The sequence below is a fragment of the Pleuronectes platessa genome, chromosome 19 (genome assembly GCF_947347685.1).
Source record: "Pleuronectes platessa chromosome 19, fPlePla1.1, whole genome shotgun sequence".
Taxonomy (NCBI): domain Eukaryota; kingdom Metazoa; phylum Chordata; class Actinopteri; order Pleuronectiformes; family Pleuronectidae; genus Pleuronectes; species Pleuronectes platessa.
In genome coordinates, this window is record NC_070644.1 from 14,663,332 (window position 1) to 14,724,279 (window position 60,948).

The 60,948-nt window shown below is 41.5% G+C and overlaps 6 protein-coding genes across 7 annotated transcripts in view; 4 read left to right on the top strand and 2 right to left on the bottom strand.

The window, feature by feature from the left end:
* The window catches only part of mrrf (mitochondrial ribosome recycling factor), a 15,033-nt gene extending 11,759 nt beyond the window's left edge, over positions 1-3,274 (top strand). Inside the window, exons 5-7 of the mRNA XM_053411221.1 lie at positions 276-367; positions 1,762-1,921; positions 2,451-3,274. Coding sequence (XP_053267196.1) covers positions 276-367; positions 1,762-1,921; positions 2,451-2,528 — 330 coding nt within the window. The 3' untranslated portion in view covers positions 2,529-3,274. The remainder of the gene's footprint in view (positions 1-275; positions 368-1,761; positions 1,922-2,450) is intronic.
* A 5,811-nt stretch (positions 3,275-9,085) lies between these two features.
* LOC128425078 (uncharacterized) lies at positions 9,086-17,972 on the bottom strand. Its single transcript, XM_053411573.1, has 9 exons — positions 17,607-17,972; positions 16,586-16,646; positions 16,228-16,484; positions 15,268-15,364; positions 14,707-14,967; positions 13,719-13,829; positions 11,922-12,044; positions 11,455-11,578; positions 9,086-11,334 (listed from the first exon to the last, which is right to left on the bottom strand). The coding sequence occupies exons 2-9, from the start codon at positions 16,638-16,640 to the stop codon at positions 10,866-10,868; spliced, it is 1,497 nt and encodes a 498-aa protein (XP_053267548.1). The 5' UTR covers positions 16,641-16,646; positions 17,607-17,972; the 3' UTR covers positions 9,086-10,865.
* A 2,406-nt stretch (positions 17,973-20,378) lies between these two features.
* plgrkt (plasminogen receptor, C-terminal lysine transmembrane protein) lies at positions 20,379-27,975 on the top strand. 2 transcript variants are annotated; one of them, XM_053411668.1, is made up of 5 exons: positions 20,379-20,435; positions 21,003-21,103; positions 25,691-25,821; positions 26,661-26,770; positions 27,155-27,975. In XM_053411668.1, exons 2-5 carry the CDS (start codon positions 21,023-21,025, stop codon positions 27,280-27,282), a joined length of 450 nt encoding a protein of 149 aa, XP_053267643.1. In that variant the 5' UTR covers positions 20,379-20,435; positions 21,003-21,022; the 3' UTR covers positions 27,283-27,975. The 2 variants fall into 2 exon arrangements, with proteins under 2 accessions (XP_053267643.1, XP_053267642.1); XM_053411667.1 differs by having other exon boundaries at positions 20,401-20,560.
* A 265-nt stretch (positions 27,976-28,240) lies between these two features.
* On the top strand, positions 28,241-31,485 carry rln1 (relaxin 1). Its single transcript, XM_053410832.1, has 2 exons — positions 28,241-28,650; positions 29,051-31,485. Exons 1-2 carry the CDS (start codon positions 28,455-28,457, stop codon positions 29,389-29,391), a joined length of 537 nt encoding a protein of 178 aa, XP_053266807.1. The 5' UTR covers positions 28,241-28,454; the 3' UTR covers positions 29,392-31,485.
* On the bottom strand, positions 29,993-53,916 carry jak2a (Janus kinase 2a). The gene is made up of 24 exons (XM_053410831.1): positions 53,587-53,916; positions 46,659-46,944; positions 42,555-42,678; positions 42,352-42,472; positions 41,508-41,653; positions 40,687-40,993; positions 40,356-40,475; positions 39,826-39,983; positions 39,623-39,734; positions 39,126-39,312; positions 38,050-38,171; positions 36,599-36,733; positions 36,421-36,508; positions 35,605-35,732; positions 35,350-35,488; positions 35,012-35,163; positions 34,348-34,498; positions 34,102-34,235; positions 33,642-33,831; positions 33,167-33,291; positions 32,788-32,960; positions 32,398-32,515; positions 32,114-32,227; positions 29,993-31,538 (listed from the first exon to the last, which is right to left on the bottom strand). Exons 2-24 carry the CDS (start codon positions 46,918-46,920, stop codon positions 31,431-31,433), a joined length of 3,414 nt encoding a protein of 1,137 aa, XP_053266806.1. The 5' UTR covers positions 46,921-46,944; positions 53,587-53,916; the 3' UTR covers positions 29,993-31,430.
* Positions 53,917-56,575: 2,659 nt separating this feature from the next.
* On the top strand, positions 56,576-60,283 carry LOC128425243 (zinc finger and BTB domain-containing protein 26). The gene is made up of 3 exons (XM_053411774.1): positions 56,576-56,835; positions 58,676-58,990; positions 59,231-60,283. The coding sequence occupies exons 1-3, from the start codon at positions 56,818-56,820 to the stop codon at positions 60,281-60,283; spliced, it is 1,386 nt and encodes a 461-aa protein (XP_053267749.1). The 5' UTR covers positions 56,576-56,817.
* The last annotated feature ends 665 nt before the right edge of the window (positions 60,284-60,948 follow it).

Sequence of the window (60,948 nt, forward strand, 5' to 3'; positions counted from 1 at the left end):
AACCTCTCAGTCCGCTCCCACAGGGCCCAGTGCTGACAGTGGCCCGAGGCACTTCCACACTGCATGGGCTTCCCCTGAGACACACACACACACACAGACACACACACACACTATATGCACAGTGTAACACCTTAATTATTGCCAGCTGGAGCCGAGCCCCTACCTGCAGTTGCAGTGCTGCTTTCCAATTCACACCAGTGCTCAACGCGAAGCACACTTTCATACATCTCTGTGTGTGTGTGTCTGTGTGTGTGTCTGTGTGTGTGTAACCCCAGGCTACAGCGGCTGCCACCCATGCCCTGAGAGAAAGTGGAATGAATCTAAATCCAGAGGTGGACGGGACAATCATCAAGGTGCCCGTTCCCAAGTGAGTGTCTTTCTCACACACACACACACACACACACACACACACACACACACACACACACACACACACACACACACACACACACACACACACACACACACACACACACAAATACAAACCCCCAAGGGCTAAAACATTTTCATTCCTTTCCATCTTGTTTTTTTCTGTAAATCGTTTTTGTAAATTGTATATTTTAACATCTGCTAGTTGTGAAACAATTACTTTTTCCAGATTTGTCGATTGCTGAACAGTCAAAATGTCCATTGTAGTTTTATGTCTGTGAAACTTCTCTGTCGTCCAGGTCGTGTTTGGCCTCTTTTGACCTGTAACAGGCATTTTACTTGACTTTTGAAATTAATTGAATCATAAATCAATCAAATAATTCGTACATTATGTGAAGTATCACAGCGAAACCGTCCAGTAAGTCTCGGCTCTGGTTTTGTATTTCACTCCATTAGCAAATGCTTTAGCGTCTGTATGCAGAACTGTAATTGACAGATTTATTAACTTGTGCTTGTAGACGTATAGAGACCCCCAGTGTGTTGATGTGAGCGTCGGGTCACACTCCACCTTCTATGTAGATCTCTCTCTCTCTCTCTCTCTCTCTTTCTTTCTTTCTTTTTCTGTCTGCCAAGTCAAACAACTTCACACAAAACAATTCGTCACTCACTCACTAAACCACCTAGTTTAGACAGTATTTCTCTTACAGTATTTGTCTTTACATATATACACGTGTGCATAAATAAATGGCGACCTAAGATGTGTGAGTGTGTGTGTGTGTGTGTGCGCGTGTGCGTGCATGTGCGTGCGCGTGGAGCAGCAGGTGTTAGTCTGGCAGAGGAGGGACACAAGAGTCAGACTGCTTTCCCCCTGCAATCAGTCTCGGCACGCTCCGAGCCCCCATTTGCATTTCCAAGGAGAAGGCGCTCCTTGATTGGCCCTGGAATCAGTAATTAGGCCGCATTGTTTGCGGTAAATAGACGCCGCACTTGGATTGTTTGCAAATAGTCCCCAAGGCACAAAAAGAAAAAAACAGCGAAAAAAAAGCCAATTGAGGACAAAGGGGGGAGAGCGAGATGAGAAGTCGGATTTTTCTAAATGATCAACAAATGCAAAGTTATCTGCATGATGGATGTTTTCAGCTCAAGTCCAAGACCTCGGAAATTGATTGTTGTGCTACGAGTCAGAAATAAAATATTAAACTGCTCACAAGCACTTAGCACAGGAACACCCCCTTTTTGTGTTCTGTGTTTTACAGGAACTTAAAAAGAGCACGGATGAGTTTGTGTGTGTTTGTGTGTGTGTGTGTGTTTGTGTGTGTGTTTGTTTGTTCCAGTGCTCATTACCTTCTCTTCTTTATTTTTTTTTACCATGGTTCTCTTTCTTCCTTGCAGGGTGACACGGGAACACAGAGAGAACCTCACTAAGCTCGCCAAGCAGCTCAGCAACAAGGCCAAAGACTCACTGAGGAGAGTGCGATCCAACGCTCTGGCTCAGGTGAAGAAGGCGAAGGACGCACACTCGGAGGACACCATACGTCTCGTAGAGAAACAGGTACAAGACCGATAGAAAGACAGTGATTTTACACATCAGTGGTTATTAGTGAGCTTCATAAAGATATTTAATTGATTTCTCAGACGGAGAAGTGACATTATAACTAAAGCATGAAGTAGCTGTCTGATGATAAATTCAATATAATTAATATATTTTTTTAATTTGAATACAGATTTATCATTTTTATTTACTCTCTTGAGTCTGTGTCTGTTGTTTTTAATGTCCCCGTACAGGACCTTGAACAAAACAAGTATAATTGAGTCATTATCTTTAACAATTTAACCACAAACTATAATTAACTATAATGACAAAGAAAACACAAATACAACCAAATAATATTTTTTTTTCTTCTTTTCCATAGAATCTTTTCTGCATGGTTCATTCTGTCAGAAGGTTTTTAAATTGAGAAACATAAGCGTAGACACTGATACTTCTTTCAAAGGCTAATATGTTTTATATCCATTTTATCGGCTAACCGATATATATTGTTGGGCCGTAATAAAGACTGTCTTCCTCTCTGCCCTCTCAGATTCAGCTGATGGCGGACAACATGTCACTGGACATCGACAAGCAGGTTGCAGTCAAGACTAAGGAGCTCTTAGGCTGATGGCAAAATGAAACACACGGGTTGTCTCATTTGGTTGCAGACGAACCTACAGGACATACACAACAACAACAGCAACATGTCACAGTGACTGGATTGATCACATTGAGGAAGTAGTTTCAATTTAAATTCCCATCACAAACACGTCTTGGGTCCAGTGGTACGTGTTTGGTTCTCCCAGCAGCCACTGGGCTTCGGTTCCTTCTCTCATCACGAGCAGAGATTGTCTCCTCGCTGCTGGGTTTGTATCTGTGTTGAACCGTCGCTGCATAAACACAGATTGTCACGGGAACAACAACAACAAGGACAGACTGCCAGTCACCTCCCTCCTCCCTTGTTACCCGTCCCGTCTTCAAACAGAACTCGGAGCGAGGGACGAATAGACTTTTAATGGGATTTGCGGGCCTCCTCCTAATCAAACCCTCCGCCACAAGGGCTGTCTGTTTACATAAAACAAGCGCACCCGTCTGAATGTAAACTGGCTGTGGGTTTGTGTCGGTGGCGAGAGAAGGAGTTTGTTCCAGAGGCGCAGGAGCCAGCTGAACTGATATCATTAGCGTGTTGCCAAACATTTGTTTCACATTGATTCGAAAGTCTGTTAAAGATGCACTTGAGAGAAAAGAAAAAAAAAAAGCTCTGTAATTTCTGCCCATGTCGAGGATTGATAATATGGCTACTCTCTTTTAAACACAATAACGTCAGGGAAGTAACATTATTGATGGACTCCATTAAAGAAACACTGCTTTGTACTTTGTGCGTCATCTTTCTTTCTCCTGTTTTCTTTTCCCCCACTTTTCGGTTTGAAGTCGCCCCCTCAGCCATTAGTCGGAGTGATAATGGAGTTTTCCTGTGCACAGACCTCGCGGCCACGGCTGCTGCCGCCACAACTGTCCATTAGGAAAACAGGCTTTTGATGTCCTGTCTTTGTCTTTTAAGGAGCTGAACTCTCCACGGTCAGGGAGGTGCGAGCAGATCCGATCGGTGACAAGAAAAGTCTGAATGAGAAACACGCACACAAACAAACTTGTACTTCTGTCTTAAGCTGCTCATGCACTGAACATTTCCCTGAACTCTTTAGGAGGGGCTGTAAATGTCCAAGTTAGCCGCTCCAGATGTTTTCTTGAACTTGAATCTTGAAAATTCACAGTGAGAAATGTGTCAGGATGAAAAAGAGGCTTGACACATGTACAAGACGCAGATTTTAAGATGTCAAATAGGAAAGACGAGGAGATGAATGTTACATTTTCCTGGTGTTGTGAACGCGTCATTCTCCTGCTGTGTTCTTTATATATGAAAGACAAACTCAGAAAATTATCCAGACCTGATTTTTTTTTGGTGCGTTTTCTGGAGTTTGTGTCTGAAAACGGCTTAAATAAGGACACTCATTGTCACTAGGCATTTCCTTTGCCCTTACCCCATTATTAACCATCACAACTAAATGCCCAAGCCCAACCTTTATCCTTACTCAAACATCTCTAACCCTAAATCAAGTCCTCGACAGCCCTTGGAAAAAGTGAAGGCCACTTTCCGAAATGTCCTCCCTCCGTTAGGTCCATGCCTAGAATGTCCTCACAAATATATAAATACGAGTAGACACACGCAGCTTTGCTTTCATGCATCTGCTGTTTACACCATCGAGGCTTTCCATATCATTATGTGGTTGCTGTCATCATCTTTATTATCATTCTCTCTGCTTCCTCTGCTACTGGTCACCAGCAGCCACGGTTGGTCCACACAGTTAGTTTTATAGCCACCCATTGATTTATAATTACAGAGCTGCAGGACTGCAAACTGCTAATTATGCCTCCACCAGAAAACCTTCCGAATTCTTCAAAATGGAGCGAATGAATTGAGGAGCAGTGACAACGCTGCGTTCATGGTGTGTTTTATTTATTTCATCTTTGCTGCTGCATGGTAGCGGTGCTCAATTGCATGCTACAGATTGCGGCTTCATTACATTTGCCTTGGCCCCGTGTCTCCTCGCTCAGATCGGCTTTAATGGCCTAAACAGACCAGAGTCGCTGGATAAACAAGAGTTTAGCAGAGGAGTGGCTGGGACGGGACGGAGCAGGGGCGGGGTGGAAATGGCAGGTTTCCGTGGTGATTCTTGGTCCATATGTCAGCAATTTGAGGGGCATTGTGTACCTTGGCCTAAAACAGAGGCTTCATGATCGATGGAGGGGTGAAAATCTCCCAGGTCCTCGGTGCAGAACACAGACAAGCACGAGGAAATTGCTTTCAGCTGATAGCTTCATTTCGGTTGACATTTATCAAGTGAATTACCCCTGTTCCTTTCAAATGTTTACAACGAGCACCGCCTTTTGACGTGTGTGTGTGTGTGTGTGTGTGTCTGCATGTGTGTGTGTGTGTGACGGCATTTGTGTGCAAGCGGGAGAGCAACAGAGGTTTTTCTGTGTCCTTTGGTGATTCCTCACAAAAATATACAAATCTAAATTACTCCTGCAGACGTTTGATTTAATAGTCGAGCTCTTCATCCACTGCTGGTTCATTTAGGGGAAAGACAACCACACACTTTACACACAGCAAGCTGCTTTTAAAGCTGCACTTAAATAGAGAAGCATCAAAATATGCAGAAATTCCCATTTTCAACAAATGTTTTTTTTTAAGTTTAACATGATGTTTCTAAATGCTGTGAATATGGTCAACTTAATTTTTTAACAGAAGTATAATTGTAACATATAAGGCTGGAATGGTTTCTTTAAAGGGCAAATACATAAAGGAGTCATTCGATTTTCCCAGAGCAGCGAGAGAACAAGGAAGGAAAAATACTATTTTCCCTGTCTCACTTCAAATGATCTTTAGTATCTTCTGGATGTGTGCTAGATGCAGTGGAACTCAGTTTAGTCACTATTTTGTTGTTGAAAATGTCCCATATAATCATGAAAATAATACAATTTACACTTGTGTGACAAAATAATCGAAATCTCTTAAAATGTTTCTCCACCCTTTCATTTTTCTTTCTGCCCCGTATAGCTCTTATTTTCATGTGCATCTCCGGACTGCGATATTCTCATCCACTGAGAGAAGCTTGTGACAATGGTCTGAAAACAACCTAAATTATATCATATGGTCGCTGTGCGTATGAGAGAATTATGCAAATGTATATAATAAAGATGCCCCTCCGCTCGCTCTCTTCCCTTTGTGCTGCCGGTGATTACAGCCGCAACATCGAGCCACATTTCCCCCTGCAGGAGCCAAACTGCCGCGGAGGCCTGTGAGCCAGGCAGAGCGGGCCACTTCAGTGCAGACAGAATTGGATTGAGCGCCCACTCACACACACACACACACACAGACACACTTCTGATTCCCTCCTCTCTCTCTCTCCTCATCACCTCTGGAGTGTTAGAGAGCGTCAGAGTGCAAGAAGCCACCATCAAGATCTCATCAAGGATTCAATCAGCGCGTGAATGCGAGCTGCACTCTCCCCCTGCGATGTGATGATGGGGACGAGGCCCATCGAGGGCCCGTCTGGAGCGAGAACCTCTGCATATGCAAAGTGAACTTACATTTTAAATGGATTTGATGTTCACGAGAGTATCCCTGACCCTTCGCCGGGATGCGGTAACCGACTCGGAGGAGAAGAATATGTGCAGATTAGCCCATTAATATTTATAGAGGGAGCCGGTGGAGCCGTGCGGCGCGATGCCTCGCTCTCTGGGCCCGCTGTAATGCAGACCACGTTTAGGCCCTAATCCAGGTGGGCGTGCTTACCGCCTCTAACAGGGAAATGGCCGGCCATTTTAGGAGGAAGCTGGATATCCTAATAATCAGGTAAACTAATACCGGGCGGCGAGAGTGTTTCCTTCCGGAGCTCTTGGCACGTCAGTCATTCACAGAATTGCTCCTGTCTGCTTCTGCGATCCATTTTAACTCAGTGGAACGTGCGCTCCCTCCCCCCCACACGTGCATTTGAAGAGGACCACACGGGCCCCCTTTGGATAGTCTCTATATCCACAAGGAGGCTCCCCGACCATCATTGGTACCAACCAGATGCTGCAACACACACACACACACACACAGACACACACATGCACACACATACACCTCCTGCTTCTCAAATCCGGACAAAGCGTTCCTCAGTCCAAAGTGGTTAAACTGTCATTTCAAATCGTCTGGACGTCGTGATTACCAGCATGGGAGGAATTATATATTTAGCTTTATGTCCGTCGCCATTTCCTCCCCCCGCCCTGATCTGAAGTGACTAGCCCGTAGTGCCCTCGATATTACTATCTCTGAGGAGTTTAAACCTTCCCCCAGGAGACAAGTGTAATCAAGGGCTGCCAGCAAGAGAGCGGGAGAACGAGGGAGGGAGGGAGGAGGACGAGAGGTGTGGGGTGGGTGGCGTTGGAGACCTGTAGTGGCGAGATGGTGGAGGAAATGACAATGGACCCAATTTACAAACACATGTCGTTTACATCCTTTTTAAAAACTCGAGGAACTACTGAACCAGTTGTTACGCAAAGAAAAATAACGAAGGAAAGTATCTATTTTTAAGATATAAAACATTATGGTATATAACAGTACATCTGGACTATAACGTATTTATTAATGTGTTGCGTTTTCAAACGACTGCTCTTTGAGATCATTTCCTATCGTTTACAATGTTGACGTCATTTTCAGGCCTCATATTTCTATCAAGCTATTTTCTTCAGGAGCCAAAAGTCACATTTTCAAAACTGATTAGATTTTTTTTTAATCTGCTATCGCTTAGGTATTCTTCAACTTGTTTCCAATACACATCAGACTTACTTCACCGAAACAAGAGAGAATAAAGCTGAAGGCTGCACGAGAGTGAAAAAGACAACTCTTTGAATCTCTTGCTTGACATTAACTTGTCGTGGAACGTCTCCCCACACGGGCAGATTTATTTATCAGTTGCTTTTAAAACCCATTCAGGTTTTCAGATCTATTAATAGACGATAACATAACTCTATGAGGGTTTTTGCAGGGCAGTAGCCACTTCAGGAACATGGAACTCCCATATGCTGCAGCTCAACTAGACAAAACATACGCTGCTCAAATAATGAGGCGTGGAGGCTGTTGAATGTCAGGAAAAGCATGAATGTGCACACACATAGACACGCTGTTGTTTTGGACTGAGTCATTGTTCATTACATGTCCGCACATATCAGCACCCCCCCACCCGGACCTCAACCTCCAGCCTGCAGCGTCTCATCCATCCTGAGCAGAGTCATTCATCCTCAGCAACGTCCCCGCTAGTCGTAAGTACGAGTGACCGTTAGGGAGGCAGCGGCCAACGGATTGGACAGGAAGCCTGTTAATCTGCAATCCAATCCGGTCCGAGTCGAGTGAAACGCGCCTCAGCTCGGCCAATCCAGGCCTTCACAGGAAGGAAGTGAAGGACTCAGGAAACAGTGTTCAGAGCTTTCACCAGTCATATCCATCACAGTGCACGGCGATGGGAGCATGTGTGTGTGTGTGTGTGTGTGTCCCTGTTTCACCAGTCATATCCATCACAGGGCTGTGTCTCCACGCCTGGGCAAAAGAACTGGAGAGTCATTAGAGGGGCTGGGCTGCAGAGCTGCACTTTAACTAAACATCTTTTCCATAAAATAAATGCTTCCAGGTTACTGTGGGTCCCGGAGAACCCAGGTTGCCTCGCTTCTGCTGCCACTCATCTGATCCCAATTACCCGACAGGCCGAGTCGGTGAGCGCAGAGTTGTGTGTTCACAACTCCAGAATGGAACCCACAACTCAAAGAGCAGCATCGGGTTTTGGGACTTTAATGGACACATGGTCATCCAGTGTTACCCCCCCCCCCCCCCAGCCCCCGGCCCTGTCCCACCTGTGTTGACACTTTTTTGTTTCAGCATCTTAATGTTAAGAGTGTGCAGATTCAATGGAAGATGAAGCGGTTGTGGAGATCAAACCTGTGACTTATCTGCACTGGGAATCTAACCACTAAGCCACCATGCCATTTATCTCGCTGCCAAGTTAAAGCATTTGACCTTTGAGTTCCACGAGCCTCTTTGACCCGTTTCACTGGTTTTTCCACATATGATAATATTTACACTCATTAGCTCCAGTAAGCGGATTGTCCTTTGTGTTTGTTTGTTTGCCAGCAGGATTACGTAAATGCTGCACAATGGATTTCCAGCTAAATTTGGTGGAAGGATGGGCGTTGTTTTTTTTTTACACAGATTTCCAAGGGAATAATTACTTAATCATCATGAAAAACATCAGGCATAATTAAAGGGCGGATTTCTGCAAGTGTGTTAGATTTGGTGCAGTGTGATTGAATTTCAGGGGCCTGTGTGGAAGTATGGGCTCGACCGAGTGTCATTCATGTGTTTCAACTATTGTCATGGCAGACGTTCATTCTCGTTAAGTTATATTTGTATGGAAAGGTTATTCAAAATGTGTCTCCATCGAAATCACATATGTGTATATGCGTCTAAAACCCTCACAGGGCTTTTAGTAGCTTTTTAATGAAAACGCATTATAACATAGTTTTTATCATGGTGTGTTATGTCTTTAAATCCATTAACTTTCTGTGGGAAAAAAAATCTTCTATATCTCATGATTGCATCTGATATTTATTGTCATATCTGTTTACATCATGTAAACATGACATGAGCATCATAAAACCCCATCACATAGAAATGTTTCTTTGTGTAGATATCATTACACTTGTAGAGCCATTGTCCAGCTTCTGTATCCAGCGACACACTGAGCCGTCATTAAAGGGGGGATGGCACCATCTAGTGAAATTATGATGTAGACAGGAAACCACACATTTTCCTTTTGGAATAGACATTTTGTAGAAATGAATGGCAATACTTTAAAAAAAAAGAAGCAGTTTACAGTTAGACCTCACGGTTGGGGAAACCCTGTTTGACAGGCTTCTCGTCGAACATCATAAACCACTGGTTTTTGTTTGTTCCGGTATATTTGTGTTTTCCAAAATGTTGCAATTTGTTTGGTGTTTCCCTTGATTCTGACTTCATGCAGTAATTCTTCTTAACAGTTGTCACCACAATATGTTACGGAAATTAACAAAGCCGTCATTTGTGATGGCTGTCAAAACCTTTTCACCTTTCTAAGCTTCTTACTGTGAATAAAAACAAGGTGAATGACAGTGGGGGGGGGGGGGGGGGGGCATAAAACCTGAACAATTAGCTGAAAGATGCTAAAAGGAACTGTAGAGCTAAGAGGAAGAGTTGGATGATAATTATAAAATCAAAAACCTTCCATTGCTTGTAATTCTTTGACCGTGTGCCATCATAAAAATTTGCATGATATATATATATATATACAAGTGCAGCTTTAAGAAGCATTTACAGTTGTGGCAAACATTCCTAATATGGTCAAAGAGGTACTTTGCATATCCTTCCACCCATTAGTTGTGCGGCTTATCTTTTGGGGGTCTTGGGGTCGGCTGGAGTCAATCCCAGCTGACGTTGGCTACACCCAGGGACATTCAGGGGATTTTGTGGAGTGAGAGAAGGGGAGTGGAGCTCGCATGGGGTCAGCTACAGAGATAAATCACACAGACATTTGAAAGTTTCCTCTCTCACTATGTGTGAAGGGTTAATTTTTACAGTTGTTGAAACACACACACAGAATAGGATGCTGACCGAGAGAAAGACTGACTGATTCATTCATTCGTTCACATGTAAGAACGAGTTACCAGAAATAAAGAACAAACAGAAATAAAATCCAATGTTACTGGCATCAGCAGAGTCTCATGCCAGGAACACTGAGTCATTTCCCGTTTACTCTAACAGCTTGCAGTAACTGACCCTAATAATGATCTTTCTTTTTCTCCTGCTCTGACACAGAACAGAAACTGAAACAACGTTTGTGAACTATCACATTTAATGGAGCCAGAGTTTAAAGTATAGCCGAAATCTCTACCAGGAGTTTCATGACTTGTGCAAACTGTAAAGTGATAACACTGGAATGATCACCCTTCAGTTGTAAGCGTCCACCAATAAGTGCAGTTTCAGTTCAAATACATTCGTTTTCCGGACACATATGGGGTCACTGTGACCTTTGACCTCTGACCACCAAATTCTAAAATGTTAATCCTTGAGTCAAAGTGACAGTGTATTGACTCCGGCATGTCCCGGCGCTGAGATATAATAAGATGGAGCTACATTCGTTTTTTTTATAAACTTGTGAAAAAACACAGAACACAAAATCTGAATGTAAATGAATAATACTTTAAATTTACATATTGCAGCATTTGGCCTTTTGAAAAATTTGACCAGACAACAACTTCTACAAAAACAAAGCATCGTGCACACTATGAATACAAAAATAATCAAAACGTAACAAGAAGCCATAAATTGGTATCAAACAGTTTGTGTCTCGAGCCTCAGGATCCTTCCTGTTCCACATGCCGCCTTGAGCGTGGGGCAGTTTGCAGGCGAGGCCAAAACCAGCAGCCTGCAGCCCCCCCTCTCACTCAGGAACCTCTTTAAGGACTCATCAAAAGTTCTTCTTCCTTCTCTGTACCCGTCCAACAGCAGCAGAGCCTCGCTGCACCGGGTTAACACTGTCCTCAGCTCGTCCGCTGTCGTTTTGTTCATCAGTGAGAGTTGAGACATCACTTCCTGGAACAGTTCGCCCTCCACAGAGCTGCAGTCGACGTGAACGAGAAGTCGGAGGGTGCTGAGATCGATGAGGTTTGTCCGTCCCTCCGTCCAAGAAGACACCAGGATCTGGGCTAGGTGCGTCTTCCCGCTCCCTGGAGGTCCCTCGAGGAAAAGTGTCTCTCCAGCTTCTGGGAGTACATCTTGAAGTTTTATGTACTGGCCCTTGCTGAAAAAACAAAACAAGAAACTGTATAAACTAGAGGCCTGAAAGATTCACAAAATTCAGACTTTAGATTTGACCGCTTTATCCATATGCACTGTTCTGAAATGAGTATTTATGACTCACTTGTTTTCAAGCCTGGGGGGTAACTCCTCCATGGTGACAACGTCCCACGGGCGACTCGACTCTTTACCGAAGGTGTCGGAATAATGCGCTTTCAGAAACACCCCCAGATTTTCCTCCATTCCATCTGCACACAACACAACACACTTAATCATGGTCCTATCAACACTTTCGGGTAAAGACAAATGAAATGAACATTGACGTGAAGTAATTGACTGATATCTTCGTAGTAAAGGATGTTTTTTAATCTTCTACTGTCTTATTTTAAAGGGTCGTTCAAAACAGTCCATGTGTTGATGTCGGTATCTCAAGTGTTAAGCATTTGAGCTCAGTATTTACACTGATTCCTTTTTTTACTGGTGTTGTTAAACAGATAATTAAGAAAAAAAACACAGAAACCTACAAGATTTTATTCATCATTTATACTGAAAATCATAAATCATGTAATAAAAACTTGTAGAGTCACTTACATTCATTGAAAACTGTTTTCTCCTCCTCGTCTTCTGTATTTATTTGTGACTCACAGGCGGCAGAAGGACAAGGTCGACCCGGATGAACACCCAGAAGGTTCCTGACACTCAGAGCGATGGATCCTACACAAAACACACATATTGCTTTTAATACAGGAACAGAGTGTGTGTTTGCTCAGAGCAGTGACGGAGTGGAAGTCATTATCTGTACATGTTTGTTTGAGCTCTTTATGTTGTTTCAGTAAATCATTTAAATCAGCTTAAGAAGTGATTACCATGAACTCTTCTCTCTTCCTGTTTGACAGAATGATGATGTCATGTATCCTCTTTGTGTCCTGATCTGTCCATTCTGTGACTCGACACGTTGTCTTCGAGTTATAACCTATTCTGTTTTTGGAAAATCACCTTCAACATGTGGTTTTACTTCCTGCTCCGACGTGTTTTCCAGCTTAGTGATTACCTGGTACTGTTTTGCATCATGTTTTGAATCTGCCTGCCTGTCTGGACAATCTGAGTGTCCTAGTATAATATCTGTCTCTACCTGCCTTGGTGTGCATCTGGGTTCTATGCTGTTATGATCATATAATAAAGAACAGTTATAATGTTTGAATATTTGGTATATTTTAGTACCGATACAACATTCTTGCCTGTGAGTCCATGTGATATACTTATTTCCTTTTTTAAGGTTCACTCTATCACAAGTTTCTATTTCCCCACACATTTCCCGACAAGTAACTGAGGGAAGTCGTCTTCTTATAGCGTTCATACATTCACACGTATATAGAAACGTGTGATTCACTCTTCTCTAGAAACTATGAACGTGTTTGTTTTGGTCATTCTACAAACGTGCAACACTTAAAAACCAGCCATGCATTTACCCTGAATTCCCCTGACACACACACACACACACCCACACGCACACACCCTGATAACGGGTTATTTCTGTAGTTTCTTTGGTTGTGACACATGTCGGTTCCAAAAGTACGGTGTCAGGTGCTGATAAAATTCCCTCGAAAGAAGGATGACAGGGCTTTACGGTACGTGTTCTGTAAACACCCAACATGTCACAGCACTTCCTCTTTTCAGTCGGAGAATCACTTGGGTAAACATTCTTCTCAGTAAACAGCAGAGCTCACGTAGACTGACCTCTGACGGTTACATTTTTAATGCTGACTAACGAATCAGCACATCGAGTGATAGAGTAAGTTAAGGTGAAACTAACGATACGCTTCCAGGTCGGGTTTGACGATTAAGTTCTTTTGTTAAAGTTGTTCTCTTAAAGCTTTTACTCTGATTCAACTCACTGCAGTCTTCTCACTTTTCTTTTTTCTTTTTTAAAACTAAACCAGTGTTAAAAACAAACCAGTGTGAACACCTTCAATGAGGAAATGATAAAGTTAAGAGCTGGCACGTCCCCAAATAACTGGGTTCACCACCTTCCTTTCCTAATAATAATTTGAGTGTCAACACACCCATCATAACCGCTGCCTGTTTATTCTAAATGTAATAATATTTTTCAGTTGTATCTGTTAGTTTCTGTTGTTGTTACTTCCACTGTGGCCGATGTGCGTTAATGTTCTGCAGGATGTATCGCTTGCACTGCTGCCATTTGTCACCGTGTCACTTTAACATTTCACTCTAGCTGTTCTGAGTCATGAGTGTGCACGTGCCAGTGGACACGACCATTTTTATTCTGATTTAGATTTTCAATATTCTTCCCCTTTCTGCACCTGCGGTCTCCGTGTTGTTGACTTTAACGCTTGTGGTGCACACGTGAAGAACAGAAGGAACCGTTACCTTTTCGTCGTCTGTAGATGAGCACGCCAGCGATGATCACGATCATTACGGCTCCAATCTTTAGAATGATGTAGAGAGCCTCGTTTTTCATCGGCGAAATCGGTATTTCATCTGTGGAAAGAGGGACAGAGTCAGGACAAGGGTTGGCGTACAGTCAGAAACACTTCCCCACTTCCTGCCGCTATCCAGAAAGCCAGCCGTAAAAACTTAAGACTTCAACATTTATCAGTGTGATTAAAACTACCTAAAATGAGGAAACCATCTTTGAGAAAACTTCTCGACTCTCACTTTCACTCTTTAGTTTTGGTCCATGTCCCATCCACTAACATGGAGGAAGTGGGGTTGATGACCCACACTGCAGATGACGATTGAGACACCCCTTGCCTTCACTTGTGGGGAGCTGTCATGTCTGTCTGTATTTACAGTCTAGGGTTTGGCTACAGTGGAAATCACCAAACATACCAAAAACCTCCACGACAAACTTCCTCAAATAACTGCTGCTGTTAAAGTTTCTCAGGCTTTGCAGATATTGTTGTCTTAGTGTTGCTAAACTTTGGTGTTTTTCACTTGGGTCCATTTCCCTTTATTCATCAAAAAAACAACAAACAGCTCTTATTTGATTTCAGGGGCAATAAACCGCTGAGAGTAATATATTAATTTAAAATACTGATAATACTTGACGAGCAGCAGCCAATAGAGCGGAAACTAAAGACAGAGCCCGGAAGTCCCACGGCCCCACACATGAGAGCTCAAAGACCACCTACAGTTTCCCTGCTCATACAGGAATCTATACTGTCAGAAGTTTCTATCTGAGAGAAGATATGTAGGCCGTGGAAACAGAGGTGTGCGTGATAAGTAGGCAGTGATGACGTATTTCCTATGCACACCCACAACATCTACCTTTTCACACATCAAACTGGGACAGTTTAATTTGATCTGTGGAAAATGGCTTGATGTGTCTTCAGTGGAAGGCTCAAAGGAAACTTACCTGGAACTTGAAATGTGGCGAAGCGGCTGTCGGTAGTAAAGTTGCATGTGTAGTTGTTTTTGTCCCGTGCACTGACACGTATCTGACTGGTGACATTAAACAGCTGGTTTGCAGTTGGTACAGCGGTGGTGTTGGGTTTGAGTCCCTGCAGGCGTCCGTCCTGCCACACAACAGAGGACTCGGGGTATCCCTCTGATTGACAGGTCAACAGCACGTGATGCCCCTCCTTCTCTATGCGTTTAGTCACTGATTTATAAGGTGCTGGAGGAGAAGTGCAGAATAAATAGAAGAGGAGAAAAGATCGATTAGAACCAGGGCACAATAATACTATGATATGATCTTGCATGTCATTGATGGGAAGAGAGATATCTTGAGGAATGTTTGAAAAAGCCAAACAGACACTCGCTTGTAGGTTTCATTTTCAGAATGATTGAGATTCTTCACTTCCCAGAAATGTCACAACACCGGTCATTGCCAAAGAGCCTTCGCAGAACTAAGCCCCCGAAGTCTTTACTCTACCAAAGTGACTGTTGCACTTTCACAGCTGTGGCGTGTACCTACCTACAACAGACAGAGTTATCGTCTTATAGTCGGCTCCTTTTGCCGTCTCCACCAAACACTGGTACGTCCCGGAGTCGTTGATCTGGAGATTGGAGAGCTGCAACGTGAGCAAAGAAGAAGATTCAAGAATTATCCTCACAAGTGACACGTTAGAGTCACAGACACGAACGGTTTGAATTCTGTGTTCCATGTTTTAAATATCAACCACCTGCTGAAAAGTCCATCAATCGAACTTTCATCAACGTAATGACCCACATTGTATGTATCTGCGATGATTCTTATTCTCATTCATCCAGTCTTTAAGAAAAGAAAGTTAGTCCAGTATCTTATGGACACCTGTACAACTCATAGACTTTTGACAGCTGCATTTATTTGAGTTTTACACCAGAAAGAGGAAGTTTATGATGATTATCTCTGGTAAATTTGGTGATTTCCATAGTGGCCAAACCATAGACTGTAAATAAACTGGACGACATGACAGCTCCAGATAAGTGAGGCCAATGCATCTCGTTTGTCACCTGGTGAACCAGAAAAAGTCCTAAACCCCACCTCCTCCATGTTAACGGATGGTACAGGGACCTAACTAAAAAGTCAAAGTACATGTTGGATACATTTATCTCAAAGATGGTTTCTGTGATTGTAAGTTGTTCAAGGGCTAATTTTTCTGGAAACTCTATTCACATCTGAGACTGACTACTGTGTGTGTATCAAAGAGACGTGTCATCCATCTTTAGAAACAGACGTCGGAACAGATGCTGATAATACCAAATCATGGTTTGGTAAAGTGAGAGAGGCACCAAATCTTCACAACTGAAAGCTGGTGATACGATAAGGGAGAAATTTGACCCTCACATGAGTCAGTCCCAACAGGATGAAAAGGAGACAGCTCATGTTTTTCGTAACTTGGGGAAATTTACCAGGAAATAACCCACGCCCAACAAATGTTATATGAGAAATCACCTTTAGTTTGGCCCTGCCATTTCTCAGCTGCTCTTTGAGGAGTGTTACTCGGCCCTGATACTCCGGAGATGCAGGCTGCTCCACGCCGTTATTTATCCGGTACACGTCCCGGGAATCGCCACTTTTGATCCAGTGCCAGGCTACCTTCAGGTCTTGGTCAGAATTTGACGGCAGAGGCTGAAACCTGCAGCCCATCACCACGTCTCTTCCGAACTCCGACTCGTACGTGTTCCGATCCGCCTCAACCGTGAACAGGTCTGCACGGAGATAATCCAAAGGTTCATGTAGAGTTTAGGTTGAACAAGTCTCATGTAGATTCAATTTGTGCTTTTAATCACATGTCATTTGTTGTACACACCTGAGAGCGATGGCTGAAATAAGACTTGCAAAATTACAAACAGGGCCCAGTCCATTGAGAGCTGAGGAGAACACACAGAGGGAGTTTTTTCAGATGTTGACTCATCTAACCACATGTTTGACCTCATGTTATTTACAACATTAGTCATTTTACTGAGGAAGACATGATGTGGGTTAAATCAAATTGCTATTTACTCTGAACAACCACGAGGAGCAAAGCACATGGTCACATGATTATGATTCAAAAATTGTTTGCCCCTTATCTAAGCATGACTCAGCAGCAAAGCAATACTTCCTTTTTTTGGTTTATTGTAGAGAAAGAAACAAGAATGCTACGGTTTGACTCTGTGTGCAGCCGTCACCTTGTTTACCTTAGCATGAATGTTTATCTTTAGTTATTCCTTCAGGACAATGCTCTTCCCGTACATACAAGTAAAGCTTTTAATAAATCATACAAATATTTTGACCTGTTTATTGAGTGAAATGTCGATGTGAAAAGCACAAGAGTTTTTACTTTCTGTGCTGTTTTCCTTTCAAATGGAGCAACAGCTGTAGATTGTATATAATATAAAGACATATATTCTTGATATACAGTCTATGGCTGCAGCTCTGCACAACTTTGCATGCATTTCAATGAAGGTGAAGCTGTCACTGTCTAAGCTTGTTTTTTCTGCTCAATGTAGGTATAATTAAAATAAAATAGGTCAACTGCATTTCTTTGTGTTTCTTGCTCTTAGAGTCCATCGAAATAGTTTGTTGTTATTTGAACCTCAAAGTTAAGTGCCTTGATCAAACAGGTCGGCAGGGTTGTCTACAGTAGTCCTAAACACACACACATGACATATTATAACTAATTCCTCATAAATAAACTTTTACTACCACCAAATGTTAATAGTGAAAAACAACAATATAATTAGACGAAGAAACATGACAATAAAAATAAGAATAAACATAATAAATAAGAACAAATTAAGTTTTAAAGTTGCTGTTGTTTTATATGAGCTCATAAAGTGCGTTCTTACCTGCAGTGACAGTAAGTGTTTTATCAAGTTGTGTTTCCTTCTTCCTGTAGCTGTGAATGACTTCAGCTGCAGCGAGCGCTCTGTATATGAAGTTCCTCTGAGTTTCACTGCCCCTCCCACACACACTCTCAATCCCTGATCTTTCAAAATCTGACATAATCTGTTGATGGGAAATGATAAACAGAAGCCTGGCAGCTAACGGTTGTTCTGAAGGAAGTAGAGAAGTTTCCTGACTGTAAAGAGAGAGGCAATGTTATTACATAATGTAACTGAACAAACCCTGGAAATCACAGCTGGAACTCTATGAGACTATCTGCCAATCCATCTATCTATCCATCTATCTATCTATCCATCTATCTATCTATCTATCTATCTATCTATCTATCTATCTATCTATCTATCTATCTATCTATCTATCTATCTATCCACATATAGAGAGGTGCGAGAGAGACAGAGAGAGAGAGAGAGAGAGAGAGAGAGAGAGAGAGAGAGAGAGAAAGAGAGAAGGAGAGAGAGAGAGAGAGAGAGAGAGTGAGAGAGAGAGAGAGAGAGAGCGAGAGAGAGAGAGAGAGAGAGACGGTCAGGTACAGAAACTGACTGATTCAGTCTCTGTGATCAGTTCTTTCTTGTATATGATGTAGTAATGTTCAGTTTAGTTTTACATCAGCAATCCACAGCGTCATGTGCTGGTTAAGACTTCAGGGAGATTTAGCTCTGTCATGTGATGACATGTTGCATTTACTGTAACTGCTTTGGTAAAACCCACCAAAACCTAATTTGAGGGAATCACAGCAGCAGCAACTAAGTATTCACATTTAGATTTAATAAGTAAATAATTAATAAATTTTGAGGAATCTGTCGTATATTCAGCTCTAACATGGTTATATACAATGATGATATGTTATTGTCATAAATTCAGCTACAGGAACTTTCAAACAATGGCAAAATACCGTTCTCAGGCTTTGTTAAGTGTTAGGGCCATTTGCCCCCCTCCTTGGAATGATCTTTGACCTATGGTACAGTATCTGGCCTGCTAAGGGAGGAGCAAAGATCTAGCAGGTGACTTCAACTTAAAGTTACTAAAACATGTCCAAATTTAGGCATAGACCCTATGTGCTACGTCATTTGATCTATAGCTTTGTTTGCAACACCTCCTCTTTAAAAGGTCTTGCCTGGCGGAGGCGAGCCAGATTTTCACTATCTGGCCTTTGTGATTTCTCCAGGCATACCATGGAGCCCGTCTGACCTGTGAAACTTCTGTGTAATAAATTCTGTTATGCTGCAAGTTCTGGGTCTGCGTCTCCTCTCTTCAAACACCAACTTCGACAAGACACTGCTGCTTGAAAAATACAACAAATCAAAAGTGAAAGTATTTATTATCCAGCAACTTGGCCCATAACAGATATTTAATAACACATAAACACAGTTTAACCATTTTAATATTAAGACATCCATCATATCTTAAAGTTGATTTCATGGTTTGTGTTTAAAAACCTAACCTGCAAAGTAAATCACAGAATAAAGTATCTCATGAAACTTTCACAGGTTCTTTCAGATCCTATTGTATTCATCAGCAAAAAATGTTGGTGATTGTCATCCAGGCTTTTGAAGACCATGAGATATAGTTAAAGTAAAACATGAAATCAAGATAGAACATTTTTCTCCACACACTACAACAGAAACTGATTTTAGGCCATGTCACCATTTCTATTTAAATGTGCTTTATAGACGGCAACCATGAGAACACACAACATGGATATTTACACACAACAAGTCAACACACGTCATTTGGGAAAGCTGGAAATTTGACACAACAAAACACAGACAGAAGTTTTGCATATAATTTCCATCACAAATTCCCAGAGTTAATATGCAGATTAAGCGGTTGGACCATGAGGCAGAGTAATGTTTTCCTATTGACTGTGTGACTCTGTCAGGGATTTCCAACTTTTACTTACTGGTGACATTTCCGGTCAGTTCATGGCTTTTTTCCAATATGTGAACATGACAGCAGCAGGTCTGAGCTTAATGTTGTTGTTGTTGTTGTTGTTGTTGTTGACTGAGTTTATTTAGTTCTTTTTTTGATGAACTCACATGCTTTGCTCAGTGTGTTTTGGAAACCCCTCCAGGAACATCTGATACTCTTTGGAAAACCAGGTGTAATGTGATCATGAAGAATGGGAGTCACAACACTCTTCTAATGACTTGACAGTAAAATGAGAGCTTGGTTTGATGTGGCTCATTAAACCATGACGTTATCACATCGAATGCATTTTCACTTTGTCTTTTTGTGTCAGAACTAAACGTGGACTGATGCTAACCTCCACCACAAAGTTGTTCTATTATTATTATGTCACGTTATTACAATATCACTTATCTGCACAGCCAGCAATATATACATAAAATAATCTCCTCTGAATATATCTGAGGTAACTTTGCAGAGTAAAATTTTTTTTTAAATGTAAATACTGTATTTGTTCATGTTTATTCATTTATTATCCTGAATTTATCATTTGTCAGATTGATAACACACAACACGTTTTAACCTGTGCAATAAAAATTAAGTGATTTCTATCCTCATTCTATTCCATGAATGTGATTTGTCCCTAATGAAATATCATCATGAAACTCTTTTGCTTTATAATTAGATCAAATTTAATTATTTTGGTTGGAGCACTACCACTGTGATCCTAATAAAATGCTAGTTTAGACATTTGTAAATCTTCCTTCTTGTCTCGAATTTTATTTTTGAAAGTCGGACCGGAAGCAGAGTCCTTGCCCTTTCCGGTTGGAGGCTGGTGACATTGAAAGGGGAGAGAAGTCCAGGAAGTGAGTAGTGTTTTAATGGCGGGTTACTTTCGCTTGCTTTAATAAAGACATGCCCGTTCAATTCGTCGTTAGCCACGTAGCTCTGTGACCAGCAACATTAGCTTAGCATCTCCGGAGTGTAGCAGGTATGTGGAGGTTTTACTTTCAGCCATTAGAAGCCACGACTCAAACCGAGCGGGGTTCACACCAGGTGACGCACGAGTGGCTGTGACATACATTAGCACGTGTCGTTGGCTAACACTACACAACTACACAACAATATCTGTTGTTAGCAGCTAGCATATCAAAGCTGTGTGTGTGTGTGTGTGTGTGTGTGTGTGTGTGTGTGTGTGTGTGTGTGTGTGTGTGTGTGTGTGTGTGTGTGTGTGTGTGTGTGTGTGTGTGTGTGTGTGTGTGTGTGAGAGACAGACAGACAGACAGACAGTGTTAGCATGTTGGTATGACATCAAGTTCAGACTTGTTTACCAACGCCAATGCCTGTGTAAGGTGTGTTTGTGTGTGTCTGGGTGTGTGTGTGTGTGTCCCATGTTGTGACTGCAGCATCACTGTGGCTCCTTGTGTCCTCAGGTGACCAGGAACAGGCCATCATGGGGTTTCTTATGTCCAAATCCATGGACGCCAACTTTAAGAAGCAGCAGGAATTCATGCTCCACAATGGACGCCTGCAGGTGAGTGAGGGTCTGAAAACCAGGTTGTTTCCACGTGTTGTCATTTAACATCCATGCACCTGCAGCTCTGTGGTGAATGTGGTGAGTCAGGTGGACGACTGGAGGGAGGGCTGCTTCTCCTTTCTTTCAGAACACAGGACAAGACTGTCAACCTCCCTTATTCGTGTGAATTTGCGTGTTTCCGTCCAGATTTCACTCACTGCTCAAACATACTGTTATTTTTATGTTATTTATTATAATGCTTGGCAGTAAAACAATATCGTGTTCATCTATAGCAACATAACAAAAGTAGATGTATAGTATTTGTCGTTGTGCAGCACAGTGAGGTGGTGAAGCACCGTCTACCTCCGACTTGTAACCGTGTTTGTCCTGTGTTTGTCCTGTGTGTGTTTGAGTGGGTGGAAAATAATAATCTGACATTTATCATGATAATTGAGAACGTTTTTATCTTGATATAATATTTGACCTTGTTTTCATGAATCTGTAAAGCATCCTTGGGAAAGGTGCTTTTAAGATGAATTATTTTTGTTATAAGATAATGTAGAAATAATATCTATTCAACACTGTAAATATATAAAAAACTAGCAAACCCGACAGTATCAGAGATCCCTATCAGATCTCTTTGATTCTCTTTCTCTCTATTGTTTCTTTCTCTGCATATTGGTGAATTGTAGCAATTGTGTTATTAGTTTTTTTTCCCGTTCCTTTTTATAAAGAACAATTTGCTGTGATTTATGTTTCGCCTGCGAGCGGCTGAGCAGCAGGTGGGATGTGAGTGTCATAACACCAATGACATTACCCGACTCACACCCAGGAGCTTTGTTTTGCCGCCTTCCCGTTAATTTTCCGATGCCCCTCGTAGCCGTAAATGTGCTAAATGATGACTTATATTGTTCAGTGGTGGCAAATGTTTGGAAATTGAGTTTCAGCGTGCCCTCATTTGGAATCAGGACAATGAGTCACCTGGGAAAATTGGGTTTGTTTAAGCATTGCTGTAGTGGGTTAACATAGTACATATACTTTTATATTTATTTTACGTATTAATTCGGCATTCATATTCAAGCACAAATGAATGAGATATTTCTTCTAACTGTTGGTCTGCTTAAAAATATTTCGGTAACTTAATTCATGCTTTTAACCTCTCAGACCTTGGTTGAACAAAGTACATATGGAAAACGTCAGATGTTATGTTACAGCCTTTATCAGAAAATTATTATTCTGCCTTATTCCACATTCAACATTTAAATTGTGTTTTGACGGCAGCAAATTGAACGAGTAAGATGGACCCCAGCAATTTTAAAATATATATAAAGCATCACTGTTGCTTCCCCCTGCATTAAGATGTCAGAGGTAATTGCTTCCCAGTGTTATCAAGTCACACCAGTCATTGCTAATTGATTCTGTCCCTGCTCTGGTTTTGTGGATCCTTAAGTCAAAGTCGTTGGTCATCGCTCGCCTGACGCATGTCTTGAGTTTAAACGGTCGATCAGAAAGGACGTAGATGATGTTTTTGTTCATTTAACATTTTTTAAAAGGTCTAGATTGATAATAATATGGTTGGGCTTTTCTTTTCACAGTTCCTAGACCTAAGTGGGGTTTGAGTTTAAAGCAGGTCAGCAGATCTTCCCACAAGATATTTAAAGGGGTTTAACCAAATCCCCAAATAAATAGAAGCTTTGTTTGTTTAGCTATTTTTAAAAAGTAGCTAATCCAGAAAAGGGGAATAAAATTAATGAAGTGAGGTAGGATAATGAAATATAACTGGTTGGAATTATGAAAAAACACAGAGGTGGAACGTGAATTTTAACCGTCAACTTCTCTCACACTGGAACACTTCAAGTCAATATTGGAGCCTCACCACATACAAATGTTTTCCCTCACACGAAGGGGACTGAAAAGAATTAGATAATACTAGTGACAGCAATTGGGTAATTTCCAGATCAGTCTTTGTCGTCCCCTTCCTGTTTTCTGAGCCCGATGAGAGGCAGTGACTTCACGAGAGTTGAAATCTCACTGTGACCTTTTTATTACACATTTCCCACTCCTGAGGACCGTAATAGCTCTGGGAATGGAAATATAATTTCCCTTGGCTGTCATTGGAATGGGGTCTAATGGTTAGATAATTAAATTCTTGACTCATGAACAACACCTGCTGTATTTGGTTTCTATTTCAACTTTGTTTAATTTTAATGAGGCGTCCTTGGGTTCTCTATTCGTCACTAATTTCTCTCAGCGGTCAGCACAGTGGGAGAACAAATGCTGTTGATTACAGAAGCTGTTTCTGTCATTTACAGTTTGTTGAAACCTCATTCCAATCGGCCTTTGTCTAGTATGTGAAACTCTGACCATGTTGCAGCTTCCTCCCTTCCAGGAGAGGGGGGGGGGGGGGCTGGATTGTAGAAACCTTGGTAACAGCTGTGGATTCCAGAGGGTAGCAGGTTTCATGATGAACCAGAGTTTTTAATATATGAGTATGGAAATGTTTCATGTGAGCATATGTGGCTGGACTCTGGAGATGTTCTTTTTCCACCAAGCTTCGTGGAAATCCCTTGACTAGTTTTTGCATAATCCTACAGACAAACAAACAAATAAACAAACAAACTAGAATGGCTTTCAGTCAAGCACAACAGCACCCAACAGTTCCCAGAGCTGATTGAAAACAAACAGTCCCTAAATATGCCAGATGGGAAATTGGGGAAAATGCACAAAACGCTTAAAGAGAGTGAAAAAAAACCCAACCTTCCACCAGGCTTAGTGCGAATCTGTCCAGCTTGTCTAGCTTGCGAGTTCTTTCCTTATATGTGAATTTGATCTACTTTACCTCCTAGCTAACGGCACCCTTAAATATTCAAGAGAGTTCATGTTAATACCACCAGTATAGCACGTTGCTTCATTTTATTTCGTTTCACCCAATCCCAACTATATGCTCTGTTGATTATCCTCTCCATAATCAAGTTAACAGCAAAATGCTTAAAATCTTCATAATATCAAAGGGTTGATTGCATTCGTTACTTTATTTGAACTGTGACGTTCTTGTCTGATAGTAACCCTCCTCTTTTAATATGAGGCTTTTTCTCCACATCTGTAACTGACTTCTATTCACTGCTAAGCACTTAAATTACCTGTGAAGGTATTTGATTCATGCTCTCACATATCATTTTTCTTTTGATTAGCCCACCTGTGTAGGGAGAAGTGCTAAATGTAGAATGTAAAACCTTTTCTATTCCAATTAGAGAGCGATGAATCATTAGGTGCTATTTCAAGTATCTAATTGAGCTTTTATTTCAGCTGGTAAACAGGACTTAACGTTTGGCCTTGTCTCTGCCACTGGTGTAAATCTCAAGTTTAAGTGCAAATGTTTTGTATGTTGTGTTAAACTATTCCTTACTGCTTTTAAATTGTAATAATATGGCCCATTCATCAATCCGGTCATATAGCTAACTAATTTAACTAAAAGCTGTGAAGCGCTGAACAAAGAGTTAACTGATCCTACCTGCCTGGATTCATCCGGCTCAAGCAGTTAAATCACTTTTAGAGCCACGAGTTCATCCGCTTCATCCTTTGTTCGGATTCTTCTTCCCGACAGTTTAGTTCACCTCAGTTTTGTCCCTCGTATCTTTTGAATGATGCACAAAAACAGAACAGGGTGAGAAACCTGTAACTACCACCAGGTGTAGTGTTTCATTTTGAAAAGTTTACCATTTTATTTCCTTTACAATAGGAAATAGACGTTTAAGAGGCAAGTCTCCAATTGTCTGTTAAATTGGCTCCATCTATGTAATGGTGATGGTGAATATGGGCAGAAATCAAAATGCTGTTTGTCCGACATGTCGTAATTTATGTCTCATTTAAATGTCACTGGCCTTTTTTTCTCAATCATTTTTGAGTTAGTGTCATATTTCTATTATGTGGAAAAAAGACTCCTCTTTGACAAATTCCGTTTAGGAGAATAAAGGCTTTTAAAATGAGAATATGACTCAGTCCGCTCAATACGTGTAGGAAGCATGTGTTTGTGTGCGTGTACATACGACTGTGTGTCCAAGTAAGTTTGATATGTAATTTTATAACATTAATACTCTTTTTAATACCATCTTCTCCAGCCTTGTGCATTGTACGTTTGTCCTGTCCTCACTATTCCAGCACAAATCATAAATATTGACATTTGAGTGTTTAAATAGTGTGATAAAGACGTATCAGCCACTATTAATGTCTTTCCACAGAAAGACTATTCATGTCTAACCACAGAAAGACATGAATAGATCAACACGTTACCTGGAAATTACCTCCACCAGCATGGTCACGTTTTCATTGCTGCCTGTCTCAGCAGGATTACTATGTAACCTGCGAACTGATTTCCATCGAATTTTGTGTAGGTGTGGTGCGTGATCCAGTAATTAAACATGGCGAGATGAGGTGTTACAGTAGCTAAGAACATTCCATGAGCCCTTCTTGAGAACTGGGACTGTGATGTGTACAAAGTGGGACATTTTAGCTCTGGAAAAATAAACATACTCTTCCGTTTCCTTTCTGTTTCCCTTTGTGTATGTGTCTGTGTGTGTCTTTGTGTGTGTGTGTGTGTGTGTGTAGATGGAGCGTCAGATCCTGATGCAGAACCAGATGAGGGAGAGACAGATGGCCATGCAGATCGCTTGGTCCAGAGAGTTTTTGAAATACTTTGGTACTTTCTTCACGGTGGCCGCAGTGGGACTGACAGTGGGGTGAGTTGTGTGTCTCGTCCCCTCAGAGGTTTTAGTTTTAGGATGATTCACAAAGTTCCTCATAGTAATAATCCACCGTGAGGGGCCCACCTGCAAAGTGTGATCCTCACTGAGATGATTCTTCAGCTTCAGGGTGGAATATGTCAAACTTGGTGGACCATAGGGATGTTTTTTAAACATATATATTGGTTGTATGGGGGGGGGGGGGAGCAACCTCAACCCAGAGCATGTTGACCAGCTCTTGTTTTTCCACAAGAATCTAAACACACCCAAGCACTAGCTTTGCATAGCCTACATGCAAACAGTGAAGCAAAGCCTACTTTTTATTTTTTACTTCAAAGTTTATATTTTAAGTAAACTTTTATTCATTCTATTTAATTTACATTTAATATATTGTTTAAAAGTAGCCTAAGTGGCATACATTTATTAATCCGTCAGTTTGTGTGCAGTTGAGGGCTATACAATAATAGGGCACATTTTTTTTTATTTTCTCTATTGGCTGCCCGGCAGTCATTATGTTAATGTTAATATTTGAAATAAAACTTGTAAAGCTCTAAGGGAATTTGACTGTGTTGTATTCGAAGGTATGATTCAACCATTTTCCATTGTCCAGTATTAAAAAAAAATAAAAAATTGCAAGAAATCGTAATATTGAATCGCAATACATATCGTATCGCCACCTAAGCATCGTGATAGTATCGTATCAGGAGGTCCCTGCTGATTCGCGTCCCTAGTGGACCAGTGGTGCAGCTCTCTGTTTGATTAATTAGTGATCACATCCATAGGTGCCAATCAACTCAGTCGTCGGGGGTCTGATTCCCCCGCTCTCTTTTCCACAGTGCCGTTAGAAGAAGGAGGCCGGCGCTGTTTGCCCCCATCGTTCCCCTCGGCTTCATAATGGCCTACCAGATGGACAGCGCCTATGGGACGTTAATTTACCGTATGAGAGGTGAGGACACACAGTCACCGTCACTTTGATAATCACAGCCAAAAGCAAAGGTTCAATATCACCTCAGAAAAAATAAGCCTCATTCGGTTATCATTCGTAAATGTAGTATTTAAACATCTGCGTCATCTTCACTGACCAGCTGTTTGTTTTCCTTATTTTCTTTCAATTTTGTCTTATTTAATCGTACCAACTACACATATCTATATATATATATAGATATGTATACATATACTAACAATATATCACATCTACATGTCTTTTTAAAGGCAAAAACCCAATAATTACATTAATAAGTTGACGCTTTAATCGATCATCTGGATATTTGTGCTCTAACAGTTAAGCTACTGGTTTCACATCTTAACGAGTTTGTTCTTCTACCTTCAGGGGAGGCTGAGGGCATCATGGCGTCTGAACGCGACCGTCTGGCCTTGCCTCAGGGGACTCCGACCTTCGACAGCATAGAGAAGGCCCGCCGCGCTCAGAGCAGCCTCACCTCCCTCTTGGAGAGATGATGTGTTGGTTGTTTGAGAGAAAATCAGAGTCGTCCTGTCGGTGCATTCACCAGAGCTGCTTTGCCATAGGTATGAAAAAACAAACTATTCAATAGCAGCCGCCTTTTTCTTTTTTTAATAGTTATCAAGTTCTTGTTTTTACACTAAAGCTTTGTCAAGGTTCTCACGTCAAAACAGTGTTATACTCTGTAAATGACTGTAAAAGAATGATCCTTTATTTATTATCAGCTTCGGTTTCTTCAAACCTCTATTTTCAAATTACTCTGAGTACATGTCAAGTGTTTTTCTTCTAAAGCTGCATGAAGTCATTTCTCACCACTAGAGGGCAGAAAGTCTCCAAAATTCAAACTCGGTCAAGAAACTGCTCAAACAGTCATGAAAATGTTAATTTAAAAAATAATTTATCGTAGCTTTGATCGTGTTGACGAAACAGACGTTTGTCCCGACAGATTTTAATTACTCCAAATGATACTGATGAAAATCTTGAAAAGTTCATTTGCCAATGTTGAATTTCAGTGTTAAGAGTTTTATATGAAAGCTTTATTTAACCCTGTGCTCCTGTATCGTCTATTTGAGTCATCATGGAAACATTAAATGGATGTAAAATATTACACGGTGCTGATATTCATGCATTATGTATTACTATTAGAAAACATATTTGTAAAAACAAATTAATAAAAACATGGAAGACAAGGTGATTTTTTTGATGCAAAATGCAAACCCACTTCCCCCCCGTTAGAATCACAGTGTGAATAGAAACCTAAACTGATAATAGTCTGAATTTCTTCCTGGTGACATTTACAAGAAGCCGCAGATGAATAAACATATTCCTCTAATATCACTAAAACAAAGAAATAACTTCAAGTACGTCATTGTCATCAATCTAAATGACGTGTGTGTTTTTGTGAGAACGAGAGGCAGGGGAGGGAGGGAGGGGGATGGGGGTTGAAAGCACAGGTTGATGAATGAACTACTGAGTGAGACTATAAAAGGCTGCGTCCACTGACCAAGAGAGAAGAAGAAGAAGAAGAAGAACCAAACGTGGCTCACAACGACGAGAAGAACAGAAAACCTCCAGGGAAGCAGCAGCAGCAGGAGACCCGAGCAGATCGGTGCTCCCCTGACCCAGACCGGCTCCGCTCGTCCACTCACTTTCAGGAACAAGTGCAAAAATGCTGTGGAGATTGACTGCTGCCGTGGCCGTGGTGTGTGTCGTTGGCATGTGCGGCTGTGTGAGGGCGGATGTCATGAGCAGGCTGATCGCACCGAGGGACTACGGCGTGAAACTGTGCGGGAGGGAGTTCATCAGAGCCGTCATCTTCACCTGCGGAGGCTCCCGCTGGAAACGAGCCACAGGGGGCGACTCAGGTGGGTTCCACATCCCGACGCTGGAAACATATCCACAAGACTAACTGTAAATTCTACTTTTAGATGAGATGATTGAAAATAAGGTTTTCTAATGACAAAAAGGTGTAATTCATCACCAAAGATAACATTATGGTTTAAGATTTAAAACCAAGATTTGAATCTACTGTGGTCCATCTCAGTTTTGAGAGTTAAAACATTACATGGTCAGAAGTTGATAGTTTGGCTGATTTGAGGAGCTTCATATTTCAGCACCACGGCTGATATTATAAATTGTTAATAATAACATGAACCCTTTATTACCATTGTTCCTCCAGTAATCACCTTAATCACCACGTCTCTATTTACCTTTGACGTGTGATGAACAATTATCTCTGACCTCCTGTTTGTGCGTTTCCTCCAGATTCTTTCCAGTGGAGTTCTCTCAGTGACATCACAGCGGGGGACAGCAGCCTGCACAGCTGGCAAAGTGGCGCCGAGCTCCCAGAGAACCGCTCTCCTCCCCAGGTCGTCTCCCCTCACTCCCTGGCAGACCTCCTGGCTCTGTACGCGGCCGCAGGAGAGCGACGGCAGCAGCCGCTGGAGAGATCTCTGCCGGCCACACTTTTAGGCGAGCAAGATGGGAGTCCAGAGGCAGACGACTGGACCATGGTGAGCAAGAAGAAGAGGAACTTTTCTCTGGGTGTGGCGGGGATGTGCTGTAGCCAGGGCTGCACCAAGAATGATATCGGACGATTGTGCTGAGTTTTGGAGGAAGAGAGAAGAAGGGAGGAGGAGGAGGGAGGGGGTGATGTGATGGACAGTAATAGACAGATGTGGGAAGATGGAGGAGAGCAAGTGCACATCTATTTATTCTCAGTCATGTCTTATTGTAAAAATCCCTGTGTCGTCATATTTTTATTTATTCTCCATATTTTGTCCCGGAGATCCAGTTCTGTGTACGTTCGGCATCATTTACAATAAAATTGAAATACTGTGTAAATAGGAATATTGTGTATTGTCTGTGACCCTTGTTTTAATATGCCTCTGTCGTCTCTCCTGCAAACTGTCGAAGCCAAAACAGGCAAATATCCCAATTTAATGTGGTTCTAAACCCCCTGAGGACACTATTGTGTTTCTTAAACCGTTTCTGACTCAACAACAACCCCTGAACAAAATTCTAAATGTAAATAGATGAAGTTTAATGTGAGAGAAAAAAGCCCCATTTAGATTTTAAACAGTATAATTTTGAATGTCCATAGTACTGCATTAGGTTTTTTTTTTAGTAAAAGTATAAACACTCTTGGACTATACAACATCCGCCTCAATATTTACATCTATGTACATGTATTAAAAGGTAGCTGCATCAGATGACAATCCATTTATTTAAAAAGTGAAATAAAATGGAAATGAATAAAAAGAAAAAATATCAGTTAAACATTCTGTTGTTCACATTTCACAATAAACTGATATTTGATGTAACACATATATCGCAACAGAAGCACCGCAAACAGAAAAGTCTCATTCACATCACACTTGACTCGGATCTTCAGTATAAATATGTCCCGGAGGCTCAGGAGCTCACAGACACACTTTGTCCTCATCAGTGACTCATTCATGCAGAGGGGACCCGTCCTCTGATATGTTGTGTGCCTGCGTGGTTGTGTGTCTCGTCTGTTGTGCACTCAATTAACTTCGGAAATTCCAACCAAAAGAGGCCGTTCCCCAAATTTGAGTTTCCTCTCACGAATCCCGCACTTCATCCTATAACATTTGGCATGTAAAGTTTTAAACTTTTGAAAAATCGAAATCAAACAAGATTATGTTTGACCTGTTTTACAACAACAAACACTTCCCTTCATAACTTTCACCACACTTTTCACATCATGTAGCTACAGGCTGATATTATAGCATTGTAACGTTAAAAACTTCAAACTGTATCTAGAAAATATATATTCATATAGTCATTCGTAACAAAAACAATGTCATCATTTCCCTGGGTGTAATCCCTAAAAAACAACTTCTATTGTCCCCGACATCGTCTGGACTTCGTGATCAAAGAGCTTCATGAGCAGGTTTTGCTGTTTGAAACATTTCAACTCCACGTATTGATGTAAACAAAGTGTTTGTGTTGCACTGAAACTGAACTTCCGCTGCCTCAGCACAAGATGATCATCAGTGGGTCATGAGTATCTGCCAAGTCCAGGGTCATGGCACAAATAGGACTCCAGCTCCACCTGTAGGGATCTTCATAGAACTTCAACAGAGGCATGATGTCCTTCATCAGTCCTACAGTCACATTGTAGCCGAATGGTTTGGGAGCATTTGTGTTTCTAGTGGAATCCTTCATCTTGGAGAGACAGTCTGTGATCCACATTGTTTTTGTCAAATAAACGCTCCGAAATATACTGAAAAAAATATGTATCAAGCAAGAGTCTGGTTTCAGTTACCATCACTCATCGAACAGTCTGTTGGGAATCCCAACAAGTCGCTGCTCATTTCCCAATAATACAAATCCAAAATAAAAGGTCGGAGTTATTCACAAAATTATGCTTGTGTGCGATTTACACAAGTTACTTGAACTGCAGGAAATATTTGATCCACAAAAAGCATTTCCTTTCTCCAGTCAATGACTAACGTATGAAACAGTTTATCTCACTGTGAAATGTTCTCACGCGTCATAAATGATTTGTTGTTCGGTGTCGAGTGCTTGTTAATGAGGCTGAACAGGAAGTGGAGAGCAATGAGAAGGAAACAAGTGAGTCAGCCTCTGGACTGAACTGCTGCGGTGGACACATTCATCCTCATCCTTCCTTGGCCTCTCGCACCGACTCCACACTGTTGATTAAGGTCTTGAAAGTAGGCCGCAGCCCGGGGTCCTTGTTCCAGCAGTCGGCCATCATCTTGTGAATCTGAGGGAGACAGAAACACAGAGAAAAGGTCAAAGAAGCCAAATCCACACGCGGTGCTTTAAGGTGGAAATGGGTCGTTACCGTTCGGTTTAATGTTTACGCCTTTCTTTGACAGCTGTGGTAGAAACGGACGAGGAATATTTTGAAAGAATGTAATGGAGTAACACGTGAAGCAAAACGTGGTTCCAGTGAACCGTGTGCAACAAACTGTGGTTTTTGGTGAAATGTCTCAAACTGTTTGAATCGTAGGTGCATTTGTACCTACCTTGAAATTCATTATAATAACTCAGGTGACTTTTTATTTCTCGTTATTTAAATGGTCCATTATAAAGTCTAATCGGTCATTTGGTTAATGATACCTGCAAAACTATTCAGTCTCATCTGCACTTTTTGAGAGGTAATTAGCAAACGATTTACCAGAGTTAGTCCACTTGTAAAATTTCTAAGATTAGAATCTAGTTTTTGCTTAATTCAACATAAAATATGTTTTTTTCTTCGGCCTCCAATCGCTCGACTGTTTGATTCAAACATGACTGGGGAGAAAGCATCAGTTTTTCTTGACTGTTGTCGCTGACCTCCTTGGGACAGTTGTCAGGAGCCGGCAGCCTGTAGCCTTGCTTCAGCAGATCGATCAGGTGGTAGACGATCATCTGGCCCTGCTTTTCATTCCCCATTTTGTCCATGAACACCTGGAGCAGAGAAGAATGTTTCAGAGCCGGGTCCTCAATCAAGTGATTTCTCCATTCTAATAACACAGCCATTGTTTTACAGCTTGATTACAAACAATTATGGTCAGAAGAGGAAAACGGTTTCCTGACCGAGAAGTCAAACAAAAAGTGAAATAGTAAAGTTGTTGTACTGCTGGCGGGCTGCAGTTCTTGTCATTGCAAGTGAAGAGTTCGTAGAGGACGACTCCGAAACTCCAAACGTCCGACGCCACAGAGAACTTGCTTTCTGTCAGTGACTCTGGAGCATACCTGGAAAACAACACAACACACGATTCAGACCCACATGACTGCAGTCAACACTAGTACAATCTACGTAGACGGGTATGAAGGAGTGAGATAATCAGATGTACGAAACCAAATCCAACTTTTCTCTCTGTGTGAATCTTAGAATCTCATCTCGAACATGATCAGTTTTAAAGACTTGTGATATTTACCTCAAGTGTAGAAATGCCAGTAAAAGCAGTTTCAAAAACGTGGAAATACTCTTTTGAAACAAATTGCGTGCAGTTTGTCATCCTCACCAAAAGATGGGGCTTTCTCCCGGCTCCCTGACCGTGTAGTACTCCTTGTCCTGCGGCAGCACCTTGGTCAGACCGAAGTCCCCGATCTTCACCCTCATCTCGCTCTCCACCAGGACGTTCCTCGTCGCCAGGTCTCTGTGGATGTAACGCTTTGTGGCCAGGTAGTTCATACCCTGGAAGACAGGAGTTCACTCAGTTGTTGTTACTGCGTGTGGGGGGGGTCGAAAAACTGTTAAAAGGTGATTTTCAGATTTGATTCGATTTGACTTTTCAACTTCTTTTATTTTGACATGCTAGTTACACTGGACCCCAGCAGCAGGAAACTTGATATCAAATCCTCACAGCAGGAGTCCGATTTAACAACCTGCACCTACGTTACCTTGCAAATCTGTGACGCGTAGTGCAGCAGCTTCTTGCAGTCAAAGTGGTCCTTGTGTTTGATGAGATAATCTCTCAAGCTGCCGTAGGGGAGGTATTCCATGACCAGCCGCAGGTTCCTTCGTCCTGCACAGGGAAATGAGTCAAGTGCCACACTTGAGAAGAACACATGACGTGTGAGTGAGTTAGTGGCTGGAGGCTTTCTAAGGAAATCTAGACTGATTTGTTTCACGGACTCGGTCATTGAGACCTTCAGCAGTGAATGTGGAGACTGGGAAAAGGTTTAAATTGTAATTGTGTCATACTTTTGCTTGTCAACATGTCACAACTATAATTTAGTTTTTTATGCGGATCCCCTGTAGTCGTCACAATGCAACAACACCTCTTCCTGGGGTAATAATTGAATGTATAGTCATTTGCATGTGTCATAATAAATCAAGTAATGTTAAAACAGAAACTGGACAATGTGCTCGTACCTGCGCTGTAGCAGACGCCTTTGTATTGGACGATGTTTTCGTGCTGGAGGGATTTGAGGATCTCGATTTCCCGCTCAAAGTCCCTGATGTGCTCGGCCGTGCTGTGCTGCAGCTTTTTCACAGCCACCACCTCCCCGGTGCTGTCCTGCAGGGGGTCGTACCTGCACATCTCCACACTGCCAAAGTTCCCCTGCAGCGGGGAGTCAACGGGAGAACACACTTAGAGATTCAGAAAGAAAGAAGTTCTGTAATTCAATCGCAATCTCTAATAGGATGGAATCAATCAGCCGTGTTGTCAAAAGTAAACAATACACCTCGACACAGAAGGAAAAAAGTTATCTAAAAATGTTTATCACCGAGACATGAGAATGTGAAGCTTTAAGTTTTAACAGATTTTTCCTTTTTTGTTTTGATAAAAAGTGTCTCCATGTTCAGTGTCTGTTCCGTGTGCATGTCTCACTTTGCCCAGCTGCTTGAGAAAGATCAGGTGTCTCTCCTCAAACTGTGCGGGCTCGTGGCTCTCGGACGACCACGGGAAGCCGACGCTTCTCGTCTTGCTTGGTAACATGTCGCTCTCCACCAGCAGCTCGTAGTCTGCAACACGACACCATGCAACAAACCGTTTATAAAACCCTGGATCGATAGTGTGTGTGGGACACGATCCGTAGATCTGCCCGTCAGACTGGAGGAGTGTTAGACTCCCTACCTGGTGTGAAGAGGCAGTTGAGATCTCTGATGATGGCTCTGAAGGACGGCCGGTGCGAGGCCTCGTAGTCCATGCAGCTGTTTATCAGGTTGGCCAGCTCGGTCCATTTGGGAGCCGGGAGCTGGTGCCGGTCTTCGTAGAATAAGATTTTCTGCAAAGGAGAAGAAACAAAGTCAGGAGAAGAGCCAGGGAGTGAAGCAATAGTATAATTAAAATAGTTTATTTAGAATTAACACTTGTACTGCATTATAACAATAATACGAACAATTTAAAGGAATTGTTCAACATTTTGGGAAATGTGATAATTAGTCATCCTCGCGAGGGTTAGATGATAAGAAAGACAAAGGACCCAGTTTACTTAACTGGAAACAGGAAGAAAACGTTAGCCTGGCTTTGTTTCACATTTTCAAATGTTCTACCAGTAGCAGCAGGTCTGAAGTTAAATAATTAGCGCTGCATTCAATTTGTGAAACAAAAGAACACTTTGTTGGTTTACACGTTTTTTTTTTTGTTTGGTTTCCTTTTGAGTAGTGACCTTTTGGAGCGGGTCAGTTCAGATAGCCGGCGGCAACTCCATTTTTACACCTAATTCAACATTTCCCTTAATGTTGAACTGTTCCTTTGTTACATGTGGTTCTCTCAATGCATCCTTTGTGTTTGTGACCTTGGAGCAATCCAGAGTGCTGAGTGGTTTGTCTCCACCACTGCAGATCTCCCACAGCGTCGTCCCGAAGCCCCACTTGTCCGTGGCTGAACTCAGGTTCTGGGGATTCTCAAGGCACTCGGGGGGGACCCATGGGATACGCTCTACCAGCACTGATGAAGGGACATGTATAGAAAAAGAAACAGATACATAAAGGGAGTGAGAGAGGGGAAATACAACGGTAGAAACTGTCCATCAGCGGTCCAAACGATCACACCAAAGGAAAACTTGGTGAATGTTAATCCAACATGGCTTCACATAGGTGTGTGTGTGTGTGTGTGTGTGTACACTTGTGTCACCTTCTCTGGGCAGGACGGTGATGCTGATGCCAGGATCACTGAGCTTTATGAATGGCGGGTTGCCTGTCTTGCGATCCTCCTCTCTGATCAGAAGGACGTTCTTGGCACAGACGTTTCCGTGAATGAGGTTCTTCTCCTCCTGTGTGCACATGTGACAGGGACCACGTCAGCTGTATGGTGTGGAGGCGTTTCTCATTTCACTATTCTGTCTGAAAGAAGCTGGCGTGTTTGATCTGCATGAGTCAGCGTGCTTACCAGGTAGTGCATAGCCCAGGCCAGCTGCTTGGCCACTTCCAGTTTCCATGTGATGTTGACACAGCTTTTATTCTTCTTGAGGTAGATGTCCAGCGAACCAAATTTACCATACTCCTGCACCATCATATCTGACACGCAGGAGAGAGAGAGAGAGAGAGAGAGAGGATTTTATTATTCAAGCTATTACCCGTCATCTATATCTTTCAAACATGATGTCATCGTCCATATTTTGGTATCTGGTTCAGTTTTTATTTTTATCTGGCTTCAGTCATGTTCCAACTGACACATTCTTGTGAACTGCTATAAGCCCAACAGGAAAGTGTTAATGACCCTGCAGAGAAACCGACAAAAACCTTGGCCTTACAAACGGTTTGTAAATCACTTCCACACTCTTCCAACATATGCATCATTTCTTTCCCGTCTGAAATCTGGAGAGTTGTTTCCAGATCTTAATCCGGTCGCGCTGGAAGGTCCGGGCAAAGCACAGAGCCGGGGTAGTGGGTCAGAAACCTTATATCCTCCCTGTTTGATCCTCCATGTTGATTCCTCGTTGGTGTATAACGGACCACCTGACTCTGTTTTGTGTTGTTTTCAGCATCTCTCTCGTTTGTAAACACAGATCTTCAAACTGTCCGGTTTACAAGCCACGGGTGAGAATATCCACCACAGAGCACTCCTTTGTTACATCTCTGTGTGTGTGTGTGTGTGTGTGTGTGTGTGTGTGTGTGTGTGTGTGTGTGTGTGTGTGTGTGTGTGTGTGTGTGTGTGTGTGTGTGTGTGTGTGTGTGTGTGTGTGTGTGTGTGCTGTAAACTTACTCTCATCGCCGCAAACACACACGCCGTAGTTGAGTATTAGGTGCTTGTGGGCGAGCTGGCTCATCATGCTGGCTGCTTCAAAGAACGACTACAGGGGAGAAAATAGACAGAATTTGATTCAAAATGTTTATCTAATCAGATCCAGTCACTCCCTCATTCAGCCCGATGAAGAACCGACCTCTGAATAGTTGCGATGAGCCTTGTCCAGAATCTTGATAACGATGTCCATCTCGTGAATCTCTCCGTAATCTCTCAGCTCCTTCCTCACACCGCAGAAGATCTTGGTGAAAGTTCCTTGGCCCAGACTTTCATTCTAAAACAGTTTTAAATATGATGTTAAAAACCTGCTTGGGAAAGGATGTGAGTAGACAACAACATCTTTTGTAAGGATAGACGTTAACACACTTACTAAATGTGTATGGGTATATATGAGGTTGCTCTAGCGTTGCTTCTGAGATTGCGGAAGAAAACGCGAGGATGGTATGTGAGGCCCTTCAATGATCACTATCCCTACACTGCCGCTACTGTTCATGCACGAGTTATATCTTGCTGATGTGTCACATTCATTTCTGAAGATGTGCACGACTGATGCTTACTCGTACACTCGGTTAAAAGTAAATATATCTCCAGCCTAACCAGAACTCTACCTTAGACCTAAACTGTATACAAGGACAGATTACCCAATTTAAAAAAAATAGAGAATCAAGTGAACCACAGCTACTTAGTTTTTCATAATGAAAAACAAAAAAAAAAATGTAATGCCTCTTTACCATCTTATAATGTTATTTGATTAACTTTCAGCAATGTCAAGTTTCAAAGGGAAATCTTTGGAAACGTGCACCAGACTCTAAAGAAGCACCAGAGAGTAACTTATTCATTCATTAAATCTCGGTCATGAGAACCGAAAACAAACTCAATCAGGGCCATCCCCCCCCCACACAGACACACACGCCTCCACTAAGTTGTGACTCACTCAGCTAGAACCAAAAACCACATGGCTCTGCCTGCTTCACATCTCACTCAATAAATATGAGGTCACGATGTACAAGTTCTAAAAAACATGACGATGAAACACTAAATACACTAAAACACGAAGACTATATTGTAAAGCAGGAAAAACCCTGAGCGCTTTGATTACTGGAGCTGCAAAATTGTGGTTTTCCTGTGACAGACCTGTCGTAGAAAACATCAAGAGCTCAAACAGCTGAAAGAGTGCTGAGACGGAAATGGACAAACCACTGAGGTGAACGCATGAGACGCTGTCACATGGATTCACGCGACGCACACGGGGACTGCAATTGATGATTCTGAGCTACAATAGGAAGCCTTTTTGTTAACTGTGGTGTCCTCACTGAGCCTGCACGAGTCCCTCTTGTCCCCCTGAGCTGTGGCTTGGTACCTTGTACACGAAAAGCCTGCGTCAGTATACTTTGGCTACACAATTGGCGTTCGTTCACAATTAGAAACAAGAGCCATTTAAATACGGTTGTAAGCTTCTAAAGATAAATATGTGTATAATAAACACTTCATCCAATACATGAATCCATCTTATTAAACCAAAATTTAGGTTATGTTAGTCTGTGTCTTTTGCTGAGACAAAAAGCAGGAAGTGAACGTGGGTTATCTTACGATGGTGAGGTCCTCTTTTCGAATCTTGTGGAAGACCATCTGGCTGACATGTTTGTGGAGGGAGGGCGTCAGAGGAAGCTCTGCCCCCTGGTTATTTCTACACACCAGCAGGTTGGATTTTTCTTTAAAAAACAAAAGTAAAGGTGGACAGGGGTTACGATCCGTCACTCACATTTAGCAGTAAAGCAGGGTTATTGTGACTCTTTAAATGGCAAATCAGAGTAGAAATGAAGCTACTTATTAAACTTGTATTGCTTAATCTAGAGCTCTTAATTATCAGCATGAATGAAACCTGATTGATTTTTATTTGTTCCCTGAAGTCAGGTAATTTGGCTCATGATGTGAAAAGAAGCCGATATGTAACCCATCAGTTTTTCTATGGGTTAAAATGTGATACTGGGAGCATGCAAACCAGAAGTCGCTCAGAGAAGGAACTCATGTTGAGGATTAGGAGCTAATGTGCTGAATGAATTTAGAAACCCAGTTATAGCTGCATGGTGTATTTTGTCAGAAGTTGGACAATCATGTAATTAAATCCAACGGATCAACAAATAGGCTGCAGACATGACGGAACAAAGAGTTGTTCATCTTCATTGGCTTGAATCCAATTTATTAAACAAACTTTTCTTCTAAAAAAACTCATTTTTATATGAACAAAAGATTGAACAGATGTGAAAAGTTCCCAGCTGGACTTTGAAGGAAAACTGCTGGACTTTTGGATATAAATATTTAGATATTGGATTGTGCAGATTGTTTACGATGTATGTTTTATTACTTTATTACTACGCCAATGACGTTATGTCTGCATCTGTTTTTGCCGAATTAAGCAATAACAACTGAGCAGAATTCCGCTCAGACACTTTGCGGAGGGTCGGCGCATAACTCAAGGTCGAACCACTTCAATTTGGGGGCAGATTTAGATACATGGCCTGATCCAGGATAATTTGTTTCACTTCTTTAACCTGATGAGATGCAGTGTGAGCTCTCGGAGCCCCCCTTGTCATTTAACTTGTGTTAATCTCTGTAGGGATACACATCTGCATGTGTACAGCGTGGTCCTGTGTGTGAACACTGACCTTTGTGGCTGGGGGGGCAGCACCTGGTCAGCTGAAATGTGTATCCGTCTGTGCGCAGCGCCTCCTTCTGATAGCAGTGCAGTAGCTCGCTCAGTGAGCCAAAGCTCCTCTTGGCTCCACTCAAAATGTACTCTCCTGACTCCATCCTCATGATCTGACAGTGCTTATAGTCCACCATGGCTTCATACTGAAAGTCAAAGGAAAATGGATGAGTCAACAGAGAATTAAGACAGTTGAGTTGTGCTGAGTCACTCTTCAGTGTCAGTAATTTTATTTCAGTTAACAGAAACAGACACTCATGCAGCCGTTACTAGAACATTTTATTCCTTACCTGAAATAGGACTATCATACCAGAGCACTACATTTAAATTGGAGTAGTAATAGTGTAATGGCCCTGCTTGTTGTGTCAGCTAATGGAGGAGTTAATCTGATAGCATGTGGGCTGAAGCAGAGACCAGGTATTTCTACAGTCATGTACTTCACAATTAACTTCTTACCCCCACAACAAAGGACATGAAGTACTTGTCGTAGTCTCTCGGGCTGCAGCGGAGGATGTACAGGCCTTGATGGTTGCCAGAGCGACGCAGCTTACCAATCGTAAAGTCCATCCTGTGATCAAAGAGACACAATGTGTGTTTGTGCATGCGTGTGTGTGGGTGTGAGTACATGTGTGATCTGATTGCATACGCTGGATACTCACGACACAGGACCGTGGTAGTAACTCTGAATGCACTCCAAGAGTCTCGGGGGAGCCACCTCTTTACAAAGGTAATGATGGGCATCGGCCACCAGTCTGTAATATCCATCAACTAATGACACAAACGACAGAGCCTCCGATAGAGAATGAAACTCCAGCTCCTTTGTTGACATCGACAAGGACACAGGAATCAGAAGAAGAAAAGGAACCATTCAGCACCTGATTTGAATTTAAACCACTGTATACATGAACTTTTCAATCTACATTGTCATGATAGTGTCAAACTAGTTGTGATAGTGGTACTAAGTAAGTTGAATTGTTCTTCTTTATGTCCTGAAACTACTTGCGTGTTTAAAACTGTCTGTCTAACTTTGTCGCTGCTGTAACAAACCACTTGAGCGCTTAGCTTTAACAAGAACGAGGTTACGAGGAAGCGTGTCCCTGATATAACTAGATTGGATTAAAAGTAAGCAAAGTGAACTAGCTAATAATCTTGACAGTGATAGCGGACGATGAAGTGGATGATACTTTACCAGGATCTTGCTGTCCTGTCTGGTCAGGGTAACAATGCGACTCTCTGCTGATCCTTCCTTATTAGACTGTTTCACGCTGATGTCAATCACCTCTGAGAAGTCACAGAATGTTTGTAACTCCTGGAGATGCAGAAAGTACAGAACAGCAGTTTGTGTTAGATGAGGATGTATGCACACACACATGCACTCTTATTGTTACGGGAACTTGGAGCCCACTCCTTGAGCTCCATCTATTGGTAAAAAAAACAGTCATGATCATATCACACTGCTGCCAATTGGTAATGTGCAAATGCATTACCAAGGCAACATGAGCCGATCTCCTGGTCCTCACCTCCTTTGCTCCCTCCTCCTCTTCCTCCTCCTCTTTCCCTTTCGACCACTGGATGCCCTTGTTGCCCATGACAACGATGGTCAGCTCGCGCGTGGACAGGCCGGTGACCTGGAAGCGCTCGGAGAAGAGCGAGGGCAGCAGCGTCTCCAGGTTCATCAGGTATTTGAGCTTGAGGTTACACACAGTGGCCTTGCAGTCACTGAACTGCTGGATGAACTTCTTGAAGCGATAGCGGATCCTCTTCCGCGTCAAGATGTTGTACTCCTGGAGGCGGCTCCGCATGCACCTCGGCAGGAAGGATTTGTAGCTGGAAGCGGGGAGAGAGGACGGGTTAGGAACAAAGAACAATTAACAGGAGATACCACACAACTGTCCATAAAGGAATTGGATAAACTACTTATATGAGTATATACAGTGCATGAGCTTTGAACAGATAATACACCCAACATTTTCAACTTAAATATTGTCTCTCACAGAGATAATTCATTCAGCTGCATGCACACACGTAATGAAACTATCTTCATGTGTCCAGTGAAGCCTGTCGCACTGCTGTGAAATCGTTATTCATAGGCTGTAGCACATGCACACCAGTGTAACAGAGAGCATTTTACATAATTTAGGGAGGAGAGTGTTCAGAGTGAGGCACGGACTGGAGCTGGGATTTTGGTGTAGACAGAAGCACAATTTAATGTTTTATTTTCTACTTCAGATTTCTGCACTTATCTGACAGTTCTGCCATTAAGATGATTCTATCTTTGACACCATTCGTCCTGCCCTAGCTCAGATTACATATTGTCACATTATGGTTGTGAGCATCCTACCTGGTATCGTTGTAGATGTCCACAGGGGACTGACCGTTCTCTTTAGCGAGCCTCATCATGTCCAGCACCGCCATGCCCAGACACTCCTCCTGGGACTCGTGGCTTACCAGGATTTGAACCCAGCCGTTAAGAAAGTCACTACGCCACTAGAAAACAAAATGAGGCAAAGATACACAAAAAAATGATTAACTGATCAGGTCCACACAAAAAAAAGGAGTAGGTTGGATGTGGAAGGAGAATGTTAAACAGATACTAAATACAGGGGAGTAACTGGCTCAATTCCCATGCCTGTAAAGTTCACTTAATTCCAGCAGAGTGTATATGGAGCATGATGAGCTCTTGGCAGATTTTTCATTTATTTAATGATCCTGTCTTTCTGCAGTACTTTAGTCAACTGCTTTTATTTACTTTAAAAATACATTCTTAAAATCCACAGACACACACACAGACACTGTAATCGTGCATAGACAGACAGACACAAACACTGACGTGAACTCTAACATAACCTTGTACTAATTATGTGAGACTTACACACTCTTGCTACCACTTCCTGTTTTCTCAGTCTACAGAGAAGAATGGGTTGACATGACAAACAGACTGTAAGAGAGACATGGGGAAACAAGGACGTTTTTTTTTATCTCTCACCACCATGTTTCTCTCTCTCACACTGAAAACAATGAGGGGGCAATAGTCTTGAAGATTCTGACCCCTAGTTTGCCCCCAATAACCCAAATGACGTAGACTAGGAATGCATTCGAATTTTGAAAAACTAAATTACAAAGTCAGAAAAAATATAAATTACACTTAAAAACACCAAGTACAAAATCAGTACTTGAAGACTGACCTGAGAAAACAGGTATGCCATCACACAATCATCCATAACCGGGCTCTCCATCCCCTTGGACACACCATAACGATGGGCATAAAATGAACTGCTGTTGTTGTACCAGCCAGGAAAATAGTATCTGGACAGACAAGAAGGTCAGAGAAGTTAAAACAAAGAAAATTAATTGTGAAAAAATCTGAACCTGTTTAAAATATCTCTACCTTATTCTGAAGTGCAGGTCTTCACTTGCTGACTGGTTGACTTTAAAGATGTGATTTGGAGGGAACCATATCCGGTCACTTTCCCTCATCAGGCCAAACAGGTTGAAGAAGACTGGAGCAATCCCTGGAACGAGTGAGTCAATGTTTACTATAATACAGAACAGGTTGTGGTTACGCTGGTGCTAAGTCAATGTACTTCACAGAAGATTGATGTTGTTCCTGCAGTAACTGTAACAGATATGAGGAAGCAAGTCAGCAGTTTTTCCATTTTTGAGTCAGTCTCTTTTTACGCAGGCATGCAGAGCATCCTGCCCGTTAAACATGAAAAGGGCCTACTCATCTACTCCTCTTGTATTCAGGTCTAACAGAGTTGCCACTAATGACTGACAACTGGCCAATATTTAGACATCAAGCATATACTGTCACTGTTTACACACACAAACCCAGCTTGTGTTGTGGTAGCAGAGGAGACTGCAACTGTTTCGACAATAATTCTTTGGAAGACACCAGGAAGCACTACCCAAAATGAAGCAATGGTGTGTGGACAGGAGCGCTGTGTAAGAGGCAGTACACTCAACCACAACAGAGGAAGTCAAGTCAAAGTACACACTAGAATGGCACTCAGTTGAGCATATACCCCTGCCAAGGCCTCTTAAATTCAGTCAGGCTGCACACACTCAAAGATATCGGTTCTTTAAGTTTGCCTGATATCTTCTTGATATCTTGAAAATAAAAAAATAAAACCTATCTTGTAAAGTAAATATTCTGGGTCCTCCCTCTTGATCAAATCCCTTCCTAAAGTTCTTCCTGGGCCCATGTCCGACCTTTCCAGCAAGTTTTAGGAAAATCAGTTCTGTAGTTTGTGTGTAATCCTGCTAACAAACTCAAAATGAGTTTGGGTCCATTGCATTGTATTTTATAAAGCTTAATAATATACTCATAACATATCTTACCATTCAAAGGGTGGGCTTTGAATTGGCAAAAAAAAATTCCGACTACCCTGCTAACTCATCCCCCAATACAAAGAGTGACCAGGTAGAGAAAGCTCATAGAAAAACCTCACATGATTATTATTTGACGCTGGTTAACATATGAACAGGAGACTGGGGGAGTGAGACAGCTGGAAGGAAAGGTGGACTGTAAAAAAAAAGACAAAGACAAGTAGTGAGTAGGAAATTACAAAGAATTGAAAAAAAAAGAAAAGAAAAGAGGAAGATAAAAAAGGGAGAGAGAAGGGTTTGTTTCTTATCGGCTTGAGAGGGAATGAAGCAAGAGAGTGTGGCAGAAGGAGATAGAGTGAAGGCGGAGCGGAAAACAGACACAACAGTCGACAACTTCCTGATTTGAGTTCGCTTAAAAGAGAAGGCAAAGACACACACTTAGGAATGCAGCTCTAACATTATCCACAATTTTCAAACACATTTCCTAACCAAGGCAATTCTTGTGTAGAAACTGTTTTTTCTGGAGGGCAAGTGATGGGATAGTTGACTGGAATATGATCATTCACATCATACATGTTTATAGTTTATCAGAATTTAAAGAAAACTCACAGGCTGAAGATTCATCAGAAGGATTTTCACCCTAATAAACAATAATACAATACACTTTACATTATAACTGAAGGAGACATGTAAATTAAACCTTGCAGTAACCAGTCTGTTTTATTATTTACTGTCTTACCACTTGCTTGACTGGTATATGGGTCATTGACGTGACGCCTATATTTTCTGTCCGACTACATTTTCTCAGTTAAAAGAAAGGTTTAAATACACCAAGAAATATCATATATATGTACTACCTCTCCCATATATGTACCCAATGTAATTTTCCTGAAAAATATTAGTTATTTGTAATGTTTCTGTTATTTAAGGTGTCAAATATCATGTGGTGCGACCGTCCGGCCATGACTGCCGATGGAAAACTTCTTTGAAATTACTCTAAATCTATTCAAATTTATTTTCTACCCTATTTGGCATGATTTCCAAAGTTTTTTAGTACTGTACAAAATTGCATAGGATTTGTATAAATATTTCCATCATAGTATACAAACAAACTTTTTCCGATGATGTCCATTTGATGAAATATCATGTGGTGCGACCATCAAGAAACAACCAATTTGGGACTTTTATGCTGAAATCCATTCAAAGACAGGAAGTTGCATCATACACCATTTTGCCAAGGACCCATGGAAGAAAGAACAGGTTTGTAACTCTCTCTCAAATTTGGAAAAAAATAACCTTTTTAAGAGCTGGTATGTAGTTGCCACATTTGGATATCATGTGGTGCGACCTCTAAAAAACTATGAATTTTAAGTTATTTCCTAAAATATATATTTTGATCATACATTTCATAGTGACCTTTTGTGCTAACTTAGCTTGTTTTCTTTAGGAGTCCAATTCTGTGCCTGTTAATTTGGACTGAACTAGAAGTTATCATATGGTGCGACCAAATATCGTGTGGTGCTGGGATTAAAGTAATGCCTGTGACTTAAACCAAGTGCACCACATTTACAGGTAAAGTTTAATGAAATGTTTGTTCACAGCTATGTGTGTTGCACTTCAATGTTTGTGAGTTTTTGTTTATTAAAAATGTATATATAATGTTTGTGTTCATAAAAGTTCTATCAAATTTGAATAAAACCTGGTTTTAATACATTTTTTGAATGGAATTTATTGTTTATTGGTCTCTTTAAACAATGGGAGGTTTTTATATCATTTGGAGCGACCACTTATCATGTGGTGCGACCAATAATAGCAAGACCTGTAATAAATTCTAAGTGAAATATAATTTTTTTGTGGCTGAAATATTAATCACTGATGCAATATGCATAAATGAATGAATTTTTTTTACATTTTTTGTCAGTTTTATGCGCTCTACAGGAAAAATAAGTCTGTAAACTACATTTAACAAGGAGACTGTGACATTATAGAATAAAAATATGAGAATTATTTAAAAAAAATATTTCTAATGACTTTATAGTTTTGTAAAATTAAAAAAAAAAAAAAAAGCATATTAAGGAAATTAATTAATTTTAAGATAAATCACGGTCGCACCAAATGACATTTTTTAAGGCCACGGCCAATTCATCTAGGTGAAAAAACACTAAAATCAATTAATTTGATATTCTTATATGATTTTATGTGTGCACAACATTCTTAATGTCGGAACAATTATAATAGATTTTACTGTTTTTTGTATTTTAAAATTGGCCTGTTGAAAATCCTTATACGTCATTGACCCATAAGTCTGAGCCAAGAATATCATGCTCCAAGCTTAAAACTGTAAATCCCTGACCAATGGACACTGACCCCAGCTATATATATATATATAGCTACTAGATATACGCTCCAAGAATTGCTGTAAACAAGGAAAGACATTTATATGTAGAGAAGACATTCTGTCCTAAAGAAAATCAAGTGCATAAAATGTCTAAATAAGGCATTGGGCCACCACATGCTGCCAGAACGAGTTTGAAACTACATGGAAACACAAACAACATTATTTGGTTTGGCAAAGGTTAGACATAGCTTGTTGTTGAATAAGTTAGAAGTTACAGAACACATTTTGTCATTGCTTGATTCAAATGTATTACACAAATACCACAGCTGGCTATTGGGACGGATGCTTGGTCGTGCATGAAACTCAAACACAAGTTTCAAAGACTATTTATGGCCTGGTCCAAAATCAACACAGACCAAAGTAATTATACAAGTAGCAACTTTTGCAACCTAATATTTAAAGGTGTGTGTACTGGTTAGTTTAATACAAATAAAAAACTATTTTATTTGGCAAAGAAGGAAGATAACTGGACAAAATGGAATGCAGGAAAATGGAATCACTTGTTGTGTGTGTGTTGGGGGGTGTTGGTGGTTAGGTCGACCACTATACCCTCATTCTGAATTTGATGGCTGCAACACGTTATTGAAAAAGATTTTGGCATGTTTACTACATCACGTTTCTTTTTAACAACACGCACTAAGCGTGTATTTTATTCATTTTTCACTTGTATCATGTAAAGTCTGTTTTAAACGGATGTTACTAAACAATGATGATGGTGTAATGTGTGTTGGCAGACATCATTACTAAAATCCACGAGAAACTCACCACAAGCTTTTGCCGCAGCGATGCACAATTCCTCCATGACATAATCCCCAGATGGAAATGTGAGCACACTTTCTGAGTCTGTGGTCCCATTCCCTCCTCCGGCCTTCCCCAGGTAGTGAAGGTGGACAGTGAGACAGGTGGCGTCCTCGTCCTGCTTGTGGTTTGGTTCCGTGGCCGGGTCTTGGTCAGGCTGGAGGCCATTGTGCTGCACTGTGGGACCAGTGGTAGGCGGGTCCATGTCTGTCAGCAGGATACAGGCCATGTGCTGCTTAAAACACACATTCACCTGTCAGAGAGGAAGGAGGTTATCTTTAGTGAATCCAGAGGCAACTTTCTCACTCACCATAGTTTACAGCCCCTAGCTGTGTCACATGGAAAGTAAGGCTTTGACATTTTAAGTGATTACTACACTTCCAATCATGGGGTGTGACTCAAAAATTCTGCTTTGCTTTTCACATTTGAAAAAAGCTGATTTTCAAGTACCTGCACTTGAATGATATTTCACTCCAGTGCATTTTATCACTATGTAATGTACATCTCTATAAAGAGCAATCTGCTCTCTTGTATTGATTCTCTTCTTTAATCAACTACATTTAGTGAAACTAGTCGGGTCAAGATCAACCACTAAAAGAAAGTGCAGTTGTGGCTCTGTCTGCCCAGGGGCCACATTATACCTGTTTATAGCAGCAGCTAAAAGTATTGGAACTAATACTAAATGAATACTGAATGTAAAGGGGGCAAAGAGTTAACAGAAACTCATGTTCAGTGTTGTAGAAATCTATTGTATCAAAATTGAGTTACCCGTATAGGAATGATCTGTTTAATCCAAAGGCTTGAACAGCATGATCCCTTAACCCAGTTACAGTACAAGAAATGTCACAGTAACCTGATATAATATAATGTAAGCCTAAAGGAGCATGCAGTATGTCAATCGAATTTTCATTTTCCAAAGCTATTAATTGTAACTTGTAAAAGAACCTATATTAAGTCTCTTTGAACTTTTGGCTTAGTTATGTCCACAGGATATTGTTTTTGACTTTGTTCTCCTCTTGATGTTTGTGTGCTTTGTTTGTTTATCTCTGTGTTGTTATTGCTGCACTTCCTCTCTATGGTTTTCGACTCTTATCAGCTGATAGTAACACCCTTGTTTGTTTGGGCCACCTCATCTCAATGGTGTGAGAGCTTTTGAATGTGTTATTGTTCTGTAGTTCATATGGTCTTCTGGGCCTTAGCCTGAATCATCCCACATTTGGATAATCGTCTCCACCGTACAGGACAATGATATGTAATGAATTTTTCTATATTGAATAGTATTTGTTTCCTTAAATGTTTACGAGCCAACCTAGATTTTTAGATGGAAACATGACTTGTTTAACTGTAAGAGGACTAAGAATATAGTAAAAAATATTGCATGTCATCTGCGTCTGCCACCCTAATGCCTCCGGTAATGAGAAGCAGACTCTTAGCGTAGAAGTACATACCAGACGAGTGAGTCAGTTTCAGTACTTTAATTCAACACTCATAATTGTCTTCACAGATTCTGTCTACTGTGTAAAACCTCCTAACAATGGCACTAGCTCCAAAGAACATACAATCCTAACATTTTATTGCAAATACAAGCAGTCAAAATGAGTTTTCTCTGTTGGGTGTGGAAGACAATATGAATGGATTCAATGTAAAGGATTAAAAACATTGTTACAGGATCTTGGTCTAAAGATGTGTGCACGTTGATCCGCAGCTCAGGGTTTTGTGAGGCTTTTCTCATCATGTAAAGTTCAACAGTTGTTTGTTTAGAGAATCTGTGTTTGTCAAGAACCAAGGACAGTGAACATACGACATATATATTGATCCAAAGCTGCATAACTTTTCTATGATGAAAAGAAAATATGGTACAGAGATTTGTATAAGGCGAGGATCTATATGCACAGTTGAGTTCAGGTACTTTATCTGTAACTGTAAAAATTAACAATATATTCATTTGGAAGAAGAAAATCTAATCTGTCCAATATGCTGTCTAAATGATGCAGGTCTATTTGGTTTTCCTCTGTCCCTTTTATTGCCCCGTTTTGTAAGATAAAAGAAGAAAGTGATTATGTAACTATAGAGGCTGCATAAAGATTTGGCTGTTTACATTATGAAAACATAAATTATCCAGTTATCTGGCAAAAGCCTGGGAGAAAAGAAAGAATTGCTCTTTATCGAGTCAGCCCACAGATATGTAACATTTCTTGCTTTTTTGAATTTGCTTTGCAGTAGGATTTGGATAATGTCATTTTCTGCATTAAGTAGTTTATGGTATTAAAGCCCGAATTTGAAATGAATGACATATTTTTGTCAAGCCTCTTCTTAAAATAACCTCATCGATTTCCGGACTCGCTGATTAGCCTCCACTCCACCCCTCTGGTGCTGTGGTGCAGAGAGAGCACAACTGTTTCATCTTAAATTCTCTCTGGGGATTTTAGTAGGATTTAATAATTCAAAAAAATTCTTCCAAGTTGCACTATTACCATATTTTTGTGGTCAGATTCAGGCCCTGGGTCATCGGTGGCTGAATCATGATGTGGTTGTTTTTTGCGTTATTCACTGTACATCCATTACATTTTGACAAAAGTGCAGCTGTGACTCAAGGACACTGATCTGATGGTTAAATCTGTCCGACTACAAGGGGAAGTTTCTCTGTCAGTGCAGATATCTATTTTTCCAATTATCTAGAACTTCATCTTATGCCATTTTGACTCATACTCAGTTACGTCATAGGAAAAAGAGCGGCAATGCATGTATTTACAGGTAGAACAAATTAATCCTGCTCGGTGCAACTGGAATATGATTCATTAAAGTCTTGTCAGTTTTAATTCTTCTGTTGACAGGCCATATTTCTCTGCAGATATTTGATTAAATGTTCATAGTTTATATTTTGAAATCTTATTCTGGCAGGAGAAAGACTTTTTGGCCAATGATCACCATAAACATAGAGAGACACGTAATTTGTATAGCCAGCTGCTGATCGGGTTGATATGCAAATATTATGGTCAAACCAACACAGGCTGAAAACTGAAGATCCAATGCTTTGCTTACCATGTAAATAGTTGCCATGTTCTCAGTGTTTGTTGCTGCAGGCAGCTCTACACTTTGCATAACCTTGAACCAGTCCAAAAAAAGGTCTAACATGGCATAACAAAGGACTTCTAGCTGTCTGTACTCATACTAAACCGTAACATTTACATGTAGGCTCAGTGTTGCAGTAGTTTGCACTGTTGCCTGACAGCAATAAGATTCTTGGGTTCAAACCTGATGCGGCAGACTGGCGACCTGTCCAGTTTGGATTGGCTCCAGCCCTTAAATAAGCCTCAGAGAATATATATAGCTGTTAATGACTCTAACTTGATGATGGTTAACCAACCTAATTATGTTCTGGAAAAGATGAGGATTTATAGGATAGGTTTTTGGGGGGAATAGTAGGTGTGCTTGTTGTGATGCAGCTAATAAAATGAGAAATTAGGTCTCATATAGACCTTCTGTTTTTTAATCCTGATGCAATCAATGACGCATGTAGAACACAACCTAAGTTAAAAATGCTGGCAGTTACATTTTAAGTGCAATTTAACTGTAGCATCATTCAGTGCTTGACCTACTTTATGTAGGGTACAGCATATGGACGTGGACGTATTGTTTTTGTTTACGAGACGCCAGCTGCTGAAGCAGCTACCTACACAGTAGGAGACCTTTGAGAGAAGTTTGAGAAGAATACAGGCAAACACTGCTCTCTTACCAGTGTGTTTACACACCCTAAACGTTTATCATGAGGCAGACAGGCATAGAGTTAGATCAGCTCCTCACTGGGTCTTATCAGGGCCTCGGTGCTACTACAGGTCAGGGCTATCATCTCGGACACATTTTTTAAGTGGCTCTGCTCGACAGCTGGCCACTAAAAACACTACTTTAATTGCACTCTTGATATTTTCAATCAAATTATTTTTTTGATAGCCCATATTCACAAATCATAAGTTGTCTCATAGGGCTTAACAAGTCAAGTAAATGACAAATGATTCTGCAACAATTCTGAGTTTTCGTTTGATTCGTCTTGAGCAATGATACAAAGAAAATCCCCGGATTCAACCTCTTCTGTCTGTAAATACATGATGGTTATTAGTAGCCATCACCTTTTCCTGTAAGACAGGAACTAAACAAAGGCCAATTACCATGAGACATATGATAACTCCGCCAGGGCTACAGGATTCCAAGGTGGCTTTCATGGGTGCTTCATTCATCACAGCTTGAGGGCCGTATGTCTACTAATACCAACACATCAGCACATCACCCCCAACACAAGGCCTACCACAAAAATGAAACAGAGGACAACTCTTTATCCTCTGAGCTTGGTACACGGGAGCGTGTTGTAATCAATCATCCTGCTCCGTGTCTTCAAGTCTGTAAACAGCTGCTCTCCCACTGGCACATGATGAAAATACATCTTTTGTCTGAGGGGTTCCGAGCAGCGTACGAAATGGGACTGCACAGCAAACACGAATATGCAGTGAAAAGGCAAAAAGGATATATAAATGCTGGAAAGCAGTGTAGTGTGTAGCACTTTGTGCTGCTGTGGCAGGGGAGGAAGTCGCTGACTGCCTGATTGTACAGCCAAACAAGACTTTACGGGAAGTCAGAAATTACTGGATGATACCTGTCATAACCAGACATTGATGATGGTCTGATTCGATTTTCATATCCCTCATCTTGACTACTAATAGCTCACAAAGAACATTGGTTCAATTGAGGGATGTAATGTTGAGTCATTGACCAATCACTAAGATGAGAGCTTGGTGGCTAAGGTTCACAAGCTCCTCTGTATGAATGCTTACCCACTTCCCACTTCCCACTACATTGATGTTACACTGTGGTTGTTTCAGCATGTTGGCACTTCCTCTAAAGGTGTCTGGGAAACACATCCAGACAGTGCACCTCCCCGGTGTACTTATAATTAGAACTCTGGTAAACCACTCTTCCTTTTTTACACTCTTTATTTTTCACAGACATCGTGCTTTCTTGTGATTTTCTCTTCGGGGAAGCACCTTTCATTACGAAGGCACATTCTGTGTTTACTCTTTTCCCACAAGAAGAAAGAAAAGAGGAGTGGATAAAAAGCATCACACGCAGCTTAGTCAGAGAAACGTCTCATAAAGCTGAAGGTTATCCACATGTAAATATAGCAGTTAACAATAAGATCAGTATGAGTATTAGAGCCATCATGAAGAAATAACATTCTAACATTTCAAGAATAACTATGTTATATTGCAATAAGTATGAGAATAAAGTCATAATACTATGAGAATAAAGGAAAATCACACTTCGTCTTGAGAGACAGTCGATGTGATTCTTTCCTCAAGAGAGACACAGTCTCTTGCTAAATCGTTTCCAAATCCTGATACTTCTGATAATGTGGTGCTGATGATTTGAAGTATTTCAAAATTAGTGAAACCTTTAACTTATAACAAGATGCTACACATTCCTCGTTTTTAATGCAGGCTTCTGGCTGATCTTCTGATATCCCGCCTACAAAATTACACGAAGCCTGAAATTACGACCTTATTCTTGAAAGCTCTGTTATTTTCCCCTTAAATTGGCCCTAAAGTCCATTGAAGTTCAGCCCTGACACAAAAGGAAAACTGCGTAGGTTCCACTGAAGAAGTTAAAATAAATATTTGTGGCCATTGGAGCAGAAAATGCCAAAGCCTCTAGTGTGCCCTTTAAACATCAGGCATTATTTCAATTTAAGGGAAATGGGAAACACGTCTGCATTTTCCTTTCCCTGCTCCAAACTGTTGGCTCCAGCTTTGTTTGAAGGACAGAGGCGCTTTATTGAGAAAGGGCTCTGCATTAGAAACACCTCTTTTGAATTGATTTAACCTTAAGTTATGGAAGAATACACATGCAAATAACTGTCACATGTGTTGGCAAAGCTCTTCAGTCACACATCTTTCCCTTAACCACACGGCACCATAGTGTGGTATGTTTTCAAAACAAGCTCCAAGTCTCCCCATGATCCGAAAATCAAAGATTGGGCCAAACGTTATGTTTTGCGAGAAACAGTGGGAAGTGGAAAAAGCTGGAACCTTGCTGTTGCTGCTTGTTCCAGTTCAAACCGAACCGACTCCTTTTGCCTCTGTTACAGCCACTTAAAGGGATGTGACCTGAATAGAGCTTGGGGAGAAAGTTGCACATGACGCGATAAGTGTCTGCGTGTCAGTGGCACTGATCGCATCATTCCAGCAAATAAATAAAATAAACATCTAGAAGGGCTTTGAAAAGAAACCCAACAAATTGCACGAACCTAATTCGAAATAACACGGTCACATACATATTTGTTTGGAACATAAACAGGATAGTTGCAGCATGTATGACTCTGGAATAGACATGAGTGCTAAGTATAGTAAATAATGGCTCCCTCAGGCCAGCAGTCTCCTGAACCGCAGCTCACTGTCAGTTCAGAAACCAGATGAGTCTCAAGGAAGAGGGATGACTAAAAATAAAAGCTCGAAAAACCCGAGCAAACACCCTGAAGTCTGAGCTGGAAACTCAACTGACTGCTCTGCGGATGAATTGAACTTGAAATGAATGACTGGTGATCGAAAACAGTTGCTGATCATTTTCCTGTCGATCAACTAATCGATTAAAGGCTCTAAAACCAAACAAAAGAAGGTGTGAGTGTAAACGAGTGGAGTTTAACCCCATGTGTTGCTTGTTAATAACTTTGTATTAGTACTTAACTAATGTAATAAACTTTTGCAGATGTTTATGTGAACACTTCCACGTTGTTGCGCATCGACAAGAGGCGCAGGCAGGGACGGGACCTCTGGCGTGCTAGGCTAACTGGTGTTTTACACAACAACAACAACACGGACACACACACACTCACTCACACAACACTTACTCCGTGTTGTCTCCTGCTTCGCCGCGGGACCTGGACTCGGGGAACCCGCTGGTGGAGTTCCCCGGGGGGACGGGACGGGCTCACGGGGTTAGCTAGCTCCGGACCTAACGGCTAGCTGTCAAGTGAAGTACCGCTGCTCTCCGTCCGTCTTCAACGCTTCTCCTCCGGGGCATGGCTCACTTTAACCTCCCTGTCTCTCTGAAGCACCACCTCATTGTTGTGACTTTCCTCCTCCGCTGCGACGGCGCTCCGGTGCTCCTCCTCCCCGGCTCTCCTCTCCGCTGTGTGGGCAGAGGAGCGGCTGACGGCTCGGTGATGACAGAGGATGGTGGAGGATCTGAGGGCGGAGCAGGTTGTCTCCTCTTGGCTAGGGTTAGGGTTAGGGTTAACCCTCACACCCGGGGCTCCGCTTCTTCCGTGTTTCAGCTCTATCTGCACGTGAATGTCACAAAGTCCGCATACTCTAAAGTACTGTGTAGTTTTAAGGTACTTGTACTTTACTCGAGGTCAGTTTACACATGCGTGTATTTGGATGGAGTGTTGGTATTATTGTGTTTTCTTTTCACCACAGTTGGTTGAGGATAAAGTGATTTAAAGTAGCATCACAGTCAAAATATCAAAGATAAGTAATATTAATATAATTATCGTTGTTAAAGTAGTAGTTGTAGTAGTAGTAGTAGTAGTATTACTGTATTCTGTAAATAAAATATGGATGAGGAAATGAAAAGTGATTTTATAGCAGCAAGTCAAATCAGCAAAGATTTGTTGCTTTATTTCTATTATTAGTATTGTTGTTGAAGTCGACGTAGTAATAGAACAGTAGTAGTTGTATGTATGTATTCTGTAAATTATGAACAAGGAAATGAGAAATAAAACACATTTTTCAGGCAGCATCACAGTCAGCTTAAGTGTTGGACAGCTCTCTCTAGCTCCTTAAAACTACTTTGTTTGCTTTTTACTATTATTATTATTGTTGCAGTAATAGTAGTAGTAGTAGTAGTAGAAGTAGTAGTAGTAGTATTAATGTTTAATGTAAATGAACTATGCACAAGGAAATGAAAATTGCAGTTCCTGTTTAAATTAGACTACAGGAAATTATGCCTTAAACACTCTTTAATTATGTGCACATGGGCTCATGTAGTTTTATAAAATCTGAGAGATGCCAGTTTGCTTTAGAGAGAATACATCTGACCCTGTTTCTGAAATGGAGACAAATATTAGCAGAGCTGCAGGGGAGAGTATTTTGCTTTGATGTGTAAAAGCCTCAAGCAACATTGCAGTGATAATGTGCCAAATATGAAATCTGATTACTTTTCTTGTAGAGTTTTTTCACATCAAACTGGATTATACGTGATCTCTGAGTCTCAGCTCCTCAAAGAAGAAGGTTTGATTATGGCGTGATGTGATTGTGGAGCTTGTATGACGACCAGTTATTTATCCTCATCACATGTCTCAGCTTTCGGAGAGTCTGTGTGGACTGGAAGACGTGATAAGATAGATAGATTACTTTATTCATCCCCGAAGGGAAATTAATTCATCATAGCAGCAGGTATATTTGAATACAATAAAATACAATACAATAGAATAAAATAAAATAAAAAATATTGAGGTAGAAAGAACAGAAAAAAAACAGGAACACAAGATAAATAGGTAGATAAGGTGCAGTTGCAAGATGATGGTAATAGTACTGATGATATGATGGTAATGTTATTGTTAGACAGTATATACAAATAGTACAGTATATATAGTATATGATATAACATAATATATATATTTATATATGATAGTAATTCTACCAGTATAATAGCAGTATATAGTAATAATGGCAGCAACAGTATATATAATAATAGTAAATATAATAATAACAACATGTACACATGTATAAATATTATATACAAAGAATATACAGAGAGTATGATATAATATGATATATAGTAGAGGTATAAATATAAGTATTCGACTATACAATAGATAATATAATATACTATGAGTGTAAGAATATGTAGACAGTGTGCAAAAGACAATATTATTGTATAAAATGATATATAGTATCAATATGGTTTATATTAACACATAGCGGATTGTTTTACAGGGTACACAGTGCAAGGAGACAGGTACATTTAGTGCAGTTCTGTGATGGTGGCTCTGACAGAGGTAGCTGAATTGTACAGTCTTAAACGATTTGTTCCAGGACAGTCACATGCTCACTTTTCTTTTTGTTTAATATAGTAACTGATAATACATTGTGCTGATAAGACTGCAAAAAATCTTCAGCCAGAATAAGCACAACAGCCTCACTTACTAAAACCCGACAGATGTCTCACGATGCAGCCTAAAAGAAGTTCAAAAGCCACATCCTGTGATAATAATTTGATCAGGTTAGGGTTAGCATCGACCCGCTGGCCTATCATGCGTTCTATTTTGGATCAGTTTAATGAACAGACAACTGTACATATCTTATTTACACGTGAAAGTTTGCAGCATTTACTGTTATATCCTTTTTTGTTGTGAAGCGAAAAAAATAAAATAAAAAGTGAATGTTCTCATCTGCAACTTCTGTTCGATCTTTTGGTGGCCAAAAGAGAAACAGTATAAACACTATACAGAGTTTATTCAAAAAGGTTTATATAAGTAATATTCAAAAGCAGGGTTCTTCAATCTTCTATTTTTTATGTTGATACTGGTGCACTCACTGGCGCAGCTCAATTGCATTGCATTAGTTTTACCTTTAAAACATCAGTTTATGTTAAGAACCTTATCGAAAATCTATATATATTTTTAATCTTTTGATTGTGATTATGTTGTATGTAGCACACAAATAAAGAAAGTCACAAACAATCAATCAAGTCAACTGTGCAGCTCTGTTGTAGTGAGAGACTTAGAGCTTTATCGCCACCATGTGGGTGGTTTTTAGCATTGCATCTGTTTGGGATATTGCACGCTGTGTGCTTCAGCAGAATCCTTCACAGGCAGTGAAGAGGTTAATTAGTTCATGCTCAGCAAAACCCTCCTGCCTCGATTCAGGGTCCTCAGCAGTAAACCACAGGAAGAAGGATGACCACTGCCTCACGGCTGGAGGATGCATGTCGTCCTCTTGCGTGTGTAGCCCATTAAGATTTGCTATAATCAATTCGATGACACTGTTTGAACTGTCAGGCGAGTACAGAACCTCTGTTGTCAAAGTTAACAGTGGGGTTCGAGCAGCTGTCCTGCAGGATCCATCGTGACGGGATGAGCCTGCTGCAAAAGGTGAGGCTGGATCAGCGTCTCTCTCATCCTCTCTTTGGCATTTCACTGAGTTCACTGCGCACATTTAGATTTATTTGCAAACTGCAAACCAACTCCACCTGGTGGAGGAGTTGTTGTATGGCTTTGATTTAATCGATTGACACTTTGTATCATGTTTAGATTTCACCAGTGTTGTGCAAGTTCACTACTCTCATGAACAAGTTCAAAGTTCAGTTCATACAAGTAAACATGAATAGTTCACGTTCATAGTTCACCATTTAAATTCTGAACTAGTTCATATTTCAGTTCATTTCATAGTTTTAAGGTGGAAAGTGAGAATGAAAAGACTTAACTTGTTAAAGAAAACCTTATCCATCACTACCCCTTGCCTTTACTGTCGGAATGTTTATCAGACAGTGTGTAAAAATCCCTCAGATAATAATAAGGTGCATCGGATCTCGGATGTAGTTGCTGAGTCTGCGTCTCTGCTTTCTCTTGCCATCTGTATATGAGACCGAGAGCTGTTGTTTTGCAGGTATGGCCTGCCCCTTTAAGGAAAGTTTGTAGTGTGTGACGTAGTGTACCAGGGTATTGTGGGAAAATACGCTAAAAGTGTGTTTTTAAGGAGAAGTGACGGAGCACCTAGAGGTGATGCGAGTGTTGCTCCTGCTGTATATCAGAGAAATAAAGTGGCCACATTCCAAGTAAAGAGACATCTCCTCCTCCTTCTTCACGGAGCGGTCCGGACGGCTGGTTACCGACCAGACAGCGAGCCAAGATAACCAGTGACAGGGGCGGCTCCTGGTACAGGCGACATAGGAGACTGATTTATCATGACGTGACACATGCAATGTAAAACAATACATTAACGTCACACCATCCTCCTCTAACCCCGGGACGCACCGGAGATGCTTTTTTTTAATTAAATCAAATGGGGAAAAAAAAAAAACTGCGCGCACATCCTGCGCAGAAGCCCACTGCGCACATTCTGCGCAGAAGGCCACTGCGCAGGGTATTTTTTGAGAGAAGATTCCAGATTCAATCACTATACAGCTCAATAGACCCGTATAGTTTCTGATCCATGAAGCTTCCTTCTACCAAGTTGTGTGGTACGGAGCCGAGACACTGGCCAGAGAAGAAAACACTTGGAATACGTTGCTTGCATATGTTTGCCATGGGTGATGGGTAACGTAGTGCGAAGTCTAGTTAGTTGGTTTCGGTTAGGCTAAATCGCGGACATTTTTACGGGCACTGAGCAACGACATGATGAAAGCATTCGATTTAGACAGCGTCTTTCCTGAGGAGAAAGTATTGAAATGTCCCGAGGGTCAGTGAACAGGTAGGGGTGGGGCACGTGACAGACTAGGCCAAAGGCTGTAGGGTTTTGTGGGATGCCAGGCTCTCATTGGCTGATGAGTTACCGTATCAAGGGTGAATGAGGAAGGGGAGTGAAGAATACAGTGGTGGATGAGAGGAGTGTCAGAGTTACGAACAAGAAGTGTGGACATTAATAAAGTTACACATAAAGACAGAAGTTTCCTGTCGTCTATACGCGAGGACGCTACAATATGAACGTGTTCACCGTTCAAATTCATTATTTGTCATTGAGTTGCGTTCAGTTCATCGTTCTCATAAAAGTGAACGTGTTCAATGAGCGCGTTCTTTTGCGTTCGTTCATGCACAACACTGGATTTCACAGAAGATCTCTCACTCTGTGACAAGAGGCAGAAAAGGCCCACAGCCTATGTGAGATTCAGGAGTTTGATTCAAGTGTTAAAGACAATTTTGAAGTAATAACGCTAAACCAGCATTTCTGTCTTCACACTCTTGTAATAATGTGTGTTGTTTTCCCCCATTATAGATCATTATGTCAGCCTCCGTTGACACTTTCCAGTTTCGCCTCCCCACCCACGGGGACGCCATCCTCAGCAAAATGAACGCTCTGAGAGAGGATCACCTCTTCTGTGATGTCACACTCCTTCTCCGGGGGCCACCGGCCACCGCCGTACGGCCTTTGCAATTCCACGGCCACCGAGTGGTGCTTGCGGCGTCCTCAGACTTCCTGCGTGACCAATTCGTGCTCCACGAGGGCCGGGCAGAGCTGAGCGTGAGTGTGGTTTCCAGCGTGGAGGTCGGCGAGAGACTGCTCCTGTCCTGCTACACCGGGTTCCTGGAGGTACAGTATAAACTACAGAATCTCTGAACTGTACAGTAACAACAGGGCAGAGTAAACAGAGTATAAGAAGCTCCAGGGTTATAGAATGAAAACAGATAAACAAAAGACTTCCATCAGGCGGTTGTGGGTCTGTTCTTGTATGCAGCTTTAAAGCATTCAAGTGGAATTATGGCATTAATCTTTTTTTATATATTGTTAATTCTGTGACTTTCCTTTATTTCCATAATACATCTACTCCAGGTCCCTCTGAAGGAGCTGGTTAACTACCTCACTACAGCCAGCGCACTTCAGATGAGCCAGGTGGTGGAGAAGTGTGCCCAGGCTGTGTCCCAGTACCTCAGTCCGACTCTGGCTTTCTTGAATCTGGACATACGATCAGAGGAGAAGGAAATCCTGCAGCCACAGGGCGGTTGGACAATCCCCAGTTCCAAAAATCAGGCAGAAAAGGACGAAGCCCAACCCATTACGAGTATCCAGGAAGCAAACACAGAGGGAGGTGGCAAGATTGTGATTCAGTCCAAGTCGAGGCTCGGCCAAGGAGCCAAGGCGGAAAGTCAAGGACTGAGGGAGGTTAGAGAGAAGAGGAGGGAGGTAACAGCTAAAATACAGTCATCTGAAGATGCAGCCTTTTGTTTCAGTACCCGGGAGTCAGAGGATGTGAGAGACATCGAGCCAGTCACCCAGCCTGTTCACAAAAATGAGCAATCCCATCAAGTTCACCAAATGTCAGGTGTCCTGAGATGTGTTCGACATGAAGAGGCGCTGCACAGCTCCCAAAGCCCGAATGAAAAACTCTCAGCTCAACTGCAAGAATGTAGGGAGCAGATGGACTCTGGTTTATTCTGTTCCTCTGGAGCACATCTGTCAAAGGGTCCCAGATCTGGTAATGAGCTGACAGAGGGTTCAGACTGCACGTCAGTCCAGAAGCCCTACCTGTGCAGGAGGTGTGACAGAGTCTTCCAGCACCTGGAAAGCTACGCTGGACACCTGAAGGAGCACAGACAGCACCTGTGTTTGGTCTGTGGGGAAGGCTTCTCCCAGAGGAGCACTCTGTCTCACCACATACGTGTCCACACCGGTGTCAAGCCTCTCAGGTGCCCGCTGTGCCACAAGACATTTTCTCACAAGGCCCCACTGCAAGACCATTTCAACCTGCACACTGGAGAGACGCCACACAAGTGTAACTACTGTGCAATGCACTTTGCACACAAGCCAGGCCTCAGGCGCCACCTGAAGGAAATTCATAACAAGAGTAGCCTGCAGAACATGCTCGAGGAGCTGGAGGAGGACTGAGAATGAAGTCGCAGTTTTAAGCTTCTGTTTTTTTTCATGCAGTTCTTAGAAATTGCAAAGTACAGGTATCAGAATCGGTATCAGGAAGCAAAAAAAAAAAAAATCAGATGTTCTCTTGTGATTATTTGAACAAATCCCAACGTTTCCTGACTTGTTTCCTCTTATTGTGAAAGAAATTGTTAATACAAAGAGAATTGATTGATAGACGGATTTCTTCATTCATACATTCTCCCCACATCTCAGGAAGGCTATAAAGCTTCACCCTTTGACCCGACTGAAATTGTGTGCAGCTCACTGAGCATTACGTGATAAGTGAGTGGGTTGTCCCACATGGCTGAGAGGGTTTTCATGCTCCCTCACTGCGTCCTCTCCCTCCACGCGTCTCCTCATTCTCCGCCTTTATCCTTTTGGCCCAGAAATGCCACTCATGTAAGTGAATGGAGCACTACCATCTGAGATGCCATGGGCAGGGAGTATGAGACGAAGAATGAATGCATGGTGGTATACCGGGTTAGATATACCAAAGTATGAGAAGTGTATCTACTAATTTTACTTTGCAACATCAGAGATACTCAAAACATACCTCAGAAAACTTTTCATGCAAACAGTAATGCTGTGAGCAAGATACAGCCAACCAAATATCTCTTTAGTGAACGTGAGCCATA

Bases quoted from the DNA above. Each gene is read 5' to 3' on its own strand.
- LOC128425078 (XM_053411573.1), bottom strand. From the start codon at position 16,640: ATGGACTGGGCCCTGTTTGTAATTTTGCAAGTCTTATTTCAGCCATCG. The intron at 14,968-15,267 runs GTAGGTACACGC...CTTCTCCTCCAG, and splicing joins GATAACTCTGTCTGTTGTAG to CACCTTATAAATCAGTGACT. The intron at 13,830-14,706 runs GTAAGTTTCCTT...CTCTTTCCACAG, and splicing joins CGCCACATTTCAAGTTCCAG to ATGAAATACCGATTTCGCCG.
- plgrkt (XM_053411668.1), top strand. From the start codon at position 21,023: ATGGGGTTTCTTATGTCCAAATCCATGGACGCCAACTTTAAGAAGCAG. The intron at 21,104-25,690 runs GTGAGTGAGGGT...GTGTGTGTGTAG, and splicing joins TCCACAATGGACGCCTGCAG to ATGGAGCGTCAGATCCTGAT. The intron at 25,822-26,660 runs GTGAGTTGTGTG...TCTTTTCCACAG, and splicing joins GCAGTGGGACTGACAGTGGG to TGCCGTTAGAAGAAGGAGGC.
- rln1 (XM_053410832.1), top strand. From the start codon at position 28,455: ATGCTGTGGAGATTGACTGCTGCCGTGGCCGTGGTGTGTGTCGTTGGC. The intron at 28,651-29,050 runs GTGGGTTCCACA...CGTTTCCTCCAG, and splicing joins AGCCACAGGGGGCGACTCAG to ATTCTTTCCAGTGGAGTTCT.
- jak2a (XM_053410831.1), bottom strand. From the start codon at position 46,920: ATGGCCTGTATCCTGCTGACAGACATGGACCCGCCTACCACTGGTCCC. The intron at 39,984-40,355 runs GTAAAGTATCAT...ATGTCAACAAAG, and splicing joins GACAGGACAGCAAGATCCTG to GAGCTGGAGTTTCATTCTCT. The intron at 32,961-33,166 runs GTAACGTAGGTG...CCTGTCTTCCAG, and splicing joins ACGCGTCACAGATTTGCAAG to GGTATGAACTACCTGGCCAC.
- LOC128425243 (XM_053411774.1), top strand. The intron at 58,991-59,230 runs GTACAGTATAAA...CATCTACTCCAG, and splicing joins GCTACACCGGGTTCCTGGAG to GTCCCTCTGAAGGAGCTGGT.